The sequence below is a fragment of the Schistocerca piceifrons genome, chromosome 7 (assembly GCF_021461385.2).
Source record: "Schistocerca piceifrons isolate TAMUIC-IGC-003096 chromosome 7, iqSchPice1.1, whole genome shotgun sequence".
In the NCBI taxonomy this organism is placed as follows: domain Eukaryota; kingdom Metazoa; phylum Arthropoda; class Insecta; order Orthoptera; family Acrididae; genus Schistocerca; species Schistocerca piceifrons.
The window spans coordinates 8,820,142-8,892,230 of NC_060144.1; positions in this window are offsets into that span (position 1 = coordinate 8,820,142).

Consider the following 72,089-nt stretch of genomic DNA (forward strand, 5'->3'; position numbering starts at 1 on the left):
GTCTGTCGTCATGTCGGTAGGTTCCGTAGTTTCTTCCTTGTCCGTCACGTGGTGGAGAATTTCTCCCTGAATCGTAACTGTGCGCCGAACTGTTGCGTCTGAAGTTATTCTGCCTCCCTTGATAATAATTGTTTTGGTTCCCATATTGTCTGTTCCTGTGATTGTCTCTGTGATAGTCATTACTACGGAAATGCGATCTTTCTCTGTAACTATTATTACTCTGCCAGTGGTTGTCATATGGGTGGTGTCTGTTTTGGTCACGATTTGCGTTGTAAGAATAGCCTTTTCGTGTCCAGTTATTGTTTCTGTCGTCACGGAATTGTGACGTATGTGACCTGTAGTGATTGTTTTCCTGTTTTCGCATCCGGCGACTGTCTGTGTCAATTTCTAATTCTTGTAGGAGTCCCTGAAAAGCTTCAATGTCGTCTTTGCAACGTCCTGCTAAAATAATATGTCGTAAATGTTCAGGTAATTTGATTAAGCAAATGCGGATGAGTTCTGAGGGGCTGTATGGGTTTGAAAGATACTGATTCTTATGCAACATGTCTTCAAAATATTTCATAAGACTGGAAAATTCAGAGTGTTCGAAACGTTTCATCATTATGATGCTATGTTTTACCCGGTCTTGTGTGGCTTGAGACCAATATGCTGAGAGGAAGGCATGGTAAAACTCTCCTTCACTGTGGCAATCGTGAATTACCGATCGCATTCTTACAGCTGGTTCATTCTCCAAGTAGCCACACATAAATTCTAATCTGTGTTCTAACGACCAGTTGGGAGGAAAACAATGAGAGAATTGATGGAGCCATGCTTGTGGATGAATGTCGTTGCCAGAATTCTTAAATGTTTTGAATTTACGTGTAGTAATGAACAGCTTATAGTCAAAATCGTCATGTCGGCGAGTCGCATGTCGGTCATTGTTACTTCGTTTCGGCGGTTCCATCTCAAAATCCAATGCGCCTTGCCAATTTCTTTCATAACTTCCGAAATGCCCTGTGTTATTATATTGTGGCTGTTCCGTAGTTCTGTGTCCCTCTTCCCGTATTGGGGCGCGAGTATCCTCTGAAATACGTAATTCTTGTATTACCTGTGTCAGCTGATCTTGTACTTCCCGGATTTCTCTTTTGTACTGTGTATTGATTTGATTTTGATTCTGTTTGAATTTTCTAATTTGTTCATACTCTTCTGTGTCAGTGAAGGCTACGGGTCTTGTGTCATTCAGATTATCATCTACCTTTGTTGATAAGTTAGTGACCTGATCCGAAAGTGCGGCTACTTTCTCCGATAGTGTACTTATTTCCTCCATGTGTCTTTCTGAACCAATTTTCAGGGTATCTACTGTGTCCTTTAAGTTTTCCTGAGTTCTTGCAAGTTGCGTAACCGAATCGGTAGATGCAACTGAGTCAATTTTAGCCCACAAGGTCTCATGATTTTCATGAACAGTGGTTTGCAGTTCTTTTATGGCTGCTTCGTGATTCTGTAATGCATTTTCATGCCGCGAAAAAATAGGTTGAAAATGCTCACAAATTTGTGTTTTTACGTCATTACAGACTTTTTGACATTTCGATTCAATGTTATGTAACTCAGTAGTTAAGTCTTCACGTGTTTGTTCCAGAGTTTGTTCCAATGAGTCTAACTTTGAACAACTATACATAACTGTGCTTAAACTGACACACAATATTTTGTTAGCGCAACGCAATCTGACTTTTAAAATTCCCTACAAAAGAATGGCCCTGACTAACATTAAACTATACCTTTCACAAATCACTTACCTCACAAAAATCTTCGCTGCTCAAGCTACTGCAATACAGCGAGCGCCACTACTGCCAGCTAAATAAAAGATTCAAACTATGGAAGGCACTAACTACTGATAGGGATAGTTAGCAAATGAAAGATATTAGTAGAGAACAAACAATGTATTTACCTTGATATCATCATATATAAATATAGCAGTTCATGACAAATTTCAAAACTCCGCCATCTCTCTCCCCACATCCACCACTGCTGGCGGCTCACCTCCAACTGCGCAACGCTACGCGCTGTTCACAGCCAGCTGCCTAACACTACAATGGCGAGTATTACAACAATGCAAAGCAGCCACAGACTGCACACAGCACAACCAGTGATTTTCATACAGAGGTGGCGTCACCAATAAAAAAACCTAAACAGCCTACTTACAGTGCTTCTATGCTCTATCTAACAGAAACACTCTCTAGCCTTCTTGACTGATTTATAACTCTTGTAGCTAAGATTGTCGAAAACGTCCGACGTGTTTGTGTGAGCTGCCGAGCTAGCTCCTCAAGACAATTTTCAGAAAACATGTTGAGAAGTATTTCGCCAGACTATCTGTCTTGTCTGCACCTCCCCCCCCCCCCGGAATGAATTACTATGTGTCATAGTACGCTCCAAACATAGTGAGAATATAATCACTCAGCATAAACAATAAATATACAATCTTGCCCTAAAAATCAATCACTGACGGCAAATAATATGCGTCAGTTGTACAGCCATAAAATACCCCAAGTCTATGTGACATCTATGTTAACGTGTACATACGAGAGTAATCCCAAAAGTAAGGTCTCCTATTTTTTTATAAGTACAGAGCTCTGTTTGTGTGGCAGTTGGTCACACTGTAATGAAGAATGCTTCACGCGCTGTGTGTTAACATGTGCACGCCGCTCTGAGGCGCTCAGTCTTGGCTCGGCAGCCGTTGAGAATGGAGCTCCCGTTGGATGTTACCGCCAAGTGCGAATTGCGTGCAGTTATTCGGTTTTTGAACGCAAAGCGCACTGCGCCGATTAAAATCCATCGCCAATTGACGGAAGTGTATGGTGAATCGTACATGGATGTCAAAATTGTTCGTAACTGCTGTAGAGAGTTTGCAGCTGGTCGGACCGAAATTCACGACGAACAAAGGAGCGGGAGACCGTCAATTTCTGAGGAGACAGTGTTGAAGATTGAGCAAAGCATGCGTGAAGATCGGCGGATCACCCTGGATGATCTCTGCACGTTGGCACCTGAGGTTTCCCGAAGCACCGCTCACAGAATTTTAACGGAACCATTGAACTACCGGAAGGTGTGCGCAAGATGGGTGCCACGCATTCTGACTGAGGACCACATGCGGCAACGAGTTGATGCTTCCCGCGCATTTCTTCACCGCCTGGCAGCCGAACAGGACACTAGGCGCTCAGTCAGGAGCCGCGCGGCTGCTACGGTCGCAGGTTCGAATCCTGCCTCGGGCATGGATGTGTGTGATGTCCTCAGGTTAGTTAGGTTTAAGTAGTTCTAAGTTCTAGGGGACTGATGACCACAGATGTTAAGTCCCATAGTGCTCAGAGCCATTTGAACCATTTGAACCGAACAGGACAACTTTCTGGACTCAATTGTCACGGGTGACGAAACCTGGGCATACCACTTCACGCCTGAGACGGAGCAACAATCACGCCAGTGGCGGCATCCTTCTCCGCCAAAGCCGCGGAAATTCAAACAAACACAGTCTGCCGGTAAAGTCGTGACAACCGTTTTTTGGTATCGGAAAGGGGTATTATTGGTCGACTTTATGCCCACTGTGGCCACAATTAACGCTGACAAATACTGAGACTCTGAAAAAACGAAAACGGGCAATTCAGAACCGAAGAAGAGGAATGTTGAGCAAAGGCGTACACATTCCCCATGACAACGCTCGCCCAAACATCGCTTGGGAAACCGTTGCTCTCCTGCAACAGTTTCAGTGGATCATAATCACCCTCCCACCCTATAGTCCTGACTAGGCGCTCAGTGACTATCACCTGTTCCCTAGGTTAAAAGAACACTTGGCCGGAAAGCGATTCAGTTCCGACGACCAGGTGAAAGAAGAGGTTCATAACTTCCGGAACAGGACGGCGGCGAGCTAGTATGACATGGGCATACAAAAACTGCTACAGCGTCTACAAAAATGCATCGACAGAAATGGTGATTATGTCGAAAAATTGCTAAATGTTCAAGCTGTAAACTGATGTAAACCATTGTAGAAATAAACAGGCCTATGTACTTATAAAAAAATAAGAGACCTTACTTTTGCGATTACCCTCGTAAAATCGTTGTGTGCCATGAATATCGCAGAAAAGGGCTGAAACAGTGTTTAACACAATAACAGTCATGAGCAGTAGTGGAACGCCTAACTTACGTAAATGGTTATAGAAATGTATGATATGTAGAACGAAATAAATCTGGTAGAGGCCAATGACGTGTATTTAAAAACTGCAATAACTGACGAAATAGTTACAAAACAATATTACCCTGTGAGGCAATCGCTGACGGTAAATAACAACTGTTCAAGGTCATTAAATGTGTAACACGTAGTGAAATGCCTACGCTACGCAAGAGGTTCCAGAAGCGCTTGCTTCTAAATGATGGTGATGAATGAACACCGCTGTTGATCTTCACTGCCTCTTAAGTGTATACGTGCAACCACATTTTTTTTCAGTGTAGAACGCTTTTCATATCACACAATTAGCGTAATTTACAGACTGTTTCTTGTTTTGAGCACGAAGCTATAGCCAGTTGGTGCCCCATATGTTTTGATAGGGTTCAAATCAGGTAAATATGGTGGCAAACAAATCAGCGTTTGCGACTATCAGGCACCACAAAGCACAGTAGCGCGGTTCTGGCCTTGTGACATGGAAACATACCTTGCTGGGAGGTACCACGTCGTCGGGGAAGGCATGAAGTACGAAGGGAAGCCGGTGGTCTGCAGAAACGTTCACGTAGCCCGCAGCTGGCACGGTGCTTCAGATTACTGTCGCAGGCCCATGGAAGCCGTGTTGAACGTGCCCTGTAGCGTAGTACCGCCTGCCGCCACGACCCTGCGTGCACTGCTCGTAACACGTTTCATCCAGGCGCAGGCGGTGTGTCTAGTCACGGTCTGAGAACTTGTGTAGCACGAGACGTGATTCATCCGTGCAGGCAACACGGTACGATCTCTAAGATCTCGTGCCGACTGCAACCAGCGTCGGGATCACGTAGGGGTGGTATGGTGCGGAGCCCGGTGTGCACTGACCGCTGAACTCCGAGCCGCTTGTGCGTGCACCAGCGGCGAACGCTGTCCTCACACCTGCCACAGATCACCGACTGTCCTGTTCCGCAGATCAGGCAAGCCTCCGACCTCCATGTTCTACGATGAGTCGTGCATGTGCCAGACCTCGTGACCTACTCGTGGTTCTACCGCCTTTCAACAACATTGCATAGATGGCATAATTGGTGGAGACTTCAATCTACCCTCGGTTTGTTGGCGAAAATACATGTTCAAAGCCGTTGGTAGGAAGACATCTTCCGAAATTGTACTAAATGGTTTCTCTGAGAATTACTTTGAACAGTTGGTTCATGAGCCCACACGAATTGTAAATGGTAGCGAAAACACACTTGAGCTCTTAGCCACAAATAATGCTGATCTAATAGAGACAGTCATGACGGATACAGGGATTAGGTAACGCAAGGTCATTGTAGCGACGCTCAAAACCATATCAACCAAAACCACGAAAAAGAAACGCAAAATATATCTGTGTTAAACAACAGATAAAAATTCGCTTGTTGCCTTCCTAAGGGAGTGTCTCCATCCCTTGCAAGCTAATTATGTAAGTGTAGACCAGATATGGCTCAAATTCAAAGATGCAGTATCATCAGCAATAGATAGATTCAAACCGCAAAAAGACGGGACTGATCCACCATGGTACACAAAACACATTAGAACACTGTTGCAGAAGCAACGAAACAATCATACCAAATTCAGAAACACGCAAAATCCCCAAGATTGGCTAAGTTTCACGGAAGCTCGAAATTTAGTGCGGACGTCTACGCGAGATGCTTTTAATAATTTACACAATGAAACATTGTCCCAAAGTATGGTAGAAAACCCAAAGAGATTCTGGTCGTATGTACACAGCTGGCAAAAAACAGTCAATACCGTCACTGCGCGATAGCGATGGAAATGTTACCGATGATGACGCCACTAAAGCGGAGTTACTAAATACAGATGTCCGTAATTCCTTCACGAAAGAAGACGAAGTAAATATTCCTAAATTCGAAACCAGAACAGCTGTTAACATGAGTGACATAAAAGTAGATATCTTAGGTGTTGCAAAACAACTCAAATCACTTAAGAAAGGGAAGTCTTCCTGTCCAGATGGTATACCAATCAGGTTCCTTTCAGAGTATGCAGACACAATAGCGCCCTTCTTAGCAACCATATGCAACCGCTCACTTGACGAAAGGTGTGTTCCTAAAGACTGGAAAGTAGCACAGGTCACACCAATATTAAACAAAGGAAACAGGAGTAAACGGTTGAATTACAGACCCGTATCACTGACCTCAACTTGCAGTAGGATTTTGGAGATATACTGTACTCGAACATTATGAATCACCTTGAAGAAAATGATTTATTGATACATACCGAACACGGATTCAGGAAATATCGTTCTTCTGCAACACAGCTAGCTCTTTATTCCCATAAAGTAATGAATGCTGTCGACAAGGGATCTCAGATCGATTACATATTCCTAGATTTCCAGAAGGCTTTTGATACCGTTCCTCACAAGCGACTATTAATCAAATTGCGTGCATATGGAGTATCGTCTCAGTTGTGTGGCTGGTTTCGCGATTTCGTCTCAGAGGCGCCACAGTTCGTAGCGATAGACGATAAATCATCGAGTAGAACAGAAGTGATACCTGGCGTTCCGCTAGGTAGTGTCATAGTCCCTCTGCTTTTCCTGATTTACATAAATGATCGATAATCTGAGCAGCGCCCTTAGATTGTCTGCAGATGACGCTGTAATTTACCGTCCAGTAAAATCATCAGACGATCAATTCCAGTTACAAAATGGTCTAGAGAGAATTTGTGTATGGTGCGAAAAGTGGGAATTGCCACTAAACAAAGAAAAGTGCGAGGTCATCCACAGGGGTACTAAAAGAAATCCGATAAATTTTGGGTATACGGTAAATCGCACAAATCTAAGGGCTGTCAATTCGACTAAATACGTAAGAATTACAATTACGAGCAACTTAAAAAGACCACAGAGATAATATTGTGGGGAAGGCGAAACAAAGACTGCGCTTTGTTGGCAGAACACTTGTTCGTCCTCTGCTGGAATATTGCTGCGCGGCTTGGGATCCTTACCAGGTGCGGTTGACGGAGGACATCGAAAAAGTGCAAAGAAGGGCAGCTCGTTTCGTGTCATCGCGCAATAGAGGTGAGAGTGTAATTGATAAGATACGCGAGTTGGGGTGGCAGTCAGTGAAACATAGGCGTCGAGCCCTATTTACGAAATTTCAATCACCAACATTCTCTTCCGAATGCGAAAATATTTTGTTGACACCCAGCTACGTAAGGAGAAATGCTCATAATGATAAAATAAGAGAAATCAGAGTTCGAACGGAAAGATTTAGGTGTTCCTTTTTCTCACGCGCCATTCGAGATTGGAATGGTTGAGAAGTAGTATGAAAATGGTTCGACGAACCCTCTGCCAGGCACTTGAGTGCGAATTGCAGAGTGACCATGTAGATGTAGATCTAGATGCTTCAGACAGCCTATCAGTTAAGCCGTTTCCGAGATGTTCTTTCGGAGATGTCGTACCACAAGACACTCGCCCTTATGCCAGTGAACACCGCGCCTGCGGCCCGTATCGTCGCTTGAGTGATTGCTCACACGCCTGTGCTCCGCCTGTACCCACTCCTTGCCGCGTCACGTGCCCGCAACGCCGGTAGGAGGCGTTGAAGTCGCGGTCGGCTGCGGTCGCTGTGTTTTGCCTCATCAGTGTACACGCGAGAGTGCATTACCGGCCTTTCGTTTGATTTTCTCTCGTTTTGAGAAGTTCGCCGCGATTATTGCCTATACGAAGAGCTTGTTATTCATGAGCTTTGTCGTAGTTAGTTAGAATTCCTCTTTTAAGAACAGAGCCTGCATGTGCTCCTGTTTCTATTGCAGTCATACTTTCAGACAATATTGTCCCACTGAACGGTTAAATTATATACTGTAACCAGCGTCGTCTTCGCAGTGTTCGTCGTAAGGCACCAGGTTGCTGATACCCTTAAAGTCCCCACATGCAGTGCGCACATCATCTACTTCTACTCCAGTCGATAATGCTGAAAGTTTCCATAAAACACCCACACGCCTTGCAGCTCAGTGTAGCACTTATCAACTGTATTCAAGTCTCTTCTTTCCGGCAGGATTCTTTGACAAAAGTTTTTTCACCTCAAGGACTCCAACTGCTGTTTTTACATAGTGATTCACTCATATTCGTGGTTTAAGTATATTACCATGAAGGCGTATGTTACAGTAATACAGTTCTGTACGCCACAGTTTCACCGTGTTACATTTTCTAAGCCTCAAGCCTGGGCAGTGATCCAGTATTATTCATTCCACACAAAGCAGCCCGTACGATTGTTTGTATGGAAGGGGAGGGGGGCTAGACCTGGGGATATGGTCTATTTTTAATATTTTGAAAGACGTATGGGGTCTTGTAAGTAACAATAAAAAAGTTCCAGTTCCGACGCTGTTAAAAACCTGCGTAATACCGACTTTAAAAACTTTTTCTTGAAATAAAAACACGTGACAGCAGTATATTTTTTTCTTTTTCCTGGTAGCTACGGGGGTGGGCCGTCTCCCCAACCCCAGCCTTGCCTTCAGGCATGGACGCGATTACCCATAGTAGCGAAAGAGAGAAGCCAAAGTTTAGTGTACGATCTCCGCGTGCCTAATTAATTAATGTGATTGTTAACCTAAATCTATAATTACCCTAAATCTGACGGGGCGACAGTTGTTTGCTGAGCAGTGTGGCATCACAGTGACAATCACAGGTCCGATATCACGGGAACAGGCACGTACACATAAGGTAAAACATCATATGACCGATATCACCAATAGCCAGACGCCTTTACTCGGAGACATATGGTAGTTTCCTACGTAAACCAGTCTTACACGAAATAAACAAGGACATTGCACGACTAAGACCCTACGAACCTAAAATGTGAGTGCAGCCCTCTGTTGCTCCAGCAGGCATCTGCGTCTTCAGGAAGAAGCATCTGTGCAGCTCCCGTCACCACGCCTCAGCTTCTTTTTCTGAAGATCTGCCTATAATAATCCTAAGGATGCGGGTAAGGAATTGTTTTGCAAGCACTAGTTCAACATATGGAAACCATTATACACTGCCAAAAAGGCGTATGTGATGGCACCTGTACGTATGAGGAAATAAAGATTAAAAGCGGTACACATTTATTATTTTCATTTAAAAGCAACCCCATTCAACAAACGGACTTACAACTTTGTGTGGAATACTATCCTATAACGTTTGACAAGATCGTTTACGAAGACAGGCGTGCGGTCAAAGTTTGTCAGTTAGTCGAGAGAAAGAATTATCTACAGCAGCAATAGGTCAGCAAGACCAGAGTAAGAGACAATGCTAAACTCCTGCAGCATCAGACTTCTCCACATGAACTGAAACTAAAAGGAACTTTTTACGTTTAGTAGATATGGGTGTAAGCTTGTGTTTCGCGAAAGAAGTAGGGTATGCATTGCCACCTGGTTCTACCCTTTCCGTTTGTTCCGTCTAATACACATCCACACCGACAAAATTCCAGCAAAAACGTTTTTCTCACTGTACGTTTACATATCTAATACATTAACAATACACCATGGAGAAAGGTAATAGTGAACCATCTTACGACGTTGCTGTTTTGTCTACTTATGTCGCACAGCGGTTAAATAGGAGTGAGGTTAAAATTTCCATTTCTTTTATCGATTTAGTTCTCCAGTTGCTTATAGAAATTACTTATTTATGGCGAGAGCGTTATTTCTTAACTATGATTATGTGCATTTTTTGTTACTCAAGTCCATCTGCTTTAGCGCTTCGTTTCTAATGAGTTCAGCCACAACACTGTGTTCTATTGCAGTTTCTCTCTTCATGGTTAAGAGATAGGTTGGGTACTATGCTTCATTACCAGAAGATGCAGAACACATCATTAAAAATGTACTTTGTTCCTTGTCTAATGTTGGTCACATAGTTTCAAAATACTTGCACGGTAAATAAATTACCCAGAAATGAAAAGAAAGGGTGATAGTTGCAACTTTCAGGACAGAGCAGATACCCAAAGAACTATTAGTGTAGTATCAAAGTCCTCAAAAAGTATAGTAAACGTTGAAATTTACGCATTGTGCGCAGTACGCCTATTTCACACAACAACAAAGCAGATTTCAACCAAGTTTAAAGTTTCATTAAAAGGCGAAAGCAGCGTTCTTCATCATTTGGCTGCGAATACTAGCCTGAGCTTGTGAGACTTTACACAGACGGCGGCTGTTGAACACAAGGCCGGCGGAATGCCTGTGTCTGATATCTTCACTTTATGACATGCATAAATTTTATCACAGCAAAGTCGACGTCGCTAAGACGTGGAATGCGTGGAGCTGAGCGAACACTTGGGAAAGGAAAGGCGCGCCGCCACGTACCGTGGAATACGTTGAGCGGGCACATGGCCGTGGTTGGAATGGTAACAGATTGCAGTTTGGAGGACTAACATTTTCTTAATTATTAATCTAATATGTATATATAGGTCTGCTAAATAGAAACTAAATCAGACGGTAACTTCAGATTCTTGTAATAACTGTTATTCTACAATGACGTAACAGGTCAATATAATCCATAAAAATTCCATCGTAGTTTGGCTGCAAGTGGTCTCCAGTGAGCTGAACACAACCATTTCCAGTCTATCGGTTCAGTGGGACCGGATAACCCAGTACATTCCATGTAAACACAACCAACACCATTATGGAGTCATAACCAGCTTGCACGGTAGCTTGTTGACAAGTTGGCTCCATGGGTTCCTGGGATTTCTGCCACACTCGAACCCTACTGCCAGCTCGTACCAACTGAAACTGTGTCTCATCTGACCAGGCCACGGTTTTGCAGTCTCTAGGGTCCAACCGATATGGTCACGAGCACTGGAGAGAGGCGCTGCAGCCGGTGTCGTCATGTTAGCACACACACACACACACTCGTGACGCTCGTCTGCTGCCACTGCCCGTTGATGCCAGATTTCGCCGTATTGTCCTAACGGATATGTTCGTCATACGTCCAACATTGATTCCTTCGTTTATTCCAAGAAGTGTTCCTCGTCTGTCAGCACTGACAACTGTACACAAACACCGTCACTCTCGACCCTTAAGTGAAGGCCGTCGGTCACTGCGCTGGCCGTGGTGAGAATTTTGGTGTTCTCGGCACACTTCTGACGCTGTGCATCTCGGAACATTGAATTTCCTAACGATTTTCGGAATGGAATGACCCACGCGTCTCGCTCCATCTACCAGTTCGCGTTGAAAGTGTGTTAATTCCCACCACGCTGCATAATCACGTCGGCCACCTTTCCACATGAATCACCTGAGTACAGTCAACGCACCGCCCTTTTTATACTTTGTGTACGCGACACATCGCCGTCTGTATGTATGCGTACCATTATTGCATGAGTTTCGTCACCTCAATGTATAATTTTATTTGCAACCTATATCGAAATAAATAACAATAGGCAGGCAATTCATTAATTACTAACTATGCCATCTTAGTAACTATTTGTTAATTGTTAGTAAAGAACTCAGTCCTTTCTTAACTGCACTTTACCTCAAAAATGCATTCCTATAGGATTATGGGCTTTGGCATTAGCTTTGTGTTCATGGAGTCAAGAAGAGCTTGAAGAGGTTAAAATGTTCGAGTTCCATAACTTTAAAACTGCTCTGCGTACTTTCACACGGTATCACACTGCGCCGCCATTAGCATTCTACTTTCTTCAGACAATGAAGTTGCCCCCCTTACATCAGTAAGGGTATACGCTGGAACGACAGCGAGACTCCAGCCTTCCGTTGTCATTAAGTCGATGTACTGCAATATTCCGCAGAAAGTGTGAGAAGGTATAAGTCCTGGTCCTCTACAACGCTCATAACCACATCACACGCAGCTCAACACGTCACTTTTATTTATGTCATTAATTATTTGTGGTCATTCAGTGTTTCTCCTCTCTTTTCTTTGAAGATAAATCTTCTGTACCCAATTGTATAAATTTTCTCTCCTTCGTTGTTATTGGTATTGTTTTATTCATTGCCATTTCAATGATATGTATCAGCTTTTCACCCTTTTTATCCAAATCAAATCCTACTCCACCTACCGGCCGTATTTCGCATTATGTCCGAAACAAATCCCAGTTTCCTCTCCACAGATTACAAAAAAAAAAAAAAAAAATGGCTCTCAGCACTATGGGACTTAACTTCCAAGGTCATCAGTCCCCTAGACCTTAGAACTACTTAAATCTAAGTAACCTAAGGGCATCACACACATCCATGCCCGAGGCAGGATTCGAACCTGCGACCGTAACGGTCGCGCGGTTCCAGACCGTAGCTCGTGGAACCGTTCTGCCACCCCGGCCGGCCAGATTACAGATACGCTCCACTGCAGCGTAATTTACCATCACATGCTCCTCATTAGACAGTGCTGTTGCGATAATGTTACGGCCAGCTTTTATTACAAAGTTGCCAACTTACCATCGTAAAGTCGCAAGGGGAATTAAATCTGGAATTGCTGTTGGGAAGAAAAGATGGGAAATACCACAGCATTGGAAAAGAGATTTATGTGGTCAAAATGACATCCCAACATGAATCGTATAAATTGTTCGGATTGGTTCTTAGTTTGCTGTGAAACCCACGGTGTGTAAAGTTTTCTTTCTATTCTCGTGCATGCAACAGGACTGGAATCCTTTATATCATTTCTTACCCACGCTGCAGAGATTATCTAGGTTGTTAATTGGTACTGACCTCCAGTAGAGTAACCTAGTTTTATTCACCACAGAGAGTAGTCTCCGAATGAAACTGTCACAATGGTTTGTCTCCAGAGCGACGTGTTTACGTCACAACCAATTGGCAAGTTTTGAACCCGGTATAGCATCCCGAATTGAGTGGACTACATCGTGACTGTGATCGACTGTATCGCTGATGTATACGCTTCAAAATATATTATCACATCCAGTTTGTTGGTACAACGACGATTCTCGCTTGGCTAGCACTCACTCGGCAGACCTGAGACGCTAGTTCACGACTTGGGAGAGTACTCGGCAGCATTTCGGATTGCGAGGGCAATGACCCAGGAAGTAATTAAAAACCATAGTAAAACGTCGTGATTAGTGTTTCGGCGTTTCAGCAATCATTTACCTCTACTAGCAGTCGACTGCAAGTCACTCAGAAAAGTTACCAGAAGGAAGGGTAAATGAGAAGTAGGCAGACATATTGCGTAGCAGTGCCCCCACTCTACCACCTCGTATAATAGTACAGGCAGTGCCAGTGTGTGTTTCTAGATTTGAATGTAGCACCGTACAGTACTCACAATCACGACGCCGTCTTGAGATCACGAAGCAGGGAATGCCGGACTTTGTATCAACTAACTCTGAGCCATATGACCACTTTTCCTTCTCTCGGCAGTCAGATTACGCCTTGCCTCCACCGAAGGATAGGAGATGTGGCAATTAATTGACGAGACTCGCGAGGGAAATGTGGTGTACTGAAAAGTTACAACTTCGTCCCCTTCAGCATATTCTCCTACTCTGCACACCACTGCACACGTACCTTCCATTGTTCAAAGCAATAGTGTAGTTCATCAGCTGTTACGCGGTTCAACTGTTTTACCTGTTCCACAGACTGAAAATGCGCTCCATTCAACACACGTTTCACTTTTGTAAGCAGGCTATAATGTCGAATCGAGAGCTGAAGCTGGCTCTAGTCACATTTGAACCTACGCGTCGTTGCCATTCGGTACGAATGTGGTCCCGACGTTTGAGCTAAGGCTCGGCGCCCCTCGCAGGCACCTCGGCGGCGAAAGAGGTTGGCTCGGCGACGGTTGGCAGCAGTGGGAGACGCCCGTGCAGTTCCAGCCAGCAGGCGGCGCGCGTAAACACATTCCTCGCTGATCCTCCGGCCAAGGCTGGGCCCGGCGTCGCCTTGCCTGTGGCCGCGCCGCGCCGTTCGGCGTCAGCCTCGGGTTTCCCGCAGGCGACTTCCGGCACTGCAGCTGCCACCGCCACAGGCAAGGCGGCTGGCTGCGGCCAGAGGGTCCAGCGGACCGGGAACACTGTGGTATTAAGGGGTAACATCACTGTAACGACCTAAAAAAGTTTACTTCATAGTTTTTTGTGTAGAAGGAAAGGCCACAGAGAAATAATATTTGGGCAAGTTACAGAGAATATATTTAAGTATATTACAAACAATTTTTGTAGGAAGATTTTACGAAACTGTGACATTGCATTAATTCTCCCGAGGGATTTGGGATTTGAGGTGATCTCCGGCACGCACTATACCGGTTCCAATTTAAATCTGGGAAGAAGGAAAGGAAGATCTATGTAATCTACGTGAGTGTAGCTAGCGAACCAAGCAGCGGATCTTAGAAATATTGATCTTTATGTAATTGGCGAGTGTTTGAGTAAAGTCGTTAAATATCACCAAAAAAGGACAGTAGTTTGTTAATCACTATTGTTTAAATTAACTAATCCAAAATCACCTGCGTGGTTCACTTACAAATGTTATTTCAAACTCGTGGTTAAATTTTAAAATGAAAAGATTGAAAATTGTTGGAGTTACGCTGCCTGTCGTTTTAAGAAATCATATTCCGAGAAAAAACGCTTTTGAAGTTTTGAAATGTGTTATAGACGTGAACGAACGAAAAAAATTCTACTTTTAGAAAACATTTGCCATCAATCTGCTACTGCAGGATAAGCCTGTCGTACTGTCGCCAGTGCAATAGAAATCATATCCGCTAATTTGCTGAAAGCAAGGAGAAACTACAGCCGCAATTTTTCCCAAGGGCATGCAGCTTTACTGTATGGTTAAATGATGATGGCGTCCTCTTGGGTAAAATATTCCGAGGTAAAATAGTCCCCCATTCGGATCTCCGGGCGGGGACTACTCAGGAGGACGTCGTTATCAGGAGAAAGAAAACTGGCGTTCTACGGATCGGAGCGTGGAATGTCAGATCCCTTAATCGGGCAAGCAGGTTAGAAGATTTAAAAAGGGAAATGGATAGGTTAAAGTTAGATACAGTGGGAATTAGTGAAGTTGGGTGGCAGGAGGAACAAGACTTTTGGTCAGGTGAACATAAGGTTATAAATACAAAATGAAATAGGGGTAATGCAGAAGTAAGTTTAATAATGAATAAAAAAAATAGGCGTGCGGGTAAGCTAACAGCATATTGAGCGCATTATTGTGGCCAAGATAGACACGAATCCCACGCCTACCACAGTAGTACAAGTTTTTATGCCAACTAGCCCCGCAGATGATGAAGACATTGATGAAATGTATGATGAGATAAAAGAAATTATTTAGATAGTCATGGGTGACTGGAATTCAATAGTAGGAAAAGGAAGAGAAGGCTCAGACGGTTCTGCGACCGTGTAGGCTGCAGATTCCTCGACTTGCGCCATAGGGTGGTGGGGTTTCGGGTTCCGCTAAGTAGGTCAGGTGTCCACTACACAAACCTACTAAAGAGGCAGCCATCATTGCAATTGTCCGTACTCTGCTGGAATATTGCTACGTGGTGTGGGATCCTTACCAGGTGGGCGTTGACGGAGGACATCGAAAAAGTGCAAAGAAGGGCAGCTCGTTTCGTGTCATCGCGCAATATGGCTGAGAGTGTCACTGATATGATACGCGAGTTGGGGTGGCAGTCACTGAAACATAGGCGTCGAGCCCTATTTACGAAATTTCAAACATTCTCTTCCGAATGCGAAAATATTTTGTTGACACCCAGCTACGTAGGGAGAAATGATCATCATAATAAAATAAGAGAAATCAGAGCTCGAATGGAAAGGTTTGGGTGTTCCTTTTTCCCACACGTCATTCGAGAGTGTAATGGTAGAGAAGTAGTATGAAAATGGTATTGCAGAGTAACCATGTAGATGTAGACGTAGAAACGTAGTAGGTGAATATGGAATGGGGGAACGAATGAAAGAGGAAGCCGCCTGGTAGAATTTTTCACAGAGGATAACTTAATCATAGCTAACACTTGATTCAAGAATCATAAAAGAATGTTGTATACATGTAAGAAGCCTGGAGATACTGGAAGGTTTCAGATATATTATATAATGGTAAGACAGAAATTTAGGAACCAGGTTTTCAATTGTAAGACATTTCCAGGAGCAGATGTGGACTCTGACCACCATCTATTGGTTATGAACTGTAGATTAAAAATGAAAAGACTGCAAAAAAGTGGGAATTTAAGGACATGGGGCCTGGATAAACTGACAGAACTAGAGGTTGTAGAGAGTTTCAGGGAGACAGGGAGAGCATTAGGGAACGACTGAACAGTAGATGGGTAACTTTGAGAGATGAAGTAGTAAAGGCAGTAGAGGATCGAGTAGGTAAAATGACGAGGGCTAGTAGAATTCCTTGGGTAACAGAAGAAATATTGAATTTAATTGATCAAAGAACAAAATATAAAAATGCAGTAAATGAAGCAGGCAAAAAGGAATACAAACGTCTCAAAAATGAGATCGACAGGAAGCGCAAAATGGCTACGCAGGGATTGCTAGAGGACAAATGTAAAGATGTAGAGGAATATCTTATGGGACTTAACTGCTGAGGTCATCAGTCCCTAAGCTTACACACTATTTAACCCAAATTATCCTAAGGACAAACACACACATCCATGCCCGAGGGAGGACTCGAACTTCCGCCGGGACCAGCAACACAGTAGTGGGTAGTATCTTGAATGGACGATATAAGATGAACATTAACAAAAGCAAAACGAGGATAATGGAATGTAGTCGAATTAAATCGGGTGATGCTGAAGGAATTGGATTAGGAAATGAGACTCCGAAAGTAGTAAATATGTTTTGCTATTTGGGGAGCAAAATAACTGACGATGATAGAAGTAAGGATATAAAATGTACACTGGCAATGGCAAGGAAAGCGTTTCTGAAGATGAGAAATTTGTTAACATCGAGTATGGATTTAAATGTCAGGAAATTGTCTCTGAAAGTATTTGTGTGGAGTGTGGCCATGTATGGAAGTGAAACATGGACGATAAATAGTTTAGACAAGAAGACAACAGAAGCTTTCTGAATGTGATACAGAAGAATACTGAAGATTAGATGGGTAGATCACATATCTAATGAGGAGGTATTGAATAGATTTGGAGAGAAGAGGAATGTGTGGCACAACTTGACCAGAAGAAGGGATCGATTGACAGGACATGTTCTGAGGCATCAAGGGATCACCAATTTAGTATTGGAGGGCAACATGGAGGGTAAAAATCGTAGAGGGAGACCAAGAGATGAATACACTAATCAGATACAAAAGGATGTAGGTTGCAGTAGTACTTGAAGAAGGTTGCATAGGATAGAGTAGCATGGAGAGCTGCATCAAACCAGTCTCTGGACTGAAGACCACAACAACAACAACAGTTTATCACAGAACGATTGAAATATCGGCCGTGGCAGTTCCATGAACGCACAGAACTTGACAATTCCGATTAGTCGTACTCCAAGCAGGCTCAGTGCTAGGAAGATTCGACGCCTATCATATGCGTTCCGTAAAAACTTACTACCTGGTATAAGAACGTATAACAACTTCTGGGTAATTTTGACAAGCAATAATTATTATGAAGCGTAAGTCTCCAGGATTTCGTTCTTGCAACGTGATGTCTCCATTGCACGATTTATATTTCATCTGTTGAGAAATAACTGAGAAAACATTAAGAAAATTTATAATCTTATAGCTCAATCCGTAATTCATTTAAAAACCCTGGTCATTTTCTCTCAGTTTCATAACAGAGGCACTGACTCCTTCCGAACTGCTCTCAGCCAACTTTTTGATGAGATAGTGCTTCGACGCCGCGTTGAATACGATGTTTTCGCACCTTTCTGCCCGAGTACACTTTCTTACAATTCATACTTATTTGAAAAAGAAACTGTTTACTGTATGATCACAAATAAACTATAAAAAGTCAATACTGCACACAAAAATTAAGATTCGAAGCGAAAGAATCACCTTTTTCGTATATGCACTGACGCTTTCTGATCCAAAACTAAGTTAGTTATTGTTGCTTCTAACTGTACACAGACAGTACAGAGGGTATCGACTTGGTGCAGGTAGGCCGTTTCGGGTCATGCGAGGCGCAAGAGAAACAGCTCGGAATTCCATAGAACAAAATTTTTTCAGGGATTAGCCTTTTAGCCTCATATTTTAGAAGGTTCAAAGCATCTTTTAAGCCAATAAAATGTTTTGGAAATTCTTCATTGATTTTACCCCTCACGGATACAGCAAGCTACGAAACGCCGAGGGAAAGGCACTCACATCCGCTATTTTAAACACAAGAGCTTGTCACTACTCTCGCGGCTACAGAATACAGAAGGGTCAGAGATCTTCGGCGGCAAAAAGCTTTGTAAGAGCAGGCTCTGTAGTTACAATCTCAATTCATGCAGGAATATTAGCGCCTTTATAGAAGATGCTCTGCAGCGATGTATTTGTTGGCAGATCAAAGAAAGCCCCGGATACCACGCTTTGTCAAGGCTGAAATCATTCGACAAACGATTGTCTGCTGGTTGTTTCACTACTAAGTCCCAGAAGGAGGAAATCGACGCTAGAATTTGGACACTGACAAACAGCATAGGGTGGCCAGTGTCGATGCAGCGTTTAAAATAACAAATGCGAGTGCCGTAGTTTCAGTGAGTCAGCTCATTGGGAATATGTCTGAAAGCTACAACTCCGAAATGTCAGTTCAAGCAACGGAGTTTCTGCTATTGCATGCATGAAATATCAGGAATCAATGGCAAAATTATCTGTTGTTTATCACTTAAACTCAATAATCAAAGCCGGCCGGAGTGGCCGTCCTGTTCTAGGCTCTACAGTCTGGAACCGAGCGACCACTACGGTAGCAGTTTCGAATCCTGCCTCGGGCATGGATGTGTGTAATGTCCTTAGGTTAGTTAGGTTTAATTAGTTCTAAGTTCTAGACCTCAGAAGTTAAGTCGCATAGTGCTTAGAGCCCTCAATAATCAAAGCTAGGCAAACTTCAGGATTGTATCTAAGTCCACTGACGTTGGACTATTATTTTCGATGAAGTTTTATGGGTAATACTAGATTTACACAGGTACCATTTAGTCGATCTGTGTTGCTTGGTGTTTCATGACTAACTGCTTGAATTCTGTCGTCACAACCCACACCTTTACTGTTCACCATGCCCTGCTCGGATTTCAGGGACGCGCAGCATTTGTTCATTACCTTGGAAAGTTGCTATTATTTTTAGTCTATCAACATTTCCAACACGTGCGTTGTGAGCAGCTTTACCAATCTCACTGCTTTTGCCGGTTAATATCAAATCATCTGTTTATTACGCACTTTGTCGATTAGTTGTAAACTTTGTTCGAATTCTTCATTAGCAGTTTGAGTTGGATTGCACTTCAGTGTTCTTCGTTCGTAGTTTATTAGTTTTTGATCTACACAGCCATAAAGGCTGGTCGTTCTTTATTACCACAAAGCACTAGGAAATTTTTATCGTAATCCTTTTGACGTAAAACATTAGGAAACTTCGTCTGTTTCATAGCATTTGAATTTAAAGAGATTCTCCGTTTCAGAATAACATCTGTCTTCCCGTTTTCTTCGCCTGCAGACCTATTCAAATAGTTCTGGATAGACTTTGAACAACTTATGAACGTTATTGTCAGTTCTTCTAGCAGCAGTTCCTACATTTTTGTCAGATAATGGGAACACTTTGCTATTGTTGTAAGCGTTACGAGTTTTCGATTGTAAAAAGAAAAAAAAAAAATACCAGTTCGAGGAAGTTTGGTTTAAATGATTTGTTAGGAAATGTAGATATCAAGAGAAACATAGAAATATTTTCTTAATCTTTGTGGTTAATTACCGGAAGAAGCTGACGCCAATTTATATGCCCCAGCTTTCGTTTAAAAATAAACCAAACTATAACATTATAAAAAGACAGACGTTAGAAACAAGTGAAATAACTAAAACAAATTTTTGTCGTTGTAGCTCAGTTACCTCCTACATTACTTTCAGAGGGTGAATGTTGTTGTCCCTTAGTGTTTCTAGGGGTGGTGAGAGTCTATAACACATTTAGCAGGACAGATAACATCAACATCTTGGCTAGTCAATATGTGACCACTGCCTCTGTGTACAACTCTGTGATGTAGCACGGAGTAAGAAACAGAGAAAAATCGATTTTGATATTCTGGTTCGTCCGGTGAACCGGATAGTACTGACTGAATACAACTTCCGTTACACGCAGAACAGTTTATACTGTACGTGTAAGAACGAGAACGATCTATTCGACGGTTAACATACTGGGAACGTTATATTATGGACAATGCACCCGATTGTTGTCTTTTGTATATTAGAACATAACGAGTTTCTAACAGAGCTATAAGTGTCCTTGTGAGTATTTGGTCCACACAAAGGAGCAGCAGACTTTTCAGTAGTTGCACGGCCAACAGTCTATATAGTCGACTAATATTCTCTTCTGACTGTAGCCAACAAGGCTTCGATATGTTGATACTGCGAACTGATGAAGCCCTTCCTTTTCCCGAGGGCATTCAGCTCTGCTGTATGGATCAATAATGAAGGCTTCCTCTTCTATGAAGTATTCCGTAGGTAACGTAGTCCCCTATTGAGGTCTCTGCACGTGCTTAGTTACCAGTTGCCGATGGAATATAGGAACTTGTCATACAGAGTTTATTTAATTATTGAATTAGTTATTCTGGTCTAGTACACTGCACTAGACATATCGTGTACATGACAGGCATATATCGGTGCTCTTTGCAACTGATATTACTGGATAGTAGTACATTATCTCTTTAGAATATACGAAATGTAGTGCAGAAACAAATGTTGCAGTAAAATTGAAGAGAGGGAGCCGGCCGGAGTGGCCGAGCGGTTCTAGGCGCTACAGTCTGGAACCGCGCGACCGCTACGGTCGCAGGTTCGAATCCTGCCTCGGGCATGTATGTGTGTGATGTCCTTAGGTTAGTTAGGTTTAAGTAGTTCTAAGTCCTAGGGGACTGATGACCTCAGCAGCTAAGTCCCATAGTGCTCAGAGCCATTTGAACCATTTTGAAGAGAGGGAAGACAAGAAAAAACGAGGGAGGAAAGGATAGAAAAAGTGAAAGTTTGAATGCAGTAGAATATGAAAGATTGTACCTAACGATTCAAAAAGATAGTGGGGAAGAAACGCCGAGTTTTCGTTGTTTTATGTCACAAGATACAAAGTCATTTCCGAAAACTGGGAAATAGGTAAATTTTTTAATGTTAGGTTATTCCACATTTAAAAACTTTTCACAATGAAGTTTTCTGAAGCAGTTATGGTGTAAAAGCAAACAGAAGTTAATTCCCTCGCACTCTTCGGAAAAAGTTACGAGACTGACACTGCAAACTTATGAATGTATCAAATATGTACTAATTATGATCACCTTCTGGGTTTGATTGATTTTACATCCACGCACGTCTGCAACCATTCCTTCTATCGCTCATAGCATCTGTCACTTTCTGTGTAGTTGTGCATAAGCTCCGACTTGCGACAGGTAGCAGGAACATGCCTTCAATAAACTGCTCGTCCGCTGCCTCTGATTTGATTGACTTTGACGAAACTTGTCACACTATATGGAAACAGCTGAAGCCCGAAAAATGTTATGAGGGATATAATGGATAGTCATAAAAGTTTTAGCTAACGTCTCAAAAAAACAATGTTACATAACAAACTTGATGTTTCTTTAGTGGTACATGTCACGCATTGAAATCTCTACGCCTCTGTACGTGGCATACGAATGATAATACGGAGTCTTCTGCGGTTATTCGTATTAAGCAACAATGCGTACTGAGTTAGTAGACATCTATGGCAACAACACGCTGTCGTATGATGCAGTGGCTAGCTGGAGCAGACGTTTCCAGTGTGATCAAACAAGTCTGAATGACGAAAAAAGAAGTCACGGACGTTCTCTATATGGAAAACAGGAAATGGGAAGAGAAGCGGAAGCGTTTAAGTTCGAGGACTGACTTGTCGCACCCAAGTCGACAGTGAAAAAAGTGAAAATCGGTCCTAGATCAGTTTTCAGCAACTTGCACGACATTTTGCTCGTGGCAAATACTGTTGCCCGCGGTGCTCCGCGATTGCTTGTACCCGTTCCAAAAGCCTGCCGAATCGAGACAGCAGCGGAAATGTTGCAGCTGTTCTGGGCCGGTCTGCAGACGATTTCCTTAGTCTGTTAGTCACCGTGGAGGAGCTCTGGGTGTACCGCTATTGCCACGAGACAAGTACGAACGTCGAAAAAGGCGAACGCCTAACGATCATTAGGAAAAGCGATACTGTGTGTTTTTTGGTAGTGCCGTGGTTTCATGCTAACAGATCGTGATCAGGAGTGGTAAACCATTAGAGGAGCGTACTGTCGAAATCTCCTGAAGAGGTTACGAGCAGGTGTCAAGATGAATCGCCGGGGGATGCTGTGCAAGAGAAGTTTCACACAACGAAAGCACGCCAGCTCATTGTGCACAGGACACGGACTGCATGCCTGTTATTATTTGTGTCATTCTCCGTATCGCTCCGACATGGCTCGCAATGACTTCTCCCTATGTCCTCGGATGAAGAAACCTTTGCCTTGCAGGAATTTACAGAACAGTGACGAAGTGATTTTCGAGTTGAAACTTTCCCTGAGCATCCACAATGAAGAGTTCTATAACCAGGACTGAAGCCTGGACAGGTGGAGAATGCTTAACACCGTCCTGGAATTTCACGGTTGCTGCTCGATTCTTTGTGGTGATGGTGCCTGACCAGTCGTGTTAATGAGACCGTCTGTCAGAAAGTGACTGAGCACATCTAGCGGCATTTGTAGAGTTAGTGAGACCCGGCCGGACAGTACCGGCAGGGACGCCGAACCACTCCGGCTCGAGTGCCGTGGCCAGCTGTGGCGGGTTTCTCGGTCGGGGATCCACAGTGCTAACAGCCCTGTCGAGGTGGTCCCACACATTCTCCACTGGGTTTTAATCCGGGGAGATTGGAGGTGAGTCCAATATGGTAAACTCGTCCTGATGCTCTTCGAACCACGAATGTACACTGAGTTGTGTGACACACTGCATAGTCTGCTGGTAGATGTCACAGTGGCGGGATAGAGCAAACTGCTTGGATGGGTGTACATCGTTGCCAAGAATAGATGTGAACTAGTGTTGACCCATTGTGTCTTCCAGAGCGAAGAGATCACGAAGGGAATGCCACGAAAAGATACCCCAGACGATCAGGCTCTTTCCTGCACCTCAACATTTTCAATGGCTGTTTCATGGCCTTACATGCAGATGTCCATCTGCCTGATGGAACATAAAACGTGATTCGTGTAGAAAGACCACCTGGCAACACTCATTCGACCCCCAGTTTCGGTACTGGCGTGGAAATTCCAGCGTTTGTCAGCATGGGTGCATAGCCCAGGCCTCTGCCGAGCAGGACCACACGCAACAGTGTCCTGTGAGCGGTCCGTGAGGAGATACTGTTGGTAGCTGCCTAATTCAGACAGGGGTAAGTTGCTCAAATCTCTGCAGCCACTGTTCATCCCTGTCATCGATGGCCCGTGGTGCACCAGAGTTGCCATAGTCCCATATTTGGATAACGCCATTTTGCCATGCACGATATACTTCAACCAAGGCGGCATGCAAGCAGTTTACAAACTTAGCAATTTCGGAAATGCTCCCATCCTTGGAGCGAAAGCCAATGATGAGGCTCATTTGGACGTCAGACAAAGCGTTGTGTTACGACTTCTGCTCGGTTTTTCTGCCCCCGCGACTCGCTGTATACGTCATCCACTACTAATGCTGTCACCTGTCGTCTGCGAGTAGTTATTGCATGTTGACGTGGAACGCTAATGTAACTGGACCGTCTATCAAAACTTCATGACTACATCTCGTAGTTGCTTAGTAATGCGGACATCTTGGCTATTTTGTATTAAGGTAGTGTTTTTCTCCTGCAAAAGTAGCGACATAATTGGAAAGCGAACAACGGCCAGGCACGGTTTCCAACCTTGGCGGAAAGAGTGCGCAGGAACCGGCTGTGGGAACCTGGCGGAGCGGGGTTGGCCGGTCGTGCACACACGCGGCCTGCGACTGCTTTATGGCGGGCGGTGTTTGCCCGTAATAACTCACGGGCCAGATTAGGGCGCGCGGCAAACACGCGGTGCGCAAATACGGCCCGGCCGCCCACGCCGCCCCCAGCGGGCGACGACCGCGTTTCCTGGCGGCGCTCTCCGCCGCTGCTACTGTTCTCACTGGGGCGCTGCAGGACGTCTGTCGTCAGTGTGCACCGGGTGGCCAAACACTACCCCGTCACTGCACGAGAACAGGGTCGCGAATGCGGCAACGTTACCTACAGCGTGGCAAATACATACCTGGCCATCAGAACTGTAACACCAGGAAGGGTACCAAATAAGGAAATTTTAATTATTATCCATGTACAGTATGTATATGCAGTAGCAACAGATTCTGAGGGCATCATCTCTACTATCTGCCGAGACTGGAGGGACAGCAATGGGAAGAAATGGCTCTGAGCACTATGGGACTTAACTTCTGAGGTCATCAGTCCCCTAGAACTTAGAACTACTTAAACCTAACTAACCTAAGGACATCACACACATCCAAGCCCGAGGCAGGATTCGAACCTGCTACCGTAGCGGTTCCGCGGTTCCAGACTGCAGCGCCTAGAACCGCTCGGCCACTCCACAATGGGAAGATGCCATTTAATTTGTGGCATACACCTTGACATTATTGGGGAAAATAGTCCTGCTCTTGTTTCCATTACGACCAACAACGCAACTTTCAAAATCACCTGGGATTCATAGGGCAGCTGTTGTCACATCAACGTACACCTCAGGGGGCGCGTAGCAAACGAAATTTTGACGTTGAGCGCTAGAGGTGAGGATGTAAACCTAATGAAAAATGGACTTTTCAGTTGGTTTCTGGATTGTACAGGGCATCTGTAATAAACAACAAAAAGTACTAATGCATATAAGACAGATCACTGATGTAGTTGTCCTTTCTGGAATAGGCTCAAAAAAAAAAAAAAAAAAAAATGGGACTTAACATCTGAGGTCATCAGTCCCCTGGAACTTAGAACTACTTAAACCTAACTAACCGAAGGACGTCGCACACATCCATGCCCGAGGCAGGATTCGAATCTGCAACCGTAGCGGTCGCGCGGTTCCAGACTCAAGCGCCTAGAGCCGCTCGGCCACACGGGCATGCTCTGGAATAGGGGTACTGGTTGTGAATAGCTACTGCAGTTCACGCATTATTTTATTGGAGAAGACAAAAGCAGTAACGTGAGAGCAGGGATGTCCACCATTCTAAATAAACCATGGTCAAAATATGTAACCTGGTGAGAAGCAGTTAATGAGAGATTCATAAACCTCAATCATTGGAATAGCGACAGTGGGAATTTATGCTATTACAAAAGACTCACCTTTGAATGTAAAAGAATTTTTTGGACAGATGTTCATAGACTATAGAAACCGTTCCAAGTGGCCATGAACAGATAGTGGTAGGATTTCTACACCTGCATGGCTACTGTGGAAATCACGCTAAAGTGCCTGGCAGATTTTAATACTAGCGTAGAAAAAGACAGGAATAGTAAGTTTATTTGGATGCATGGGATGTCAAGAATGAGAATGGGGAAAGGTTGGTGGATTTATTGCAGAAGTATGAATTACAAATTGAAAACACATTGTTTGCTCACAAGGATACACATAAATTTACGTGCTGTAACCATACAAGAGGGTTGAAATCAATTATTGATTACCTAATCTTGAGGGTAAAGGCCAGTTTAAAAATTCAGGATGTTAGAGTTAAGAGACGAGCAAATTGTGGAAGCAACCATCATCTGGCGGAATGTAAAATTTATATCCTCTATCCTATAAGGAGTAATGGCGAGCAGCAGAAGTCGTAATATGATAACCAGACTGAGATCTTAATGTGTAGCTTGGACAAATTAGGGGAAGATAATACTGAGCCCTTAAGCCAATAGCGACTGGCAAACAAATTTGAAAGTGCGGAGAGAAGAGTAGAAAAGGAATACAAGCGTAAAAAGAAGGCCGTCGATTATGCAACCAAAGGAACACTTGATGAAGATGAGATCGGTTTGGTGGGATGCAATAATACCAGAGATGACTGAAAGGAAAAAAGCAGCTTATTTGACGTTCCTGAATATGAATGACAGTTAAAGTATAATAGATATAAGACACTAAATAGAGAAGTTGGGAGAGAGGTGTTAAAAAGGAAAAACAAGGTGTAGTAAGAAAGATGTTAGTATGTAGAGAGAATGATTGGTAGGGCTCATAGTGCCGAGCATAGAGAACGATCAAGTCAGTGCATCAACTAATGAAAAGTCTCATCATAATAATATTACTCGTGGTCAATTGACAACGTATTTTAACGATTTATTCCAGGAAAATCAACCAGAATGTGAGGTGAGGAAGCAACAGGAGGAATTATGGCATTTAGATTTAAAAGTTCTTCAACAGGCTGTGAGGAGTTGTCAGATGAAGAAGGCACCAGGATATGGATAAATATATCCAGAACTGGTAAAGTTTAGTCTACCGAAATAGTTGGACATGCTTAGGAGGCGTTTGAATAAGTATTAGAGAGATCTTCCATCGGAATGAAAAACATGTTACATAATACTGGTGTATAGAAAGGGTTTGACAATGACCCCTTTCATTGGAAAACTGTACTCGAAGGTACTGAAATATCTGATAGAGAAAGAAAAATGTCACAAGCAGCAAGCATAGGTAGTGGGATTCCGAGCTGGAAGATCCGTAATGGTCCCCCAATAAACAGTGGGAAAAGTTGAAAGCGATAGAGTAGTTCAAAGTTGCTGAAGGCTGTTGTGAAATTATATGAAAACAACACAGCAAGAGCAAGTATTGGAAGCAGAAGAATTCGAGGTAAACAAGGGTCTGCGTCAGGAATGTGGGCTGCCGCCTCTCCTCTTTAAGCTATATCTAGGAGCAATCCTGCAGGCTTGGCACCGAAAATGCCAGCTTATGGAAGTAAAAGTAGAGGATAGCAAGGTATTTAGAGTGCATTTTACAGATGATTAGATTGTACTAGCAGAAGATGGTGATCTGAGCTGTGTGATGAAAAAGCTTAAAGAGAAATGCGATGAGGCTGTCCTGAAGATGAACATGAACAAGTGTGAGTACTTGTCTGTTAGAACGGAAAAGTAAATAATTTGGAGGTAGATGGAGAAGTAATTGTTCGTGTGGAAAATGCAAATTATCTTGGTTTATTATTTAATAAACAGGGCACAAACAACGATGAAATCACTAGTAGAATTAGTAAAGGACGAACTGTAACAAGGTCAATGAACTCTGTTCTATGGAACAAAAAGATAAGAACAACAATAGTCCAGAGTGTAGTTTTGTACGGAGCAGGAGCCTGGGACATTAGCGAAGAGAAAAGAAATATATATATATATATATAAAAACTGTTTGCTTCCAACTGAGATGGAGTACTTGCGACGAGGCCCAATCTGTACTAAGATGGATGGGATGATAAATTATGTAGTCCGACGAAGGATGAGAATAGGTAGGGATACCTGTGACGACATCTAACAAAAATAGCTAATGTAAATACGAAGAATGAATGTAGGATACCAAATAAACCACTACGTTGGATTCCATCCAAACGGAAGTAAAGGGATCGCCCACGAAGCTACTGCCAAGGTGATGTGGAGGAGTCAATGCAAGCAAGGAATATGAATACTGGGGAAAGTTAAGACAGAAGAAGATGGCGACTGGAGGGAGAGAAGCGGCGCCAGCCGTAGATAATCCGCAAGAAGAAGAAGAAGGATCGATCACTAAAATATTATACCGTTTGGACACTAACAACTAGCAACACTTTTATGGATTATGTTATGATAATATACTCTGCGAGAAGCCGAAGAATCGTATCAGCTGTAGTTAGATCTAGATATTAGCCTTTCGTATTTCTAATATAGCAAGGACGTGGTGACTGAGGCTACAAGGGCAGATCACTCAATAATCCTGGCTTTTGCTCCTGAGGTACTGAAAACCTTGCTGCCTTTCTTGTGTGGCCATATGTTGTCTGGTCTCTCCACCGATGACACTCCGATGTGGTTGCGCCTTTGGTACGTCTTTCTGTATTGATGGGGCTCTCAAGGCACCCCACTGCTTCACGACCTGTAGCAGACACAAGTATGCATTTAAATGACCTAATTCACTGTAACAGCAAATGAATTTATTAGTAGTGTAGATAGAGAAGCATACCAACCTGTTATTCTGAGTTGTCCTTGCTCCTCTTCTCCTTCACTTCAGTATCTAGGCTACTGTAAATTTCATATTTACAGTTTTTTTCTAGGTGTTCCCTATCTCTTTCCTGTAGGCATATACCACGCAGCGTGCTTTGAGAGCCCGGTAATCTCCGTGCTCTCGATATGCTGCGTCCATCTGCGTCAATTTTTTTGCTGTCTGCTTTATATTGCTTCTACTGTTTTGTATATTTTCAGTTACCAGCCTGCATTTGCTTTTACAGTCTATAGTTCTCTTTAAGAAACTCATTTCACAGCCCTGCATAGTGGTCATTTTTTTATGTTCGTACAATAGTACAGCAATGCAGGAACTGCAATGGCATTATAAAAGTGAAATCTTGTTGCTCGCCTTCTTTTATTTTTTATTTTGTTATGCATGGTTCCATAGAGTTTTTAGAATTTTTCAGGACTTTTACAGTACATTTATCTTAATCGTTAGTAATTTCACATCCTAGATACTTGAAGGACGATGTTTGTCCGTATTTTTGTTCTCGACAAGTATTTTTACTCTCGTGCTCTCTTCTTCTCAAGTATCCCAGGATTTTATTTTCCCAGTGGAAATTTACTGCGGCATTTTTCTTTCGTATTGTACTAAGGTTGAGCTAGTCTCAATTTTTAGGTTATTACAATAGAGTCTTCCTGTAATAAATTATTTAAAATTTTATCTTTGGGAGTGCTAGTCCAATAAGGTAAACAGGAGAGCTCCTGTGAAGTTCGCATAATATGAGAGAGATAGAAGCACTTTAAATATGAGGATATATCTTGAGGTCTGCCTACACAGTTCAGTCAATAAGAGCACTGCCCATGAGAAGCAAGTTTCCAGGTCCGAATCGCTACGCAACATGTCTAATTTCCAAAAAAGACATTGTTAGAAAGAAAGTTTTTGCATGATACATATGTAATTCCACAGTATTTTGACAATACAGTAATACCGGGAAAAGAATCTTACTGTTTGATGCAAAACACTTTTCTCGTAGGGCATATATTTCTTGAGATATTCGTCTGCAAAGATTAAAATGGAGCACAATGCGTAGTCAAAATAATATTTTGCGGCTGGAAGACGAAAAGGTGTGGTTCTTTGTTAGTTAGGTAAAGACTAACAAATGCTATTTACTAGTTATGAAGACCTAAGAAGTTTATCTAGCATTCGAACACAAATAACAAGATTCCTTGACCGACCAAGGGGGCACAGTGGTTAGCACACTGGTCTCGAATTCTGGAGGACGACAGTTCAAACGCGTGTCCAGCCATCCAGATTTAGGTTTTCCGTGATTTCCCAAAGTCACTCCCGGCAAATGCCGGGATGGTTCATTTGAAAGGACACAGCCGAATTCCTTCCCCATCCTTGACAAAATCAGAGCTCTAATGACCTCGATGTCGACGGGACGTTAAATAAAGTCTTCCTCCCAAGTTTTATTGAGCACTTGTTAGGAAAAATTAGTTCCCTAATTAATGAATTTGAAGGGAGAACTCTTGGTGGAAAAGTAGCAGAAATAAATTTAATCAAAAACGTCAGATGCAAGGAATATAAGGAAATATCAGGTTATACGTGGCGCGTTCAGTAAGTAATGCAACAATTTCTTTCTCGGCCGATTCCGGTTGAAAAAATGAGGATTCTGTTGCGGGACATAATGGAATATCCCCGTTTCAGATCACGAAGTTTCGACATGTGTGGCGGCGCTATACGTAGCCTTCTGTAACGGAGGTGCGGTCCAGCCAGAGGGCTCTAACTGAGTTTCTCTGCCGGAAAATCAGAGCATCGCAGATATTCATAGGCACTTGCAGAGTGTATACGGAGAGCTGGTACTGAACAAAAGCACGGTGAGTCGTTGGGCGAGGCGTCTGTCGTCATGGCAACAAGATCGCAAAATTTGTCTTATCTCCCGGGTGGCGACCGGCCCGGCCGTACACAGCTGTGACGCATGCAATGTTGTAATGTGCGGACACTTTCCTTCACGGTGATCGACGAATCACAGTCTAACACCTCGGCTCTTTTGTAATGCTGACACACTTGTCCACTATTTGGGGTACTCAAAGGTATGTACCCCGCTTAACAGAAGATAGTAAAGACCAACGAAGGACTAACTGTGCGGAATTGCTTGCACGTTTCGAGGTTGATCGTACATTTTTTTGTCGAACATGAAACGTGAGTTCGTCACTTCGAAACGGAAACAAAACGGCAGTCCACGGAGTGGCGTCACGCCACTCCTCCTCCGAATAAAAAGTTCAAAGCGTCACCCTTTAACCTGTAACGTCATCGTGGCGGTCTTCTGGGACTGCCAAAGGATTGCCCTATTTCATGCCATCTCTAACAGCGCAGCGACCAACTCGGAAGTGTTTTGTACTACTCTCAGGAAATTGAAGAAACGACTTCAGCGTGTTCGTGGCCACAGAGATGCAAAGGAACTCCCCCTTCTCCGTGACAACGCAGGGCCTCACACAAGTCTGTGCACCCGAGAGGAGCTCACAGAGCTTCACTGGACTGCCTCTCTTCGTCCACGCTACAGCCCGGATCTCGCAACTCCGACTTCTGTCGACCCAATGAAGGATGCACTCCGCAGGAGGCAGTACGCGGATGACGGGGAGTTTATTGGTCCAGTAGGACGTTGGTCCTGATGTCGACCAGCAGAGTGGTACCACGCGGGCACACATGTCCTCCCAGTGAAGTGGCGTAAGGCCGTCGAACTCAACGGAGATTATGTTGAAATATAGGATTCTGTGATCAAAAGAGTGAGCAATAATATGGTTCATTGGAATCCTGAATAAAACCAACCTGCTTTCAGGAAAAAAGTTGCATTACTTACTGAGTACAGATAGTAGGTATTAGATTCCCAGGTAAGTTCAAGTATGTGCGAAAGATAGTTCATTAAAATGTGTCACAACAATATGCCATAAATGAAAGAATACAGAAAATAAAGAGCAAACGGAATAAGAAAAAAAAATTATAGGACAAAAAAATTTGAACAAAACGGTGAAACGTTTTGTGAAATGACTTGTCTAAAAGTAAGGAATAAAATAGTTTGAAACATTTCAAATGCCTTTGAATGATGCTCGATATAATGTACAGCAATTAGGTAGCGATTGAGATTAAAAGTTAAATTTATAATTTGGAATTTTAAAGAGTACTCAAGGATATTTGTCTGGAGGAATTTTAAATTCTCAATCAGCATCCAGTTTGGTGTGCATTATTTCCAGCATCATTCAAATGTCTCACTAATATATTCTATTTCTTACTGTTAGATAAATCATTTCACGAAACCTCTGACTGCATTATTCAAACCTTTTCATTTTCACGTATTTTTTTCCGTGATTGTCAATTTGGTCCCCGATCTGTCCATTTCCCACTCTTCATTTAGCTATGAAAATTCAGACAAATATCCATTGTGTAATTTTCCCTCAAATCACTTATGATGTTTTTCGTAATTACCTTGACTGCTTTTAAGCAATTACCTTTTCTTTGTACAGAATTCACGCTTAAGCTCGTCAGTTTGCTACCCCTTTTGTTCATTCCCAGTCTTTGGATGCTACAAAATGGACAAAAATGTTTCCTCAAATCACCAGTTCAGTTTGTCTCAATTACCCTGATTACTGTCAAGCAAGTAAACACTTTTTTGCAAAATTAGACTTCATGCTGGTCAATTTGATAACTCATTTGTTCTTTTCTCATTCTTCAATTGGTTATGAAATATCGGGAAAAATACTTTGTCTAATTTCTAGGGCGTCTTGTTTTTGCTCGCTCAAACATTTGACCAAAAAGTACATATAAAAAATGCAAAAATCATGTATTACATCAGTGTAGGGGAACGAGAAAGCCTCTGCGCAGGTTAGTGCGTAGGTCGCGCTGTAGAAACCCAGTCAGGTCTGGAAATTGTTGATTCTGCCTTTACCCTATCCTTCAGCTCTTAATAACAGGCCAGGAACAACACGTGGTTTGGATTCCATGATAAAGTGCGGGTCGCCTTTCCGCGGTAGGATTACTGGGTTAGGTTATGCGCACGTAAGTCGCAGAAGTGGCCTCCAATTGAAGGAATTGCACCAGCTGGACGATAATCCCTGTTGAGGGACTCCCAACCAATCGTGCCACAAATCTGTATACATACATTATATAAACTAGAAAGATTAGAGAAAAGAATCACACGGAAAATTTTAGGTCCAGTAAAAAGGAAAGAAGACTGGCGTTTAAGAAGTAACGTTTAAACATACATGAAAGTATAGAAGGAAATGACAAAAGAATAAGGAAAAGAAGCGTGATATTTCTTGAACATTTATGCTGGACAAACATTAGGTAGCCGTCATAAAGTTTTCCTAAAAATTAACGTATATTACCAGTTTTTCCCTCAGTAAACCAGAAAACCAAATGCTCGCACCTTCTCCCAGCTACTTTTCCGCGTCTTCTCATTTCTTAGTCACGTACTTTCTCTTCACCTGTTTTCATTAACTTATTTTATTACGTTCCTCTTTCTCCCCCTCTTCCATCGCTTCTCTCATGTCCACTGCTGTTAGTGCTCATAGTTTAAATCTGCCTTCCTGTGATCTATCTTTATACTTGTACTTCTCAAGAACATATTGTACCCAAATTTTGTTTCTGCTCTACAGTAGTTTCTAAATGTTTTGTTCTACAGTAGCTGCACCCGGCCACACGCTGCTGTGGCTTAGTCTGGTTAAATGGAAAGGAAAGAAAAGAAGAGAGAGACAGAGCGCGTTTTGAATATGTATAGAAACTGGATGTACTTTCTAATTTCCATCTCCTCTCTGTCTCCTCTCCCTCTCTCTCTGTCCATCTTCTACTTTCGGTCTCTATGTATTTCCGCCCACCGCTCTGTCAATCTCTTCTCCCCCTCTCTCACATTGAGCGTCGTGCAAATCCAGATGCTGTAGTACTATTCTAATCACATGCCGATATGCCAGAAATACAAATTTCCTGTTTTCTGTAGGTAAAAGACAGCACATTGTTGTGTATATAATTCATATTTAAAAATATGTGTAATGAGAAAGAATGTAAATGGAAGAAACATTTTGTCTAATTGCTGCTGTAGGTGAGTCTGCCTACGATAGAGGAATCCAAACAGCACATTTTTGCAGCAGAGCACACAAAGCATTTTCTTTCTTGCAATCGGTTTTAGTAGTAAACCTGTAGGTTGTTGTCTATGTCCATCTGAATGTTTAACAGAATATTGTTTAAAATTTGAAGTAATCCGTCAAGGACTTTTCGACATGTTTGCTAACAACATTTCGCTGTTATATATAAAAGCTCTTGACCGATTACTTCAAATATTAAACAGTATTCTTCCAGAAAGAGATTTTCACTCTGCAGCGGAGTGTGCTCTATTATGAAACTTACTGGCAGATTAAAATTGTGTGCCGGACCTTGCCTATTTTTCCAAACTCTTATTAGAGTATGGTAACTCGTAAGAGTTTGAAGTAAATCGGTCAAGTACTTTGGGAGATTTTTGGTAGCAATGTTTCCCCTGTACATGTTACATATATATTTTTATATTGCATATGTTTAAAAAATAGGTATATAAAAACACTTGCGTATGGACATGCAGTATTGTGTCAAAATTCCACAACACTCGACCGACTAATTTTCGAATTTTGCAAGCACAAACATACGCAGTCTGAAATTCTATATATATATATATATATATATAAATAAAGATTATGAAGTACTAATTATAATGAATGTTATATAAAATAGAAGGGACTTAACAAAGTAAGTTACGCATTATTGTGGTAGGCCAATAACTTTTCTTGAATGCTGCACTAAACATCACGGCGACACAGGTACACGACTCTACTTTTCACAGAGTCATCACATCTCAGTAAACAACCGTTGAAATCCTCGACGACAGAAACCGGCTCCTTGGGCAGGAAGCCATTCGAGAACGACTGTGTGAACGTCCTCGTCGTTGGGCAATCTATATCCATCCGTATGTTCTTTCAGCTTCGAAAACATGCGAACCGCATCGTGTAAGAGCTGAGCTTCCCGGTTGTATCACCCACGTCTGTGCTGCAGTTGTTCAAATTGCTGGCACCATGTCACTGCGGCTGGACGATACACTGCATTTGGTGCGTATAGCAACAGAATTACTCGGGGAATCGGTGTGCAAGAATCGCCTACAAGAATCGTAGTGTCCCGCGTACTTTAGCTTCGGTGTACCTTTCCAGTTGCCATACCATTTCAAAGCATCACTGTGATACACCTGTTAACCATATAGCAACAGAACTGTATGTGGAGGATACCCGGAACATGTGCTCTCTTCTAACAGTGCAGTGCAATGGCTTTAGCGTGAGACGACATGCGTAACTGACTTCCTGAAGTATATAGAATGCCTGGTTAGTTGCGATAGAGGGTTGGTGGCCCTAATTCTGCCAGTAAAATAAGTAAATAAAAGCAAAGAGAGTAAAAGCAGCAAACGAGACACTTTCAGAACGAGAGTGATTTAGAAAGTTCCCAAGGCAGAATCAGTAAGAGAACACGGGTGAAGTGGTCTGAAGGAAGGAAACAGAGACATGGTGAAAGTATTACAGAATGTTGGTGGAAAAGAAAAGAGCAAATGAGAGTTATCGGTTGCTTGTGTGCCACTGGTCTCTCAGAAAGAAGTCTGTCATTTACATGGATATGTCTTCCTTTTCTTTATTATGTTACAAATACGTGGGCACATGAATCACACCCATACAGACTTGTTCCAACATTTAACATGTGATGCGTGACGAAAGCGACTGAATGTGAATTTTCGTGAGAGCAGTCAGTACCTGCGTGCTAATGTAGTTTCCTCTACTCCTCCTGTCTTGCCAACAGGTTTAGCGTTAGCAGACAGACAGAGAGGTCTAGTTTTGTCATCAGAACTGGTACAATAGCACGCGAAAGGTGAGACTTCTGCATCTTTGACGCCCCACCACCACAGGGGTGGCGGAAGCGGCAGACTGGGGACTGGAAGGGTTACAGTTCAGCTGGAGCTTGACGAGTACAGTCTGATATGTGGGCGGTTCACGGGTGAAGGTATCCAAGTGTCGTGCTATTTACAGTGGGAATGATTTCATGTAAAGATTTGATATAATTATTTAGTTCTTCAGCAAGAATACTTTGTGTACAAATGAGCTAGGCTCGAAGTGTAGGACAGAACAAAAAGACTTTGGCTTCCCAGACTGGCAGTGTGGCGGATTCAATCTCAGTGTAGAGGGTAAGTTTATTAAACGAAAGTACGAGAGGCGCGTGATTGAATTTTTTATCGTTCATGAGTTTTTGGAACTTGAAATTCGGTGGGTTTGTGCAGCCACACTGGCACGTGGTCGCTGGCGATGTCTAAGCTCATTCTTGGTTAACCTACAGTAAATGTGTGTGAGTATTGTATGTAAAGCAATCTCAATTTCTACTGAATTTTTCTGTTGTACATCGATGTTTTCCATTGTGAGAATTTGGGTTTCTCAACCACATACGAGCAGAATAAAGTGTATTGCATCTTTACAATCAATCAGTAGATTCATTTCAGTCTGTAGTGTGGAATATGTATTGACTTAGACAAGTTATTTTGTGATTCAAGAATTGAGCAGATCAGAGTACTTTCGTTGTTTGTGGAACTTTATCGCTTTCGGTTCGTGCTTTTATTACTTTTCCAACAACTGCTCACGCGTTCAGCATTCGTGGATCGTTTGTATGCTTTACTATATTTCTGTAAATTTTGTCGAAGTTATAAGTTTTCTTTGTATGAACTGTGGCCATGTCCGACCACGTATTGATCAGCACACATTCTACAGAGTGTTCCCGTAGGAGCGTGCAAAACTTTGACAGGTCATAGAGGGTGCTCCACTGAACAGTTTGAGGTAGAGAACCCGGGGTCGGAGAACCCACGTTAAGGAGACAATAGTAATAAAATCACGTCACTGTGTACTTTCTTATTTACGTTAATTAACTGACACAGTGAACGTGCCATTTGTACTATACCTTACAAAATATGCGTAAACCGACGGCTATCTACCTCAATGCGTGCGTTACATCGGCGGACAAGATCCTGACTCACCCTGACAAGCATTCCTGATGTGTTTCGAATCTCACCGCAGTTAGCTACAATTCTGCCAACTAACTCCATCTCCGTATCCAATGGCATCTCACACACAAGTTACTTTACATATCCCCGTCGGAAATAATCAGAGAGATTCACGGCAGGCGACCTCACAGGCCATGGAATAGGATCTCCCCTTCCAATCCAGCGACCAGGAAATACTGTACCGGTTCTGCTCCACCGTATTGTACTCTACACCTCTGAATAGCACTGTCGTTGATTCATAGCACATCCTGTCATGGGACAATGTAAATACCATACAACAGAGCCACCTTATGGACGAGTAAAGTAAACAAAACCTGTTCATGACTTCCTGGTAATCAGGTTCATCCTCCTTGTTTCCTTGCAGGAAATGAAGAATATACACGTAAATAAACAGCAAAATACGTGTAAACTTGTACGCATGTTAGTTGTAACTAAGCTGGATACCAGTAATACTAGAAAATCCGTAGACAAATCTACTTTCATATCTCTCTAAGCTGGCTTCTTCGACCCCAGGTACTTTGTGCAGTGGAGCATCCTCTATGTCCTGTTACATTTTTTGCAGGCTCTTACGGGAGCACCCTGTATATCATGTGTCCAGCCGAGATACTCTCTGCTGAGTAGTCATTGCATTTTGTTGTAGTCATTGTGTTTTATTGTAGTTTTGGAAGAAATAATGCAGTGTTTATGGCGGTGTGTTGGTTCTCTGTGGTGTGAGCGTATGTACGACCGGTAGACTCGTGTTCCTAACTCCTGTTCCCCTTGGTTTCCCAACCAGCGCACATAGTCATTCGATTAGGTGCTCCGAAGTACGTCATTACATCTTCGTGTAAAGTAGGTAACAACACCAATCAATTAATTTGTGAACGCTGCTGTTTTGTCTGTACTTGGTCCATGTTCAATCCAATAGTTCAATAAAATATGTGGAGAAGTAATTCACGATTTCTATACTGCAATCCCATCCCTTTTCCTCTAGTGTAGTTGTGGAAGAATGAATTGAAAACCTCATTAATAAATTAGAAGCCCTGCTCTGTCTCCTTGGTTAACTTGTTAAACGTAAAAGATAGTTGTCCGTTGCACTTTCTTTTTAAATGATTATCGGATGAAACAGTGAGCGGGCCTTCAGCTACATCTTAAAGGAAAGGAGCTATGTCTAAACTGAAATAGATATTCTAATCTATCCTCCACTTGCACATTTTAATAGTAACAGATACGGTCCACAGTCACAGTTCAACCTTAGCTGAATAAAGACACGTGACATGGTTATAGGGTAAACGAGAAGGAGTCGAAAAAGAAACAGACGTTGGAAGCACTGATTAAGCATATAGAAAAATCAAAACAACCTTCGGTGAAATTAAAAGTAAACACGTTTGCATTTACTGTGGAATAGGAGTTCCTCTGTAAGGGGAGAGAGGGGTAATGGTTAGTGAGTAAAACAGAGTCGTATGGCACGAGCGGGGACTATTCAAGAGGACGTCGTTATCAGGAGAATGAAAACTGGCATTCTACGGATCGGAGCGTGGAATGTCAGATCCTTTAATCAGACAGGTAGGTTAGAAAATTTAAAAAGGGAAATGGATAGGTTAAAGTTAGATATAGTAGGAACTAGTGAAGTTCGGTGGCAGGAGGAACAAGACTTTTAATCAGGTGAATACAGGGTTATAAATACAAAATTGAATAGGGATAATGCAGGAGTAGGTTTAATAATGAATAGAAAAATAGGAATGCGGGTAAGCTACTACAAACAGCATAGTGAACGCATTATTGTGGAAAAGATAGATACGAAGCCCACACCTACTACAGTAGTACAAGTTTATATGCCAACTAGCTCTGCAGATGACGAAGAAATTGAAGAAATGTATGATGAGATAAAAGAAATTATTCAGATAGTGAAGTGTGACGAAAATTTAATAGTCATGGGTGACTGGAATTCGGTAGTAGGAGAAGGGAGAGAAGAAAATGTAGTAGGTGCATATGGATTTGGGCTAAGAAATGAAAGAGGAAGCCGCCTGGTAGAATTTTGCACAGAGATAAGTTAATCCTAGCTAACACTTGGTTCAAGAATCACAAAAGAGGGTTGCATACATGGAAGAATCCTGGAGATACTATAAGGTATCAGATAGATTACATAATGGTAAGACAGAGATTTAGGAACCAGGTTTTAAATTATAAGACATTTCCAGGAGCAGATGTAGACTCCGATCACAATCTATTGGTTATGATATGTAGATTAAAACCGAAGAAACTGCAAAAAAGTGGCAATTAGGGAGATGGGACCTGGATAAACTGACTAAACCAGAGGTTGTACAGAGTTTCAGGGACAGCATAAGGGTACAGTTGACAGGAATGGGGGGAAGAAATACAGTAGAAGAAGAATGGGTAGCTTTGAGGAATGAAATAGTGAAGGCAGCAAAGGATCAAGTAGGTAAAAAGACGAGGGCTAGTAGAAATCCTTGGGGAACAGAAGAGGTACTGAATTTAATTGATGAAAGGAGAAAATACAAAAATGCAGTAAGTGAAGCAGGCAAAAGGGAATACAAACGTCTCAAAAATGAGATCGACAGGAAGTGCAAAATGGCTAAGCAGGGATGGCTAGACGACAAATGTAAGGACGTAGAGGCTTATCTCACTAGGGGTAAGATAGATACTGCCTACATCAAAATTAAAGAGACCTTTGGAGAAAAGAGAGCCACTTGTATGAATATCAAGAGCTCAGATGGAAACCCAGTTCTAGGCAAAGAAGGGAAAGCAGAAAGGTGGAAGGAGCATATAGAGGGTCTATACAAGGGCGATGTACTTGAGGACAATATTATGGAAATGGAAGAGGATGTCGATGAAGATGAAATGGGAGATACGATACTGCGTGAAGAGTTTGACAGAGCACTGAAAGACCAGAGTCGAAACAAGGCCCCAGGAGTAGACAACATTCCATTGGAACTACTGACGACCTTGGGAGAGCCAGTCTTGACAAAACTCTACCATCTGGTGAGCAAGATGTATGAGACAGGCGAAATTCCCTCAGACTTCGAGAAGAATATAATAATTCCAATCCCAAAGAAAGCAGGTGTTGACAGATGTGAAAATTACCGAACTATCAGTTTAATAAGTCACAGCTGCAAAATACTAACGCGAATTCTTTAGAGACGAATGGAACAACTGGTAGAAGCCGACCTCGGGGAAGATCAGTTTGGATTCCGTAGAAACGTTGGAACACGTGAGGCAATACTGATCCTACGACTTATCTTAGAAGAAAGATTAAGGAAAGACAAACCTACGTTTCTAGCATTTGTAGACTTAGAGAAAGCTTTTGACAATATTGACTGGAATACTATGTTTCAGATTCTGAAGGTGGCAAGGGTAAAATACAGGGAGCGAAAGGCTATTTACAATTTGTACAGAAACCAGATGGCAGTTATAAGAGTCGAGGGGCATGAAAGGGAAGCAATGGTTGGGAAGGGAGTGAGACAGGGTTGTAGCCTCTCCTCGATGCTATTCAATCTGTATATTGAGCAAGCACTAAAGGAAACAAAAGAAAAGTTCGGAGTAGAAATTAAAATCCATGGAGAAGAAATAAAAACTTTGAGGTTCGCCGATGACATTGTAATTCTGTCAGAGACAGCAAAGGACTTGGAAGAGCAGTTGAACGGAATGGACAGTGTCTTGAAAGGAGGGTATAAGATGAACATAAACAAAAGCGAAACGAGGATAATGGAATGTAGTTGAATTAGATCGGGTGATGCTGCGGGAATTAGATTAGGAAATGAGACATTTAAAGTAGTAAAGGAGTTTTCCTATTTGGAGAAGAAAATAACTGATGATGGTCGAAGTAGAGAGATTATAAAATGTAGACTGGCAAAGGCAAGGAAAGCGTTTCTGAAGAAGAGAAATTTGTTAACATCGAGTATAGATTTAAGTATTTGGATGGAGTGTAGCCATGTATGGAAGTGAAACATGGACGATAAATAGTTTGGACAAGAAGAGATTAGAAGCTTTCGAAATGTGGTGCTACAGAAGAACACTGAAGATTAGATGGGTAGATCACATAACGAATGAGGAGGTACTGAATAGGATTGGGGAGAAGATGGGTTTGTGGCACAACTTGACTAGAAGAAGGGATCGGTTGATAGGACATGTTCTGAGGCATCAAGGAATCAAAAATTTAGTATTGGAGGGCAGCGTGGAGGGTAAAAATCGTAGAGGGAGACCAAAAGATGAATACACTAAGCAGATTCAGAAGGATGTAGGCTGCGGTAGGTACTGGGAGATGAAGAAGCTTGCACAGGATAGAGTAGCGTGGAGAGCTGCATCAAACCAGTCTCAGAACTGAAGACCACAACAACAACAACATGGCACGAATGGCTGGGAGACTCCGAAGGGCAAGTTCAGCTGTAATGGAAAAAGTCTTCTCTATCCTTCGCTCCCGCTGGCTCCTTTCTTTCACTAAGTATGAGAGCTTTGTGTGTGAGTGTAGCTATTAAGTGTAGGTGACTGTAAGGAGTGTGAGTACGTAGTGTAGCGTCGTGTTAGAGTTAGTTCTGATGAGCGTAGGGAAGGGGTAAAGCCTGTTGCTGGCACATAGCCGCATGATGCAAGATCTGGACATCCCGGTCAGCTTCACACGCTTTTTTCGGCGTTCCTAAAACTGCTGCCACCGTTTCGCTGTTGCCGGACGCGACATTGCATCTGGCCCATACAACGCCCGTACTTCATAGTGAAACTGTGTTCTCTCGAAGAGCATCAAGGTGGCCGTCGAACCTTACGTCCAGATCCGACGATCAGCAGTGTTTATGTCTTCACTTCACTAGACACTGCGAAGAGGTTTAAAGCTGAACCCAGGACATTGGTGCAGTCACTGATGATCAGGGGCCGTACGCCAAGCCCCCCCCCCCCCACCCCTCCTCCCCTGCTCCCTCTGCCGTAAAGGCAAAAGAGAAATGGTCAACAGTGCGCGGCGCATCCGAGTACTGAGCACGCCAGACGGGAACCGGTGTTCCGCCACGGCATGGCCGTTGACGTGGTAATGTTACACGGCGGGGAATGGGACGCATCGTGGGAAGTCAGGTGTTTCCGAACCATAAAAGGAAAACGAGTGCGGTGACATATAGTGATAGTTTCCCGAAGTTAGCAGCAGTATGTCAGATTGGTTTAGTAAGAGACGTTTGATTTATGGTTGGTTTTTTGTTTTGTTACAAATTTTTCTAAAAGAAGTTTTGAGGTTCTTAAACAAGGTAAGTAGGAAACCATGCTTTCAGTGTGTAGCAAAAGTACCTTATGATATTCCGTGAACTGTACGCTACAGAATGCTTGCTTTGCTTAGTTAGTTTTATGTTCCGTTTCAATGTGAAAGTGAATTAAACAAAATGGCGCAACTTGGGTAATGACCCTCAGGCCGAGACACGGTGCTATGTCCTCTCTACCATTACCTCTCGCGTAGTTAAGAACTGTTTGATTTTTACGGAGGTTTTTATGATAACCAATATGTGAAATTTACGATGCCGTTAGAAAAAGAATCGCTTTGTTTCTAAATAGTTTGGAATTATGCGCGGAAAACTTGTAAGGCTTCGTGGACAGAAAAACTATTCCAGCTGCAGTTAGAAATGGAAAGAAAATTTGCGAAGCTGGACCACCGTTTCGTATTCATGAGGCTACACTTTCAAAATGTTTTAAGTTGAGTGTTTCAGTTGGTCCAAAATAGGCACGAAAACACTCTTTAGTGAACAACAAGGAAAAGAACTTCCTGATCATTGCTGAACTGGCGAAATTGTTTTATGGTGTGAGTTTAACGGAACTGAGGCGAGTTGCTTACGAATTTGCAGAAGGAAACAAGTTAAAACACTGTTTCAGCTCTAAAACCAAACTGGCTGGGATAGAGCAGGATTCGATTGCTAGTTTAAGACAACATCATGACCGTTGTTGAGAAGTATAAATTCCCACCATCACCGATTTACAATGTCGACGAGACGGGAATTTTTACAGTGCAGAAAACTGCTTTAATCATCCGTTAGATAGGACAGACACAATTAGGAACTGCCAGAAGTTTGGAACGTGGCCGAAACATAACTGTGTGTTGTGTCACGAATGCGATAGGCATATGCATATCATTCATTTTTAGTTTTCCCGGCGTGAGAATGTCGCCGGCGTTAACGCTTGGAGGACCTGTCGGAATCATTTATTGTTCTTCAAAGTCAGGATGGATCACTGAGGTATTGTTTCTAAAATGGCTGAAACATTTCGCAGAACAGACACATTCTTTACTTGCAGGTCGAACCTTTTTCACTATGGACGTCATACCTATCACAAATTCCGAATGAGTTACAATGTATATAAAGAAAATAGCATTTTAGTGATTTGCTTGCCACCATACACTTCCCGTCGATTGCAGCCATTAGATTTTCTTTCTAGGGATCAATGATGTCCGCTTACAAAATAGAATGCAACCCACCTCCGTGGCCAAAGGTGTCTAACAACTGCTTGTGCTGTGGCTCTCGGCCTGAGGGTACGCTGGCCCGAAAGTGGAGGTGAACAAAAATTTCACTGCCAGGGAAGAGAGGTGGTGGTATAAAGCTCCTGATCCCCAGACTTTGCTCCAGTGTCCTGGTGTAAATACCAAACTTGTCCGCAGTCTCAGGGGGACGGACTTTTGATGGTGATCCGTTCGTTGGGTGGGGACGTTAAGCTTGGTGACCCCCTTTGTGCTCTTCGCGAGGAGTGGGCTGTGTGCTGGCAACGGGTTTCATTCTTTCCCTTCTCATCATCATCATCATCATTGTACAAAACAAACATTACACTACACTACACACACACACACACACACACACACACACACACACGAACGCACGTACATACGATATTTACATGTAGTATTAGAAATAATGTAATGAAGCATGTTGTAAATAAATATCAAAAAAACCAAGAATGCACTTCATTTATCAGAACTCATCCATTTTAAATAACCTGCAAGACAGACGTCCCTGTTCTCTGTAATCCTGCTTACACCAAGGTTGCGGGAATTGATAAAGCTTCTTCTGACTTTAAAAAGACAGGAATCTTTCTTCTTAATCCACATGTGCTCTCAGAGGAGGACTTCATTTCAGTGAATGAATCACCTACAGATGTTTAGGCGGCTGAAAGAGAGACCATTCAAGTGTGATTCATTAATCGTATTGCAGCGGAGCAGTGCTGTCTGTTCCAGACATTTCTGCAATGCCTTGGATGACAACAAAAATATTACGATCAAGCGAATGAAGGCCTAAACAACATTCAGAAATGCTCGTCCACTCCAAGGGAGCGGATTTTGGAAGAAGCGAAAGCAAGGAAGAACGATAAGAAGCTTTCTGTTGAAGAAGCAGCAGAAAAGGAAATTGTAGAGGGAAAACAAAAGAATAAGAAGAGAAAGACCCTTTTATGACAATAGCTTTTCGTCAGATGAAATTCATAACGAAGAGGAACTGTGTCAAGATGCTGACGCTTTTTACCACACAAATGACATATCTGAGGTACACCTTTTTTGTGGAGAATTTGGTCGTGATCGGTATCTGTGGTCCCGATGCATTCTGCCTTGTGTGTGGCTTCGTGTGGAGTATACTGCAGCCAGTTCCGTGGCAGACTTCCAATGTGACTGCTCCCATGGTAGTAGCCTACTTAAATTTAACAAGATGTATTCAGGTTCCGTAATTAGCATTCACTTATGAAAACCATATTTTGTAGAACCTTAAGTTACTTATAAGTATGCTTACGGTTTTGTTGAATTCGGTTATTTCAGGATTACATTTCCGTATGGTTCCAGTATATGATACATGGGTCAGAAACAATTAATTGTCCGCGTACTGTTATCCCAAATGGGCGGGGAATGGTAGGCAACGCCTCTCTTCACATTTTTTATCTGTACTGCCCTAATTTTACAGGGAGGTTGGTCTATAACCCGGTTATGACTTCTGCTTTAATGCTTGAACATAAGCTTAGTGTTTTATCATTTGCAGCAAGTGGATAGTTATTAACATATGTTCAAAGTTAATTGCGAGCCGTTGCAGCTCCTTCCCCTAAGCGCAGAGAAGAGAGTGGGTTGGTGGAAAGGGTATACTGAAAGTATATACTAGATAGAGGAACTGTCTACTACATCTACATCTACATCTACATCTACATTTGTACTCCGCAAGCCACCCAACAGTGTGTGGCGGAGGGCACTTTACGTGCCACTGTCATTACCTCCCTTTTCTGTTCCAGTCGCGTATGGTTCGCGGGAAGAACGACTGTCGGAAAGCCTTCGTGCGCGCTCGAATCTCTCTAATTTTACATTTGTGATCTCCTCAGGAGGTATAAGTAGGGGGAAGCAATATATTCGATACCTCATCCAGAAACGCACCCTCTCGAAACCTGGCGAGCAAGCTACACCGCGATGCAGAGCGCCTCTCTTGCAGAGTCTGCCACTTGAGTTTGCTAAACATCTCCGTAACGCTATCACGGTTACCAAATAACCCTGTGACGAAACGCGCCGCTCTTCTTTAGAGCTTGTCTATCTCCTCCGTCAACCCGATCTGGTACGGATCCCACACTGATGAGCAATACTCAAGTATAGGTCGAACGAGTGTTTTGTAAGCCACCTCCTTTGTTGATGGACTACATTTTCTAAGGACTCTCCCAAGGAATCTCAACCTGGTACCCGCCCTACCAACAATTAATTTTATATGATCATTCCACTTCACATCGCTCCGTACGCATACTCCCAGATATTTTACAGAAGTAACTGCTACCAGTGTTTGTTCCGCTATCATATAATCATACAATAAAGGATCCTGCTTTCTATTTTTCGCAATACATTACATTTGTCTATGTTAAGGGTCAGTTGCCACTCCCTGCACCAAGTGCCTATCCGCTGCAAATCTTCCTGCATTTCGCTACAATTTTCTAATGCTCCAACTTCTCTGTATACTACAGCATCATCCGCGAAAAGCCGCATGGAACTTCCGACACTATCTACTAGATCATTTATATATATTGTGAAAAGCAGTGGTTCCATAACACTCCCCTGTGGCACGCCAGAGGTTACTTTAACGTCTGTAAACGTCTCTCCATTGATAACCACATGCTATGTTCTGTTTGCTAAAAACTCTTCAATCCAGCCACACAGCTGGTCTGATATTCCGTAGGCTCTTACTTTGTTTATCAGGCAACAGTGCGGAACTGTATCGAACGCCTTCCGGAAGTCAAGGAAAATAGCATCTACCTGGGAACCTGTATCTAATATTTTCTGGGTCTCATGAACAAATAAAGCGAGTTGGGTCTCACACGACTGCTGTTTCCGGAATCCATGTTGATTCCTACAGAGTAGATTCTGGGCTTCCAGAAACGACATGATACGCGAGCAAAAAACATGTTCTAAAATTCTACAACAGATAGACGTCAGAGATATAGGCCTATAGTTTTGCGCATCTGCTCGACGACCCTTCTTGAAGACTGGGACTACCTGTGCTCTTTTCCAATCATTTAGAACCTTCCGTTCCTCTAGAGACTTGCGGTACACGGCTGTTAGAAGGGGGGCAAGTTCTTTCGCGTACTCTGTGTAGAATCGAATTGGTATCCAGTCAGGTCCAGTGGACTTTCCTCTGTTGAGTGATTCCAGTTGCTTTTCTATTCCTTGGACACTTATTTTGATGTCAGCCATTATTTCGTTCGTGCGACGATTTAGAGAAGGAACTGCAGTGCGGTCTTCCTCTGTGAAACAGCTTTGGAAAAAGGTGTTTAGTATTTCAGCTTTACGCGTGTCGTCCTCTGTTTCAATGCCATCATCATCCCAGAGTGTCTGGATATGCTGTTTCGATCCATTCACTGATTTAACGTAGGACCAGAACTTCCTAGGATTTTCTGTCAAGTCGGTACATCGAGTTCTACTTTCGAGTTCACTGAACGCTTCACGCATAGCCCTCCTTGCGCTAGCTTTGACATCGTTTAGCTTCTGTTTGTCTGAGAGGTTATGGCTGCGTTTAAACTTGCAGTGAAGCTCTCTTTGCTTTCGCAGTAGTTTCCTAACTTTGTTGTTGAACCACGGTGGGTTTTTCCCGTCCCTCACAGTTTTACTCGGCACGTACCTGTCTAAAACGCATTTTACGATTGCCTTGAACTTTTTCCATAATCACTCAACATTGTCAGTGTCGGAACAGAAATTTTCGTTTTGATCTGTTAGGTAGTCTGAAATCTGCCTTCTATTACGCCTGCTAAACAGATAAACCTTCCTCCCATTTTTTATATTCCTATTCAGGGATGCTGCAACGGCCTTATGATCACTGATTCCCTGTTCTGCGCTTACAGAGTCGAAAAGTTCGGGTCTGTTTGTTATCAGTAGGTCCAAGATGTTATCTCCACGAGTCGGTTCTCTGTTTAATTGCTTGAGGTAATTTTCGGATAGTGCACTCATTATAATGTCACTCGATGCTCTGTCCCTACCACCGTCCTAAACATCTGAGTGTGCCAGTCTATGTCTGGTAAATTGAAATCTCTACCTAAGACTATAACACGCTGAGATAATTTGTGTGAAATGTATTCCAAGTTTTCTCTCAGTTGTTCTGCCACTAATGCTGCTGAGTCTGGAGGTCGGTAAAAGGAGCCAATTATTAACCTAGCTCGGTTGTTGAGTGTAACCTCCACCCATAATAATTCACAGTAACTATCCACTTCTACTTCACTACAGGATAAACTACTACTAACAGCGACAAACACGCCACCACCGGTTGCATGCACTGTATCCTTTCTAAACACCGTTTGTGCCTTTATAAAAATTTCGGCAGAATTTATCTCTGGCTTCAACCAGCTTTCCGTACCTATAACGATTTCAGCTTCGGTGCTTTCTATCAGCGCTTTAAGTTCCGGTACTGTACCAATGCAGCTTCGACAGCTTACAATTACAATACCGATTGCTGCTTGGTCCCCGCAAGTCCTGACTTTGTCCCGCACCCTTTGAGGCTGTTGCCCTTTCTGTACTTGCCCGAGGCCATCTAACCTAAAAAAACCGCCCAGTCCACGCCACACAACCCCTGCTACCCGTGCAGCCACCTGCTGCGTGCAGTGGACTAGAAGAAAAAATGAAAGCTGATGTGGAAGATATAGGGGATAGAGAGTTAGAGTGTAATAGGTCTTCAGAAGACTAGCGAACAAATAAGGAATAACGAATCGATAACATTCCTTGGGAACATCTGAAATAATTGGCAACTAAGTGGCAAATAAGTGGCAACGATGCGACTATGTAAGTTGGTGTGTACAATCTGTGTCTGGAGAGTCAACTAAGCGACTATGTAAGTTGGTGTGTACAATCTGTGGCTGGAGACATACCATCAGATTTCTGGAAAAATATCATCCACACAGTTCCTAAGATAGTGCGAGAACTATCGCACACTCAGCTTAACGGTTCATGCATTCAAGTTTTGACAGGAGTAATATATACAAGAACTGAAAAGAAAATTGAGCATTTGTTAGATGACGGTCAGTTTGGTTTTCGGAAAGGTAAGGGCACCGGACAGGCAACTTTGACGTTGCGATTGATAATCGAAGCAGGACATAAGAAAAATCAAAATACGTCCATAGAATTTATCCGACTGGAAAAAGCATCTGATAATGTAAACTATTCAAAATGTCCGAAATTCTCATAAACTAGGGGTAGGCTTTAGGAAAAGACGGGTAGTATGCACTATGTACAAGAACTAAGAGGGAACAATAAGAATCGAAGTCGCAGAACGAAGCCTAGGATTAAGAAGAGCGGAAGACATGGATACAATATTTCACCCATACCGTTCAATCCGTACATCGAAGCGACAGTGACAGAAATGAAACAAAAGTTCAAGAGTGAGATTAAAATTCAGGGTGAAAAGATATCATTGGTGAGATGCGCTGATAACATTACTATCCTCAGTGAAAGGGCGAAAGAATTACAGGGCATACTGAACAGAATGCTGTGTTAAGAATGTAATGTGGAGTGAAACTCAAGAAAGAGACGAGAGTAATGATAAGTAATAGAAATAGCGACATTGAAATTGGGGAGCAGAAAGTGAACTAAGCAAAGGTATTCTGCTTTATTGGAAGTAAAAAGTACACGGCGGAGGAAGCAAGGACATGAAAAGCAGATTAGCGTTGGCAAGGAGGACATTCTTGGCCAACAAAAATCGGCTGGTATCGGACATCGGCGTTAATGTGAAGAATAAATTTCTGATAATGTATGTTTGGAGCACATCATTGTATGGTTGTGAGTCACGGACTGTGTAAAAGCGAGAAAATAACAGAAACGAAGCGTTTAATACGTGTGGGATGTTGAAAATTACGCGGACTGTTAAGATAGAGAATGAGGAGATTCTGCAGAATTGGAGAAAAGAGGGAGATACCGACAAGAAGAAGGAAGAGGATGATAGGACACGGCTTAAGACATTAGACAATAACTCGCACTGCACTAGAGGGAGCTGTGAAGGGCAGAAAGTGTAAGGCAAGACACAAATTGGGATACATGCAACAAATAGTTGAGGAAGTAGGTTTCAGGTGCTACTTTGGATGAAGTTTTTGGCACAAGAGAGGAATTCGTGGCGGGTCGCATCGAACGAGTCCGAGGATTAATGGAAGAAAAACGGACTTGCCTGTTGTCAAAGACGCTTTCCAACGTAGGCTTATAAAGGGATTTAGCGGAATAAAACCTGAATCTGGATCAACTCTGAAAAGGGTTTTTAGAACACGATTCCAATGTCCTAATCACTGGCTGCCTCGCCCGGTATAAATGACCAAAACGGTGGTCGACCATAATTCCGATACGAATTTTTCCAGTCCTGAGTATTTAATGTTACTCGGACGAGAGACGGTTATCTGCTGGGATTGCACAGAAAAGTAAGTGTCGCATAACGGAAGAGACGGTGAGGCTAGTTGCAGTGACGGCCGTTACAACTGCAGCGAGGGGTAGTGTGACAGGTAGGTGGCCGGTCGGACCGTGAGAATGGGAAGCCGGCGTACAGCTACACGTGCTTTACGTAACTGCTGCGCGCGCACACACGTTGTGTACGCACTGATAAGCGCTATCGCCGAGCTGGCTGTAAGGCCGGCCGGCGGCTACCCGGCACGGCACGGCACCTGCTGGCGGCCCGCGCTGCACGCTCCACCTCACGCCAGGGCGCGCGAGCGCCAGGGCGGGACTGCCGAGACAGCGCCTTTATCTGCCTGCACTCCCAGTTTGCCAACTGCAAGGCAGGCGACTTGTTTGCTCGCTGCGAACCCTGACTCTCATAAATTACTATACTCTACTTGTGCCGTGCACCGTGCACACACTCGACTAGGCCTATGCGTTCTCAAATACAGGTTTCCAAAATTAGGGTGCATCGTTGTTGTCTCGCAACTTATCACATTCTACGGTCCAATCTTCTTCATATTTTCAAATAATTTGATTTATTGTGAACTTTTAGTTGTCGTTCTCATCCAGTTGTGATTTAGGCCCACACGCTATATTCATTCGCATCTAGACCCCGCAAGTGGCGGAAGGAACCTCTGCAGCCAGTGTCGTTTCTCCCATTCCCTATTAGATTCGTGAACAGTGCGTGCGAAGAGCGACTGTCACAAAGTCTCCTTACGAGCTCTGATTTCTCTGATTTTCGAGGGTAAAATGGGGAAAGAAGTAATTTTTCCCGCCGTTCCTTGTAACGTACGCTCTTGGAATTTTAATGTTGAACCTCTTCGGGATGCACAACGGCGCCGTTGAACCGTCTGCCTGTAGAGTGTGATGAATGTATGTGTAACGCTTTCGCATTTACTAAACGACCCCATTGCGAAACACGCCTCTCTTCGTTGGATTTTCTCTATCTCCTGTGTATCCTACCTGGTAAATTGTACCAGGCTGAGAAGTGATACTCAGGAATTTCCCACACAAATGTTTTCTTTTCTGAATGAACTACATTTGCGTAACATTCTTCCAGTGAATCTCCCTTTAACATCAGCTTTTTCTATAGCTAGTTTCATGTGACCATTTAACTTTACGTTGCTCTGGACAACTACTCCTAGACATTTTACGGTTGTTACTACAACAAAAAAAGTTTTACATTACCTCGGTTCCCAGAACTCCTGACGATAGGCGTTGACTGTGGAATTCTATCACAAACACAGCCCCTTTGACTGTTCAAAGATGTGACTAAACCCACGCAAAGATGTAAAAAACCATGCACGAGCACCTCGTATTAGACGGAGGGGGACCGACAGCCGATTAGTTCCAGTCATTCCACCAGGAAGGAGGTACACAGCTGGTGTTGTCTGTAGTTCAACCACGCCTAGACGGTCAATACCGCGGTTCGATCGCTTCTGCATTGTTACTTTGTGCCAGGAAGATCTCTAAACAAGTGCGCAGGCGTCTCCGAGTGAACCAAAGCGATATTGTTCGGACATGGAGGTGATACAGAGATACAGGAACTGTCGATGACATGCCTCGTTCAGGCCACCCATTGGCTACTACTGCAGTGGATGACCGTTACCTACGGATTATGGCTCGGAGAAACACTAACAGCAATGCCAAGATGTTGAATAATGCTTTTCTGCACCCACAGGACGTCGTGTTACGACTCGAACTTTGCGCGTTAGGCTGCATGATGCGCAACTTCACTCCCGACGTCCATGGTAAGGTCCACCTTTGCAACCACGGCACCGTGCAGCGTGGTACAGATGGACCCAACAACATGCAGAATGGGCCGCTCAGGATGGGCGTCACGTTCTCTTCTTCGATGAGTGTCGCATATGCCTTCAACCAGACAATAGACGGAGACGTGTTTAGAGGCAACCCGGTCAGGCTGAATGCCTAAGACACTGCCCAGCGAATGCAGCAAGGTGGAGGTTCCAAGGCGTTTTGGGGTGGCATTATGTAGGGTCGCGTACGCCGCAGGTGGTCATGGAAGGAGCCGTAACGTCTGTACGATACGTGAATTCCATCCTCCGACCGATAGTGCAACGATATCGGCAACATATTGGCGAGGCGTTCGTCTTCATGCATGACAATTCGCGCCCCCATCGTGCACATCTTGTAAATGACTTCCTTCAGGATAACGACATCTCTCGACTAGAGTGGCCAGCATGCTCTCCTCACATGAACATTATCGAACATGTCTGGGACAGATTGCAAAGGGCTGTTTATGGACGGCGTGACCCACCCACCCGTCTGAGGGATCTATGCCGAATCGCCGTTGATAAGTGGGACAATCTGGACCCATAGTGCCTTGATGAACCTGTGGATAGTATGCCACGGAGAATACAGGCATGCATCAATGCAAGAGGACGGGGAATTAGAGGTACCGGTGTGTACAGCAACCTGGACCACCCCCTCTCAAGATCTTGCTGTATGGTGGTACAACATGCAATGTGTGGTCTTCATGAGCAATAAAAATGGCGGAAATGATATTTCTGTTGATCTCTATTCCAATTTTCTGTACAGGTTCCGGAACTCTCGTAACCGAGGTGATGCAAAACTTTTTTTGATATATGTGTTTTCAATTATTTGTAGCCAATAGTGTAGTTACATGGTGTCGATCTCTTCGCCTATGTAGGGGCACTGCATTAAATTGGTTTGTGTTCAGGACAACAGCCAGACACTGACCAAGTCGTCGAAATCCTGCATGTCTTCATGTATTTCGTTACAGGAAGTTTCAACGCCCCTCTGGTGTGGTACATTCCTGTGGACAAAACGAACCGCCTCACTGTGCTTCCTACGTTAGCTACTAGAACACTGATATATACTGTAAGCAGTAACGGTCTTCTAACTCTCTCTCGGTTTTTCCCGACATTACATTTACATTTCATCCTGCAAAGATCGAGGTTGTGATTTCTGTCAGGAAGTACTGAAACCAGTCACAAATCTGATGCGATGTTCCGTAAGCTCGTAGGTATTTTGTAGTTGACTGAGCTGCGTGCACAAAAATTGTAAGAATGAAAACCAGTGATTGTCAACAAGAACAAAAAAAAAACGGAAAAAGAATAAAAATATGGGGATACATTGTGTTTCGGGAGCTGTCAAAACAGGTGACTAGGTGCTCATTACACTATCCAGAGGGGAGAGCAACAACCACGCTGAAAAACCGTGTACCGGAAATACTTATAAACACTGAGGCAACACTTTCCAGGAAAACAGAATACGCAATATACTAGAAAGAAATAACGGAAGGACCAGATGGAGATGTAGCATGTATTAAGGATAACACTATGAACTGTATTTACTGGTTTTATTCAAACGTGACCAGTGTCATACGAGACCATCTTCGAATACCTAGATATAGCAAACGTATCATTTATGATACTGTACAAAATACAACATCAGAATATCAATAGCTTTTTTTACGTACATATGTACGTATGAATGTGTGTATTTGTGTTGAACACCTCGTCCTAAACTACTAGATCTATTAAAACCAAACTTTCTACATATATTACATGATACCTGGAAAGAGCACTGTGAGGGTAAGAACCGCCTATCTCTCAAAGGGAATGGAGTGAAAAAGGGCACATAACCAGACAATATTCATCCATTATTTCAGAATGAGGGCTCTTGGCGATTTGGCGATTCCCAACGAACTTTACACAAAATTTCAAACACTTGTGAAACTTCTCTCGCTGGCGCTCTCCGCGCCCCCCCCCCCCCCCCCCGCCTCAACGAAATGAGGAAAAGAAAAAACTTTATCGCTAACTTTTACTACGTTTTTTCTTTTCATGTTTTCATGCAGTAAAACTGCCGCATCAGGTACGACGTTTTAATGTATTACTTCTTTACTACTAAATACATTCGCAATGTATTTTTCAGACAAGTATATCCCGGCACGACCCATAATTCAGTAGATATGGCATGATAAACATTGAGATTCGTGGAAAACTTCCACAGAAAGCATGAGTTCACGTTTTAATTTATTAATTCTTTAATACTAACTTTATTCGTAACATATTTCGCAGACAGTATCCACTTACACCACTGGATGTACATGCAAAATTATAGAGGTTTACGATGCACGATTCGAGAGATACGACATCATAATCATTGAACTGTGAAGAACTAAGTTTTCCTAAAACAAAGCGCAAATTACCCAGATTATACTCATCCAGTGATAATGAGGGCACTTAGCAACTTCGAATAAATATTAAACATACTTCCAAATCTTTTCAAAGCGTCTTCATGCTTACTTGATAATTTAAATATTTAACGCATTATTTCATTTGTAAAGTAATGTGAAGTTTGAAGCTGTTTTATACAGGGCAGTTAGATTCTTTGAAGAATAACTCAGGAAAACTTGCAGCAATTTCAACCAAATTTTTTAGGTACATTTGTTGTTGTTGCTGTTGTTGCTATGGTCTCCAGTCCGCAGACCAGTTTGATTCAGCTCTCATGCTACTCTATCCCGAGCAAGCCTCTTCATCTCCAAATAACTGCTGCAGCTTACGTCCTCGCCATTCTTATAAAAATACTGTGGGCGTAAGCTACACCCCTACCACTGGGGGTGAGGGTGTGGATGATAAGAGGAACGTAAAATTTTAGAAAAAGACCTATTGGTATTTATTTGCTGTATTTAGTTAAGCTGGAATACTTTTAGACGTTTGAAGTGCAATTTGTCTCTTATTAATGCTGTTCATTGTGTCAATCTCCTTGCGAGAATGAGCGCTGCAGCCAGCAATAATTTTGTCAACGTGTTTTGGGACGTGAGATCAAGCCAAATGGCTTAATATCACAGATAAATTTAATATTCTCTCTGGAGTAGTATGGTCCAAAACAGAATCATACATGTTTCTGTGCAGTATGTGTTACACATGCGTATGTTCACCATCTCCTCATAAGCACCAGGATCGATTTCAACGAAAATTGGTACACATATTACATACTATCAGGAAGGAAATACTGTTGGGATGAAAACCATCAACCGCCCATTTGAGTGGCGGTGATAAAGGGTTGATGGACGGGGAAAGGGAGGAAGAGAATGGGGACAGACAGGGGGGCATGAGGAGATCGACAAACACGAAAAACAAGAAGTGGCAGGATGTGGCCAGAGAGGCAGGTTGAGAAATAGAAAGATGGAGGAGGAAATGGACCGAGGCAAGGCGATGGTTGGAGAGAGAGGGGAGGAGATGAATAGAGACAGTGGGAGGAGATGGACAGAGAAGGGGCGGAGAGATCAAGAGAGGTGAACGAGAGAGGAGAGATGAAGAAACAGAGAGAGCGAGAGGAGGTAATGAAAAGAGAGTGGAACAGGAAGGTGGATAGGAGGAAGGAATCGACAGAGAGAGCGGGAAGAAGAGGTGGGCGGAGAGAGGATAGAGGTGGAGATGGTACAGTGAACTGAAGTAATTCTATCTATATGCATGCATGTAACCAACAGGTATTAAAACGTGACAAGAACTACAGACAATATCTACACTATGCCATATTACAATTATTGGTATTAAATCATATAGTCTACAATGTAGGAGCAGTACATTCACCCAAGTGAAAAAGTGTGCATAGGTTTAATTATAGAGCCTAAAACACATTATCCAAGACCAACCTTAGGTGGAGGACTGTATTTCTCTTGTGTCAATCACATAAAGCGGATCAAATGCAGTGGTGCGTAATGCCTCAATGACGTGAGGTGGGACCTAAGTGTATCATAAATCAAAAGTAACACGTAGTTAAGGTAGTTAAAATATTTAATGATATAGTAAAAAGCTATTCATTTTGGGTAGCGTCATTATTTGTAAAGCAGTAGATGGCACATTGCTATTTACTATGCTACACTCACTTCGTCCAACGAAGCTAGTATGCAATCTGATATAGGACACCTATAAGCGTGGCACACCATGACGGAGGGACGATTTAGTAATTAAGTAAATTATATACCTGCAGTCCGCAAGAAAATACAGACGCATGGCCGCCATGTCCATACTTTAACTTTTATGTGTCAACTGCTTCCACCTAGCGACACACCCATATTGTAGGCTTTTCGCAGCATTTATAATATGATACAATGTAGACTTTATCTGTAGCTCTTGTCTTTTGTTAAGATTTTAATACTAAGCTGATCACGTGAAGGTATGTAACTGGATCTGGTTCAGTCTAATCTAGTTAATGTATGACAATTTTTAAGAAAGTAGCTATAGACATTCTGATGTATTTTGTGCAGTATAATAGAGACATGTATATTTGCTGTGCCCTGGAGCCTGAAGATGGTGTACTCTAACCCCGAAACCGGTTACGTACGAATAACATCAGTAAATATATAGATGATGGTGTTATTCTTACTACAGATAAGATATACTAACAGCTGTTGTCCATATACCTACTAGAAGATGGATGTATTGAGATAAGTGGAGATACATCAGGAGGGGCATCCATTCGTTCGTTATTTTCTGAGTGTTATTTGTTTGTGGAAACATCGCGTTTTGTCTAGTGTAAGAAAGAGGAATATCTGCCAGCAATATCGGACTTCGACAGTGGCAAGATCGTGCAGGCACTGAAGGTTGTTTTTGTAAATACGCTCGGAAAGATTGGGCATAATATAACACGACTCAGTTATTCCCAAGGACTGAGATTCGGTATATTGAACATCCAAACGCTGAAGGGGAAGGTATAGAAGGTGGTGTATTCAACGACTAAAAGCAACTAGATATCTTTCATCTCAAAGTAGCAATTGCAACCTACTTCCTCAATTATTTGCTGGACGTATTCCAGTCTCTGACTTTCTCTACAGTTTCGTCCTCTACAACTTTTTCTAGTACCATGGAAGTTATTCCCTGATACCTGTCCCTTGTTCTTATCAGTGTTTTTTATGTATCCCTTTCCTCTCCAATTCTGTTCAGAACCTCATTACTTATCTTATCAGTCCACCCAATTTCCAACATTCTTCTGTAGCACCATATCTCAAATTCTTCGATTATCTTCTGTTCCGGTTTTCCCAGTCCATATTTCACTACCATACAATGTGCTCTAAACGTACATTCTTAAAAAAATTCTTCCTCAAATTAAGGCCTAGGTTTGATGCTCGTAAATTTGTCTTGGCCAGTGATGCCCTTTTTGCCATTGCTAGTCTGATTTTCTGTCCTCCTTGCCCCGTCCATCATGGATTATTTTGCGACCTAGGTAGCAGAATTCCTCCATTTCACCTACTTCATGATCACCAATTTTGACGATAAGTTTCTCGTTGTTCTCGTTTCTAATAATTCTCGATACTTCGATTTACTCTCAAACCATATTCTATACGAATTGGACTGTTCATTACATTCAAAATATCTTGTAAGTCTCCTGCACTTTCACTGAGGATAGCAGAGTCATCAGCGAATCTTATCATTGATATCCTTTCAACTTGATTTTTAATCCCACTTTCGAGTCTTCCTGTCATTTCCGTCACTGCTTCTTCGATGTATAGATTGAACAGGAGGGGCGAAAGACTGCATCCCCGTCTTACATCATTTTTAATCCGAGCACTTCGTTCTTGGTGTTCCAGTCTTATTGTTCCCTTTCGGTTCTTGTATATTTTGTATGTTACCCGCCTGTCTCCATATCTTACCCCTATTTTCCTCAGAACTTCAAACAGCTTGCACCATTTGACACTGACGAACGCTTTTTACAAGTCGACAAATCCTATGAGGGTGTCTTCATTATTCTTCAGTCCAGCTTTCATTAACAATCGGAAGGTCAGAACTTGCTCTCCGTGTGGGGTCTTGCCCACTCGTCTCGATAGGGTGCCTAAAGGATGCTGCGTTCTCTGAATGCTACACAACAATTCAAGCAAATCACATTAATAGTTTTTATTTCAATAATTGTTACTTTAGTAAGAAATAGACTAGCAGTCGACAAAACCTAGTTTATGAGAAAAGAAAGTCATAAGATAAAGTGATACAGCCATGATTTATAGAGTAAATCTGTGACAGACTACATAGTGACCAGGGCACAAAGAGAACATTCACAGATATGAAGGTGATGCTTCCTGGGGCCCTAGATAACAACCACCGTCTTTTAGTGAAGGCCTGATAGATCAGAGAGGAAAAGACGACAGACAGGAAAAAAAGGATAAGAGCACGATAATTGAAATAAAACAAAGATAAGAACAATATCAGAAATTAGCAGAGAGCAATGTTCCAAGGGATGAAATGAAGTCACCAGAGGATTAATGGGGAACGTTCAAAACGACGGTGGAAGAAGCAGCAGAAAAAGTACGTGGACGAACAAGTGATTGTCGAAACAAACATCTTTGTTAAATGATACAGTAAGAAGGAAGTAGCGAAGAAAAACAAAGCATTGTGTATATGGTTTCAAGAGAGAAAAGAGATTGCAAGAAAGGAATACACTGTGCTGGAGGAGTGGTAGCAGGGAAGCAGAGGAAACCGACAGAAAAGTGAACGAAATGATGGAAGTGGACAGTGAGTGGAGTAAGAAGGTTCTCTGTAGACCGGTTACAGCTAAGAAGAGACGTATGTTAGAAAATATCAAGATGGTCAATAAAGAAGGAAAGGAAGTTGAGAATTTACAGGAAATGAAGGAGATATGGACGGAATATTTTGAAGAGTTTCTAAATCCCAATGAAAATTCGGAAGAGGAAAATGAGGAGCCACAGAATGTAAAAGATGTCGAGATGGATCTGACTTAGACGGTAGTTGACGAAGCGGTAAAGGCTACGAAAGGAGGAAAAGTGCGTGGTCTGGATGAATTAGGCCTGGAGAAGGTGATCGCTGGCATTGTTGGAGTACAGTGGCACTATTTGGTCATAAGAACAGTGTGGAAAGAAATGACACCTGAAGACTAGGAAAAGCAATCATGGTTCCATGTTTAAAAAGACTGGCGGAAACTACATCAAAATTATAGAGGTGCTACTTGAATTAATCATGCTGCCAGGATATTTGAGAATATCCTGGAAAATAGAGTACAAAAGATAGCAGAAGGAAGAATGAAAGAGGGACAATATGGGTTTAGACCAGAAAGGTCAACACTGGATCTAATTTTCAGTGTAGCGCAGCTCCAATAGAGACACAACAAATACGATAAGGATTTTGTAATGGTATCCCTGGACACTGAGAAAACTTTTGATAATGTGAAAGGAGTAAGATCGGGAACATCCTTCAGAAAAGGAGATTAGAAAGCTAACTATGAGAAGAATAAAGGGAAAGCATCAAGGAAGTGTGAGTTGTATAAAAGTAGGGAGAGAGAAGACAGACTGGTTAGAACATGAGCTGAAACATTGTTCTGGATGAGATAATGGCAGGAGTGTCAGCACGAATAGGAGATGAGTGTATGAACGCAATGGCATTTGCAGATAATTCAATGTGTCGGGAAATGGAGAAGGAGAGGTACAAGAAAGGGTAATGGAAGAGAGGAAGTGGTAGGACAGTATGGATTGAAATTTAATGCAAAGTAATGTGAAGTAATGATGAAAACAAGGAATAAGGTGAGAGTGGTTATGGATAGATGTGTTCGAGGGAAAGTACTCAAGAAAGTGGAATTTCTCAGTTACCTGTATCCGGGGAGCTTAATAGAAGACTATGGGAGGAATGACAGGGAGGTAAGTGATAGGGGAAGGCGAGCCCATGGATACCCGAAGCGTATGGAGCAAGGACATACCACCTAAAAGTAAAAGTTGTTATACGGAACATTCTTTGTGCCAGTACTCACATAAGCGTAAAATAATAAAGAAAAGGTAGGTGAGCAGGATACGGAATTGTGAGATCAAATTTCAAAGAAGCAGTATAGAATTAGAACAGAATGAGTGGTGCGAGAAACAGTGAAAAGAGAAACCCACGCAAGAGACCACAGAAAAGGCAATATTAGCATGGTATGAGCATGTTAAGTGAACAAGAGTTGGCAGGATACCGAGACATGCTCAAGAAATGACAGCAAGAGATAAGAGGCTACAGGCCTAGGGGAAGACCGAGTGACAGATGAAGGGATGTGTGAAGGAGAGAGGAAAAGACTGGGACAGAGTGGAGAAAGAAACGTGATCGGAGGTCGTGAAAAGACGCAGAAGCTTATGTCCTAAACAGACTCAGCCAGGGGTTGCAAACTGTACAAAATGATGAAATGATGAAATGACAAACCACCTGCCGAAAGACTGCTTCTCCTTCCACATAGAAATCAGAGGCTGAAGTATATCCCACCAAAACCGTAGGAGACAATAGTCTCCAGTTAGATCTTTCCATGTGAGGCAGAGTCTCCGATGGACCTGGTCAGTTTTTGCTGCTGTTCAGTTAGACGGACAGGATTTTACTCTGTGTAGGCAGAGTGGTAACATACTCTTAATGTCTTTGGTTTAGGAGTTGATATTTTGTCGTGAAGGCACGTCTGTTTAGTCAGATTATAGTTAATTTCGAATAAAGTCTTGATAACGTATACCACCTCCCCCCATGAACCATGGACCTTGCCGTTGGTGGGGAGGCTTGCGTACCTCAACGATACAGATAGCGGTACCGCAGGTGCAACCACAACGGAGGGGTATCTGTTGAGAGGCCAGACAAACGTGTGATACCTGAATAGGGGCAGCAGCCTTTTCAGTAGTTGCAAGTACAACAAAAAAATGGCTCTGAGCACTACGGGACTCAGCTGCTGACGTCATTAGTCCCCTAGAACTTAGAACTAGTTAAACCTAACTAACCTAAGGACATCACAAACATCCATGCCCGAGGCAGGATTCGAACATGCGACCGTAGCGGTCTTGCGGTTCCAGACTGCAGCGCCTTTAACCGCACTCCCACTTCGGCCGGCGCAAGGGCAACAGTGTGGATGATTGACTGACCTGGCCTTGTAACATTAACCAAAACGGCCTTGATGTAGTGGTATTGCGAACGGCTGAAAGCAACGGGAAACTACAGCCGTAATTTTTCCCGAGGGCATGCAGCTTTACTGTATGGTTAAATGATGATGGCGTCCTCTTGGGTAAAATATTCCGGAGGTAAAATAGTCCCCCATTCGGATCTCCGGGCGGGGACTACTCAAGAGGACGTCGTTATCAGGAGAAAGAAAACTAGCGTTCTACGGATCGGAGCGTGGATTGTCAGATCCCTTAATCGGGCAGGTAGGTTAGAAAATTTAAAAAGGGAACTGGATAGATTAAAGTTAGATATAATGGGAATTAGTGAAGTTCGGTGGCAGGAGGAACAAGACTTCTGGTCAGGTGAATACAGGGTTATAAATACAAAATCAAATAGGGGTAATGCAGGAGTAGGTTTAATAATGAATAAAAATATAGGAGTGCGGGTAAGCTACTACAAACAGCATAGTGAACGTATTATAGTGGGCAAGATAGACACGAAACCCATGCCTACTATAGTAGTACAAGTTTATATGCCAACTAGCTCTGCAGATGACGAAGAAATTGAAGAAATGTATGATGAGATAAAAGAAATAATTCAGGTAGTGAAGGGAGACGAAAATATAATAGTCATGGGTGACTGGAATTCGACAGTAGGAAAAGGGAGAGAAGGAAACATAGTAGGTGAATATGGATTGGGGCTAAGAAATGAAAGAGGAAGCCGCCTGGTAGAATTCTGCACAGAGCATAACTTAATCATAGCTAGCACTTGGTTCAAGAATCATAAAAGAAGGTTGTATACATGGAAGAATCATGCAGATGCTAAAAAGTATCAGATAGATTATATAATGGTAAGACAGAGATTTAGGAACCAGGTTTTAAACTGTAGGACATTTCCAGGGGCAGATGTGGACTCTGACCACAATCTATTGGTTATGAACTGTAGATTAAAACTGAAGAAATTGCAAAATGGTGGTAATTTAAGGAGATGAGACCTGGATAAACTGACTAAACCAGAGGTTGTACAGAGTTTCAGAGAGAGCATAAGGTAACAATTGACAGGAATGGGGGAAAGAAATACAGTAGAAGAAGAATGGGTAGCTCTGAGGGATGAAGTAGTGAAAGCAGCAGAGGATCAAGTAGGTAAAAAGACGAGGGCTAGTAGAAATCCTTGGGTAACAGAAGAAATATTGAATTTAATTGATGAAAGAAGAAAATATAAAAATGCAATAAATGAAGCAGGCAAAAAGGGATACAAACGTCTCAAAAATGAGATCGACAGGAAGTGCAAAATGGCTAAGCAGGGATGGCTAGAGGACAAATGTAAGAATGTAGAGGCTTATCTCACTAGGGGTAAGATAGAGACAACCTACAGGAAAATTAAAGAGACCTTTGGAGAAAAGAGAGCCACTTGTATGAATATCAAGAGCTCAGATGGAAACCCAGTTTTAAGCAAAGAGGGGAAAGCAGAAAGGTGGAAGGAGTATATAGAGGGTCTATACAAGGGCGATGTACTTGAGGACAATATTATTGAAATGGAAGAGGATGTCGATGAAGATGATATGGGAGATACGATACTGCGTGAAGAGTTTGACAGAGCACTGAAAGACCTGAGTCGAAACAAGGACCCGGGAGTAGACAACATTCCATTAGAACTACTGACGGCGTTGGGAGAGCCAGTCCTGACAAAACTCTACCATCTGGTGAGCAAGATGTATGAGACAGGCGAAATACCCTCAGACTTCGAGAAGAATATAATAATTCCAATCCCAAAGAAAGCAGGTGTTGACAGATGTGAAAATTACCGAACTATCAGTTTAATAAGTCACAGCTGCAAAATACTAACGCGAATTCTTTAGAGACGAATGGAAAAACTGGTAGAAGCCGACCTCGGGGAAGATCAGTTTGGATTCCGTAGAAATGTTGGAACACGTGTGGCAATACTGACCTTACGACTTATCTTAGAAGAAAGATTAAAGAAAGGCAAACCTACATTTCTAGCATTTGCAGACTTAGAGAAAGCATTTGACAACGTTGACTCGAATACTCTCTTTCAAATTCTAAAGGTGGCAGGGGTAAAATACAGGGAGCGAAAGGCTATTTACAATTTGTACAGAAACCAGAAGGCAGTTATAGGAGTCGAGGGCCATGAAAGGGAAGCAGTGGTTGGGAAGGGAGTGCGACAGGGTTGAAGCCTCTCCCCGATGTTATTCAATCTGTATACTGAGCAAGCAGTAAAGGAAACAAAAGAAAAGTTGGGAGTAGGTATTAAAATCCATGGAGCAGAAATAAAAACTTTGAGGTTCGCCGATGACATTGTAATTCTGTCAGAGACAGCAAAGGATTTGGAAGAGCAGTTGAACGGAATGGACAGTGCTTGAAAGGAGGATATAACATGAACATCAACAAAGGAAAACGAGGATAATGGAATGTAGTCAAATTAAATCGGGTGATGCTGAGGCAATTAGATTAGGAAATGAGACACTTAAAGTAGTAAAGGAGTTTTGCTATTCGGGGAGCAAAATAACTGATGATGGTCGAAGTAGAGAGGATATAAAATGTAGACTGGCAATGTCAAGGAAAGCGTTTCTGAAGAAGAGAAATTTGTTAACATCGAGTATAGATTTACGTGTCAAGAAGTCGTTTCTGAAAGTATTTGTATGAAGTGTAGCCATGTATGGAAGTGAAACATGGACAATAAATAGTTTGGACAAGAAGAGAATAGAAGCTTTCGAAATGTGGTGCTTCAGAAGAATGTTGAAGATTAGGTGGGTAGATCATGTAACTAATGAGGAGGTATTGAATAGGATTGGGGAGAAGAGACGTTTGTGGCACAACTTGACTAGAAGAAGGGATCTGTTGGTAGGACATGTCCTGAGGCATCAAGGGATCACAAATTTAGCATTGGAGGGCAGCGTGGAGGGTAAAAATCGTAGAGGGAGACAAAAAGATGAATACACTAAGCAGATTCAGAAGGATGTAGGTTGCAGTAGGTACTGGGAGATGAAGGAGCTTGCACGGGATAGAGTAGCATGGAGAGCTGCATCAAACCAGTCTCAGGACTGAAGACCACAACAACAACAACAACAACGTATATCACTTGAAGTTAGTAATTTTCCTAGTCATCTTTCTTTCCTGACGATGTTACCTCTGGGATTTCCCATCAGACAGATCAAAGTCTCTCACGAAACTCAACAGGCTGAATTCCACCTCAAGAACCCTGTTACTCAATCCTTTATCGAAACACAAGCCAGGAAGACGACAGTTTCTTCTGCGCAACAATGTTATGCGAGCCATAATATCATCCACGTTTTACTTCCGTGCAAGGCTGCATTTCGAACACTTCCAGGAAAAACTTCCTAATACTCAGCTTTATATCTGATATTAATAAATTAATTTTTTTCAGAAACGCTTTTTTTGCCATTGCCAATGTAAATTTGATATCTCTACTTTGTCCATCGTCAGTTATTTTGCTGCTCGAATATGGAAACTCACATCCTATTTTCAGTGTCTCATTTCCTTATTTAATTCCCTCTGCATGACGCGTTTTATGCAGACTTTGCTTCATTACCCTTGGTTTCCATTTGATCATATTCATCTTTTAACCTCTGTTCAAGACACTATCCATCCCTGTAAAAGTGTTTTTCGAAGTCGTTTACCGTCTCTGACGGGAGAATAGATGCTTGGTAGGTTCACAGATGGTACTGGTTATATTGCACAATATTTCCACGAGCAGCTGCTCTTAATATTCAAGTCCTTCCTGTTGTGGCTCGCTAGTCTATGTGTTGGTTCGCTGGAAAAACGCCTGAATATGAAGGGCAGCTGCGTCATGGAAATATTGTGCCGTCTCAGTATAGACAATACCATTCGTCAGGAAATCTTTAAACAGCACTGGAGAATAGTTGTTATTGAAATATGATGTTATTACAGAATCTTGTAGATACCTTTAAGAGGTCGAGCAACCAATGAAGAGGTACTGCATCGAAATGCGAGGAAAAGAAGTGGGGCAGGACACAGCACTTTTTGTCCCGAGGACAGCCTGGATGTCTCCGCTGGGGGGAGTGAGATTTCAGTTTTGGCTCGAAATATCGAATCCATATTTCATCTACGGCAACAATAAATACTGATGCCCTTCTCTCTCCTAGCGTTGAAGCATTTTTTGTGCTACTGTTTCACGATTTGCTTTTTGCTCTTCGCCCAGATGATGAGGAATCCTTTTTGCAGCGATTTTTCTTTTCTGTAGTTTCTCGGTTGTGGTTCTGAACACCGAAGAGAAAGATGTGTTTCTTCGCATGTTTTGCGTCGATCTTCTTGCATAACGTTGTCAGTAATTACAGCGAAAGTGTGGTCCGTTGCAGTTACCGTCCGGCCGCCCACTCCACTTTATTTGTCTAGTCTTCGCAGAACGGGAAGGCCATCGTGACGCTGTGCTTAGATCCAGCACACTATTCATACAAATTTCAATTACAACGCTATGAATGACGGTAAGAGTTTTTGCCAAGCAAACTTTCAATTCTGATAGGTGACCGCTGGTTACTACATGAGATTGGACAAGTCATTTACTTGCCTCTATTTCAAATCAAAGTATCTTGCTCAGAGCACAAATTATCACGGTACTGAAGACAAACAATGTCGTGATAGCTAAATGTCTGGCTCACAACTAATGCTTCGCTCACGTGAATCGTTCCACTGTTACGAACGCACATATACTTTGTGCAGAGTACTCGTAGTTAGCTTATGAAGGAAAGTAGTAAATACGCACCGATGAGTGACTTGCACTGAATAGACAAGCACCGAGAGCTGCATCTAACCAGTATTCGGACTTCCGACCACAAAAACAGCTTACCTAAATCAAGTGAGTTGAAGAGCAGGATGGTAGGTTTTATTTGTTCTCGATTTCTGTCGAACGATGCAGTGGTCGAGGTTATGACGGAATATAAGCGCTGAGCTGCGCTCAGTCTTGCCGCCCCTGCTGCATATGCCGCCTGCTATCCACTCGACGCTTGCTGATGCCGTCTGTCTTTTCTCCGGCCGGCAGCATTTGAAAACTCTGCGCGTTCCTTTGCTGTATAGTGTTACGAGGGCTTACCTTGTAACAGCACGCAAACGTGCATCGCTAAGGTAATCACCAGATTATACACCAGCTGCTTATCGATGCCTTGCTGTATGCGACAGCGCTTTGACGCAGTCAAGACAGGTTTCGACGACACGATTTTTCGGAGTATTTAAACGTATTCTGGGGCGGAGATTGGCGTTTGTTGATAACGGTGATGTCTGTACGACGAATAGATGAGATGTAAAAAAAAGTGAGTTACACTTTAGCAACTGCTATTGATGTATATTATCTCATCTAGGTGAACCACAAAAATTTTAGACAAAATCTCCCAGCTTTTTTAAAGACGTGGCCGGACCTGCCATTAATTTGTTGATGACGAAGGGAATCTTCTTGCTTATCCTGGAGCTGTTTGGCGCTGGTAATATCTTCTTCACACAGACGTGCTCTCGGCTGGACACACAAAGGGTATGTGGCCGGTTGCTTTCACATAAAGTTCCCGTGTCCAAATGTTAGTTGACACAGCATATGCGACGGCTTGTCTTACGAGGCTGTAAAGGTTTTAACTGTGTGTCTTTCACGTAGCTGTTGGCATATTTTTGAGCAACTGGCAGAACGTGTACGTGAACAACAATATACCAACGACTAACGGATGTAAGCTCTAATGAATTCGTAACACAGCACGGGACCTTTGTCTGAGAATATGGAAGAATTATCGAAACAATGAGATTCATAAGTGTTGAATCCTATAACGTTCAACAAATGTAGTTCATCCTTGAGCGTTTCATGTAAAACCATTTCTTAGAACAATCGACGCTAATATTTTGAATTTTTATCGTAATTAGACGGATATTATGTATATATGAAAGGTTAATAACTTTACTTTAAACTATAATAATTACAGAGACTTAACTACTTGAGCTTATTACATCGATAGCAGTTTTCTGAATACGTAATCCAAGTAAATCAACTTCCTCTCACCTATCGATCTTGTCAGGTATAATAATCTGACATAATTCTCTACAATCTTCGCATACGTCCTAAAGTAAAAGTGTACATCCTTGTTAGACTGCTATGACGTATGTTCTCAATATATATTTTTCTCTGGCTTATTATCCAAACTGTAACCTATTACCTATTGACAGGTCATGTTCATAAAAACTTTTGGTGATACCAGAGCCGTGGGACATGCGGCAGACATTTTGTCGGTGCCTCTGACGGTTAAGATCTTTGGCTGTGGAATTTGATTTTCACCAGCATATGTTAGAAGGCTCGCTGAATTCAGCAGTGACATGAAAATTATTGTCCCTTTACAGTAAGAAGGGTGATCATCAGGAAATATCTACCGGACTTTCATACATCACAGCGACGTCATCTGAGCTATTATCGCCCGCATCTCGTGGTCGTGCGGTAGCGTTCTCGCTTCCCACGCCCGGGTTCCCGGGTTCGATTCCCGGCGGGGTCAGGGATTTTCTCTGCCTCGTGATGGCTGGATGTTGTGTGCTGTCCTTAGGTTAGTTAGGTTTAAGTAGTTCTAAGTTCTAGGGGACTGATGACCATAGATGTTAAGTCCCATAGTGCTCAGAGCCATTTGAACCATTTTTTGAGCTATTATCGCGAGACACGAGACAGTGAAGACCTATACCTCGTACTGGTCACCTGCGTAACGACATAGGAAAATTACCGCTAACTGCAACTGTGGCTCACAGGTACCCCGACGTTACCGAAATGCGTGCTACCTTTTTCGAGGCAACTGATAGCGTGTGTCGACCCAGACAATTCGCGAATGTCTCCGCACGATGAATTTGGCCTGTAGATGTACATTAAAAATGACAGCACAAATCTCACGCCGGCCGGTGTGGCCGAGCGGTTCTAGGCGCTTCAGTCTGGAACCGCGCGACCGCTACGTCCGTAGATTCGAATCCTGCCTCGGGCATGGATGTGTGTGATGTCCGTGGGTTGGTTAGGTTTAAGTAGTTCTAAGTTCTAGGGGACTGATGACCTCAGATGTTAAGTCCGATAGTGCTCAGAGCCATTTGATTTGAACAAATCTCACTGTATCGTGATGCACGAAGAAGATGGACAAGAAACATCTGGAATGGAACCTAGCTCAGTAAGGTCGGATAATCTTCGTCGACTAGTGCAGAATTTGTCTGACATCCGATGATCGTTTCAGAAGAGTATGGACACGACCAGACACCAATATATGCAGTATCACAGGGCTACCCGGTTAGTTAGTCAGCCGTATTGTGGATAAGTTACCGTGTACGGTTGTCGGACATCTCCCATCGCTACCGAGGGTAATTTCAGGACTATATCCTCCAGCCTACTGTTCAACTCTACTTTCAACATTTTAGCAATGGTTCATACTTCAAGACGATAATGCACGAGAATCCCATACCTAACCCCTATCTTCCTGAAGGAGGCAGGAATCAACCGAATAGAGTGGCCTATGGCAATTGTTGAATTTCACCCAACTGGACAATAGTGAAACGAATTAAAATGAGCTGTACCACGCGCGGTAGCCTGCTCTGGCTCTGAAAGACCGCAGGAGGGCAGCCGTCGAAGAGTGGGACGGCCCTGACCAGCAATGCCTCGACCACCTTGTGGACTACGTGCCAAGGACAAAGCAAGCGTGTTAAATGCACGTGTTGAAGAAACACCGTGTTGAATGTTAAACAAGAGTTTAGCTTCACAAATGTATGGCAGCGTTTGCCTTCGAAGAGTCTGGGTTTCTTACTGTTATTTATTTCACAGTAAAGTTATGTTCATGGTTCCGTACATCAGTCGGTAGAAACGGAACGCTTATAGAATCACTTTGTCCTCCTCGTGTCTGTCTGTCTGGAAAGACACATTTTTTTACAGGAAAGTCTAAAGGTTTCCAAGGAACGGCAGAAGGTATAAAGTATACATTTATGTCAAATGCTTAAGTCAATTCAGTCAAAATATACGACCATTGATGTCACATATTTTGATACTTGGAAACTCACTCATCAGGGCCTACAGATGAACCATCTAAATACGTGGCTGAGTTCTGTACGGGAACCTCAGAGCGCGAGTCGTACTCGCACTTGTCCGGTTTTTTAGTTTTGTGGGGGTTATTCATGAGTTCCGTGCTTCCCTTGAATTCAAACCCACACACACTCGCATACAGTCACGTGATGCAATACTTTTTTCACGATTTTCTGAAAAATGATATTCCGCTTCATGAAATAGGTTTGAAGAAAAATTCGGAACGGGTTTATGGTGGCAAATTCCGTGGATACGTTGGTCTGAAAATACAATCGCTTTTCCCGTTATAATATAGGTAGCTTTATGAAAATTATTCGAAGAGGCTGTTTACCGCATGGTTCAATTTAGTGCTGAATGAAACAAAGACAAATAAACAAAAAACAAAAGCATTTGATATTAACTGGATTGATCTCGAAGAAACCTTAAAGTAGCTGTGGTACTAGAGACTTTTTGATGTCTGGATGACCCCAGTTCCCAGAACTCCCGAAGACAAATATTCACTTTGGGTGTTCTATCACAGATCAGTTCCTTTGATTATTCAGATATGTCACGAAACCCGCCCAAAGATGTAAACAATCATGCATGAGCAGCGCCTATTAGACGGAGGGGGTCCGACACCGGATGTTCCAGTCATTCCAACAGTAAGGAGGTACACGGCTCGTCTTGTCTGTAGTTCATCCACGCCTAGACGGTCCATACCGCGGCTCAATTGCGTCCGCTTTGTTACTATCTGCCAGGAAGGGCTCTCAACAAGGGAAGTGTCCAGGTGTCCAGGTGTCTCCTACTGAACCAAAGCGATGTTGTTCGGACGTGGAGGAGATACAGAGAGACAGGAAATGTCGATGACACGCCTCGCTCAGGCCGCTTTTCGTGCAGCCACAGGACGTCGTGTTACGACTCAAAGTGTGCGCAATAGGCTGCATGATGCGCAACTACACTCCAGACGTCCATGGCGAGGTCCATCTTTGCAACCACGACACCATGCAGCGTGCTACAGATGGGCCCAACAACATGCAGCAAGGTGAAGGCATTATGTGGGTACGCCGCTGGTGGTCATGGAAGGCGCCGCAACGGCTGCAAGATATGTGAATGCCATCCTCCGACCGATAGTGCAACCGTATCGGCAGCATATTGGCGAGGCATTCGTCTACATGAAAGACAGTTCTCGCCCCCATCGTGCACTTCTTGTGAATGACTTCCTTCAGTGTAATGACTTCGCTCGATTATAGTGCCGAACATGTTCTCCAGACCTGAACCCTATCGAACATGCCTGAGATAGATTGAAAAGGGCTGTTTATGGACGACATGAGCCACCAACCACTCTGAGGGATCTACGCCGAATCGTCGTCGAGGAGTGCGACTATCTGGACCAACATTGCCTTGATGAACTTGTGGACTGTATGCCACGACGAATACAGGCATGCATCAATGCAAGAGGACGTGCTGCTGGGTATTAGAGGAACCGGTGTCTACAGCAATCTGGACCACCACCTCTGAAGATTTCGCTGTATGGTAGTACAACATGCAGTGAGTGGTTTTCATAAGCAATAAAAAGGGTGGAAATTTTGTTTATGTTGATCTCTATTCCAATTTTCTGTTCAGGTTCCGGAACTCTCGGAACCGAAGTGATGCAAAACTTTTTTTGATGTGTGTATATAGTTAGAAAAGAAAGTAACATAAAAAGTCGACTGAAATGGCGCAATGAATTTTGTTCATCTAAAGAAATCTTTCGGTATCCAAACTGTCTCACATTGGAGAGGAAGTTTCTGTATCCCATACTTTGTAGCTTGCTGCTGTATATAACTGTAAACTGGACATATTGCAAAAGGGACATGCTCACTCTAAATTGTGGCCCTACAAAAAGACTTAAAAATTTAGTTTGCAGATAAATTAATAGTGAAGAAATGTTGCGCAGCACCTCTCTGTTATTCGAGAAAGAGTTTTCTTGTGGAAATTAACTTTCATTATTCTCATTCAGCGCAGTATTAGTTCGCTTCCCCGTTCCAGGAAAGAATGATTTTATTTTCAGTTCCAGAACACACAGATTGTTGAAATTGGTCCCAATTTAAACTTTCCATGTTTAATTACGAATTAGAAGTTAATTTTCTCTGCTACGCCTGTGTTTGTCACGGGGGACGAAGTATTTATGAGTTCTTTTTTCTACAGTTTTTGTTTTATTTGTGCTTCACACAATTAATGATTTCATAACGCTAAATTGTTTGTTACACAGAATTGTAAACTTTTGTCTATTTCTCTTGACTGACCCAATAGCAAATATGGAGCGGCTCCCACTTCAATTTCTGTTCTTTTGCTCTCTGTCGACATTCCAGGCAATTCTGCGCAAGGACGACGATAAGCAGTCCAACTGTGGTCTTGGAAAAAGATCTTAAAATGTGGGATCGTATAAACTGCTTGGAAGCATAGCGATAATGTCCTCTAGGACGACGGGAAAAACAATACTTGGTTTAGATTTACGGGAAGAAGAGTCATAACTGATGTAGAAAATGAGAGCAGCTGGCCCATCAGTTTATATCACTCGTAACAGCTGGCAGGCAAAAACCGTGACAAGATTCATAAATTTTTATAGTGGGCAATGCGGAATGCCAGCTCGCCTCGAGTGGCACTCGCGGCGGTGATAAGGCCTGGCGACATCTCGCTGCTTCTGGTCTCCCCGGCGCGGCGAGACCTTCAGCGGCGCGTGACTGTTGACAGGGGAGTCAGGAGAGCGCGCTGAATCATAATGCGCTGCTGACGTCAGCGCTGCTCGCCGAGCCATTCCCGGCAGGTCTCCGTGCGATGCGGCGCTACGAATACCTTATGAGGCTCTTATATAACCGCGGAACGTGTGGTACCGCCGGGAGGTACAAGCCTGGCCATTAAACGTGTTCAGCGGAATCCCTATTGTAATACGTGGCTTATAGTCCGATTGAGGAGGCAAGTTTACGTGGAAGTGAAATACGTGAGGATGGAATGTATGTATGTTTGTATGTATATAAGCGCACAGCACAAAAAGTTATTCGCTCCCTTAGGAGACGCCCGCTAATACCGTGTAACACCGCAGCTAGCCTCGATAGTGGCTGAATTTCGCCGGAGAAGAACGTTCTTCAAGTATGCAATGTTCAGCCGAAGCCATTCTTTGATGATTATGTTCCGTAGAGCTACTAAATTGCGGGGATATTGCATATATCCTATTTCCAAGTAGCCACATACCTTTTCTATGAGATTAAGATCGGATAATTTAGCACAGAAATTAAAACCAGAATGGCAATGGCGAAAGAGGCGTTTTATGAGAGAAGGAGAATTCTTTGTACCAAAAAGAACACAGATTAAAGGAAGAGGCTAATAAAATGTTGTGTATGGAGTGTTCTCTTATATGGTTCTGCAATGTGGACACTGAGGAGGAGGCTGGAGACTTGTGGACGTGGCGGAGGGTGCAAAGAGTAAGTTGGATGGATAGAGTGAAAAATGAAGAGGCACTGAAAAGAGTGGGAGAGTAAAGCTGTAATAATAAGAAGGAAACGATACTGGACATATACACTGACGGAAAAATTCGCAACACCAAAAAAGGAGATGTGCGACATAAACGGAAGTTGGCAGGCGTGTTTCTACATCAGACAAATGATGTCTATTCAAATTTCGCACCTGCATAAGAGTGCGTTGGTAGCGCCATTATGAGGATGCAAATCAGGTGTGCCTTAAGTACACGCAGTAGCGGTCGTGAGCGTTAAAGTTATCTTTGAGAGTGAACGTGGTGTGTTTGAATGAGGTTCCAAGCTGGACATTCCTTGTGCGATATTGCGGGTACGCTTGGCGGGAACGTAGCAACTGTCCGTGATTGCAAGCAGCGGCGGTCACGAGAATATGCGGCCACAAGAAG